This window comes from Anomaloglossus baeobatrachus, chromosome 7 (genome assembly GCF_048569485.1).
Source record: "Anomaloglossus baeobatrachus isolate aAnoBae1 chromosome 7, aAnoBae1.hap1, whole genome shotgun sequence".
Taxonomy (NCBI): Eukaryota; Metazoa; Chordata; class Amphibia; order Anura; family Aromobatidae; genus Anomaloglossus; species Anomaloglossus baeobatrachus.
In genome coordinates, this window is record NC_134359.1 from 19,788,275 (window position 1) to 19,847,211 (window position 58,937).

At 50.3% G+C, this 58,937-nt stretch overlaps 3 protein-coding genes across 3 annotated transcripts in view; 2 read left to right on the forward strand and 1 right to left on the reverse strand.

Annotated features, from left to right (window-relative positions):
• LOC142244966 (tubulin alpha chain) overlaps positions 1-6,985 on the forward strand; it is a 16,246-nt gene extending 9,261 nt beyond the window's left edge. The window contains exons 2-4 of the mRNA XM_075317112.1: positions 5,413-5,635; positions 5,731-5,879; positions 5,957-6,985. Coding sequence (XP_075173227.1) covers positions 5,413-5,635; positions 5,731-5,879; positions 5,957-6,928 — 1,344 coding nt within the window. The 3' untranslated portion in view covers positions 6,929-6,985. The remainder of the gene's footprint in view (positions 1-5,412; positions 5,636-5,730; positions 5,880-5,956) is intronic.
• Positions 6,986-18,825: 11,840 nt separating this feature from the next.
• On the reverse strand, positions 18,826-31,058 carry STK16 (serine/threonine kinase 16). The gene is made up of 8 exons (XM_075317115.1): positions 30,892-31,058; positions 30,205-30,314; positions 25,425-25,644; positions 23,411-23,544; positions 20,015-20,135; positions 19,758-19,853; positions 19,561-19,682; positions 18,826-19,377 (listed from the first exon to the last, which is right to left on the reverse strand). The coding sequence occupies exons 2-8, from the start codon at positions 30,288-30,290 to the stop codon at positions 19,239-19,241; spliced, it is 918 nt and encodes a 305-aa protein (XP_075173230.1). The 5' UTR covers positions 30,291-30,314; positions 30,892-31,058; the 3' UTR covers positions 18,826-19,238.
• A 4,417-nt stretch (positions 31,059-35,475) lies between these two features.
• Positions 35,476-51,078, forward strand: GLB1L (galactosidase beta 1 like). Its single transcript, XM_075317114.1, has 16 exons — positions 35,476-35,707; positions 36,889-37,058; positions 37,757-37,907; positions 38,417-38,477; positions 39,076-39,170; positions 41,457-41,637; positions 43,158-43,216; positions 43,708-43,829; positions 43,915-43,955; positions 46,219-46,337; positions 47,179-47,253; positions 47,332-47,421; positions 47,511-47,624; positions 49,291-49,422; positions 49,499-49,723; positions 50,556-51,078. Exons 1-16 carry the CDS (start codon positions 35,648-35,650, stop codon positions 50,757-50,759), a joined length of 1,899 nt encoding a protein of 632 aa, XP_075173229.1. The 5' UTR covers positions 35,476-35,647; the 3' UTR covers positions 50,760-51,078.
• Positions 51,079-58,937: the final 7,859 nt, after the last annotated feature.

Genomic DNA, 58,937 nt, shown 5'->3' on the forward strand with positions numbered 1-58,937 from the left:
GTGTGTGTATGAGGCTCGCAGCCGCTCGTGTGTGTGTGTGTGTGTGTGTGTGTGTATGAGGCCCGCTCGTGTGTATGAGGCTCGCAGCCGCTCGTGTGTGTATGAGGCTCGCAGCCGCTCGTGTGTATGAGGCCCGCGTGTGTGTATGAGGCTCGCAGCCGCTCGTGTGTGTGTGTGTGTGTGTGTGTGTATGAGGCCCGCTCGTGTGTATGAGGCTCGCAGCCGCTCGTGTGTGTATGAGGCTCGCAGCCGCTCGTGTGTATGAGGCCCGCGTGTGTGTATGAGGCTCGCAGCCGCTCGTGTGTGTGTGTATGAGGCCCGCTCGTGTGTATGAGGCTCGCAGCCGCTCGTGTGTGTATGAGGCTCGCAGCCGCTCGTGTGTATGAGGCCCGCTTGTGTGTATGAGGCTCGCAGCCGCTCGTGTGTGTGTGTGTGTGTATGAGGCCCGCTCGTGTGTGTATGAGGCTCGCAGCCGCTCGTGTGTATGAGGCCCGCGTGTGTGTATGAGGCTCGCAGCCGCTCGTGTGTGTGTGTGTGTGTGTGTGTGTGTGTGTGTGTGTATGAGGCCTGCTCGTGTGTATGAGGCTCGCAGCCGCTCGTGTGTGTATGAGGCTCGCAGCTGCTCGTGTGTATGAGGCCCGCTGGTGTGTGTGCGTGAGGCCCGCTCGTGTGTGTGTGTGTGTGTATGAGGCTCGCAGCCGCTCGTGTGTATGAGGCCCGCTCGTGTGTGTGTGTATGAGGCTCGCAGCCGCTCGTGTGTATGAGGCCCGCTCGTGTGTGTGTGTATGAGGCTCGCAGCCGCTCGTGTGTATGAGGCCCGCTGGTGTGTGTGCGTGAGGCCCGCTCGTGTGTGTGTGTATGAGACTCGCAGCCGCTCGTGTGTGTATGAGGCTTGCATGTGTGTATGAGGCTCGCAGCCGCTCGTGTGTGTGTATGAGGCTTGCAGCCGCTCGTGTGTGTGTTTGAGGCTCGCAGCCGCTCGTGTGTGTGTATGAGGCTCGCAGCCGCTCGTGTGTATGAGGCTCGCAGCCGCTCGTGTGTGTATGAGGCTCGCAGCTGCTCGTGTGTATGAGGCCCGCTGGTGTGTGTGCGTGAGGCCCGCTCGTGTGTGTGTGTATGAGGCTCGCAGCCGCTCGTGTGTATGAGGCCCGCTCGTGTGTGTGTGTATGAGGCTCGCAGCCGCTCGTGTGTGTATGAGGCTCGCATGTGTGTATGAGGCTCGCAGCCGCTCGTGTGTGTATGAGGCTCGCAGCCGCTCGTGTGTGTATGAGGCTCGCAGTCGCTCGTGTGTATGAGGCTCGCAGCCGCTCGTGTGTATGAGGCTCGCAGCCGCTCGTGTGTGTATGAGGCTCGCAGCTGCTCGTGTGTATGAGGCCCGCTGGTGTGTGTGCGTGAGGCCCGCTCGTGTGTGTGTGTATGAGGCTCGCAGCCGCTCGTGTGTATGAGGCCCGCTCGTGTGTGTGTGTGTATGAGGCTCGCAGCCGCTCGTGTGTGTATGAGGCTCGCATGTGTGTATGAGGCTCGCAGCCGCTCGTGTGTGTATGAGGCTCGCAGCCGCTCGTGTGTGTGTGTGTATGAGGCTCGCATGTGTGTATGAGGCTCGCAGCCGCTCGTGTGTGTATGAGGCTCGCAGCCGCTCGTGTGTGTATGAGGCTCGCAGCCGCTCGTGTGTGTGTATGAGGCTCGCAGCCGCTCGTGTGTGTGTATGAGCCTCGCAGCCGCTCGTGTGTATGAGGCTCGCAGCCGCTCGTGTGTGTATGAGGCTCGCAGCCGCTCGTGTGTGTGTATGAGGCTCGCAGCCGCTCGTGTGTGTATGAGGCTCGCAGCCGCTCGTGTGTGTATGAGGCTCGCAGCCGCTCGTGTGTGTATGAGGCTCGCAGCCGCTCGTGTGTGTATGAGGCTCGCAGCCGCTCGTGTGTGTGTATGAGGCTCGCAGCCGCTCGTGTGTGTATGAGGCTCGCAGCCGCTCGTGTGTGTATGAGGCTCGCAGCCGCTCGTGTGTGTATGAGGCTCGCAGTCGCTCGTGTGTATGAGGCTCGCAGCCGCTCGTGTGTGTATGAGGCTCGCAGCCGCTCGTGTGTGTATGAGGCTCGCAGTCGCTCGTGTGTATGAGGCTCGCAGCCGCTCGTGTGTGTGTATGAGGCTCGCAGCCGCTCGTGTGTGTGTGTATGAGGCTCGCAGCCGCTCGTGTGTGTGTGTATGAGGCTCGCAGCCGCTCGTGTGTGTGTGTATGAGGCTCGCAGCCGCTCGTGTGTATGAGGCTCGCAGCCGCTCGTGTGTGTATGAGGCTCGCAGTCGCTCGTGTGTATGAGGCTCGCAGCCGCTCGTGTGTGTATGAGGCTCGCAGCCGCTCGTGTGTATGAGGCTTGCAGCCGCTCATGTGTATGAGGCTCGCAGTCGCTCGCAGGACTCGTCTGGTTTGTACTTTTAGGTTTTGCCGTGATCTTCTTTACATAAGTGCCGCCCGCATTCTGCACGGAGATTATACCTGCTAATCGCGCAGGTTATTAAAAGTCCCAAGTCCAAGTGTTGGCTGCGACAATCGCTCATTTCACCGCGCACAATGCTCTCCCCGGTCACAGGTTGTATGAGCAGATCTGTAAAGAATGTGTGAGCTTATAATGAACCGGTGAGAAAGGTCGCCCTGCCCCCGACCCTAAACCACAAAAAAGGTCATTGTGGAAGACTTAGTGAAAGTGGAGCGAGGCCGGTGCAGCGGCCGGGGGCTCGGTCCCCGTTGCTACCTCCATAGTCATGTCCTGGTCCACATCGGTTCCCATCCTCCGTCTTCATACTCCGGTTCCGCCGTGATACACCCCCCACTCCCATATCACTTCCCACAAGTATCCGCTGATTGCTCCGAATCGTCCGGAGCAGAAGTGGCTCCTTTCAGCAGCTTCCCACCCCGGTCAGTGAAGGCGGCCTCCCCCTATGGGGTCAGTATGCCCATACATCCTTCCCAAAAGCACCCACAATATTTCGGACAGAGTCCTGGCAAATTCAAGGATGTCCGTGTTGAAAACCACCGCTCACAAATGGGAAGTCCCTGGAGGTGTTGGGGTGGATCCAGGTGGACCCAATAATGGGGCTGAAAATTCCCAAAATTAATAACGTCAATGTTGGTCACCTCCCAGCCTGGCGCAGCTCCTAAATATTATGTCCCCCCCCCATCAGTCTTCCTAGCATCAATATCTGATGGGGGAAGAAGCAAGATGGACTCAGAAGGCTGCAGTGATCACGCGATTCCCCCTTCACACCAGGTGTCTATGCCCCCCACCAAGTGTCTATGTCCCCCCCTCCTGCCGGATATCTATGTCCCCTGCTGGATTTTGGTGCCCCCTGCAGGATATCTATGTTCCCCGCTGTATGTTGATGCCCACAAGATCGCCTGGTGATACAATGGTGAGTGCGGAGGCCTCGCACCGCCCAGGAGATGAGTGTAGTCAGATCTCCCGGTGCCCGATTGTCCATACATTCCATCATTACTGGCCGTGCAGGGCCCCACATCCAGGTACATAATCGCTGCTGGTTTTGCACTTTCAAAGAAGATAATATTTGACACCCAAGTTCCTTTATGATGAAATCGATCTGCGGGAGCCTCTGTAATAGCAACGACACACTTTGTATTACAGCCTGACCACATGTTTTGCCTTTTTAGATCTTTAGGGCGAGACCCAGAATGGCGGGTGCAATTATCACTGCTGCCCTAAGGAGAGGGTGTGCTGTCTTGTTTGTGCAAGTTCTGCAGGTTTCAGGTGGAGGTGCAGTGTGCTATGTCAATAATGGGAGGTGAAAACCACCGGCCGTGCAGATAACAATGTACATTATATATAGCCCGACATCTGCGCATTCCCCGCATAGGCGCTGCATGTGGAATCCAACAACTGCTGCTGCTCTCTCTGCAACCGAGGAGCTCAGATGCTGCTGCCGCTGTAGTCTGAAGGCGATGTCCACCTCCGAGAATAAGCCTGGATATAGATACAATATAGATAAAAAATAAAGTTATTATACATACATTACTGATCCTGAGTTACATCCTGTATTATACTCCAGAGCTGCACTCACTATTCTGCTGGTGCAGTCACTGTGTACATACATTACATTACTGATCCTGAGTTACCTCCTGTATTATACTCCAGAGCTGCACTCACTATTCTGCTGGTGCAGTCACTGTGTCCATACATTACATTACTGATCCTGAGTTACCTCCTGTATTATACTCCAGAGCTGCAGTCACTATTCTGCTGGTGCAGTCACTGTGTCCATACATTACATTACTGATCCTGAGTTACCTCCTGTATTATACTCCAGAGCTGCACTCACTATTCTGCTGGGGCAGTCACTGTGTACATACATTACATTACTGATCCTGAGTTACCTCCTGTATTATACTCCAGAGCTGCAGTCACTATTCTGCTGGTGCAGTCACTGTGTACATACATTACATTACTGATCCTGAGTTACATCCTTTATAATACGCCAGAGCTGCACTCACTATTCTGCTGGGGCAGTCACTGTGTACATACATTACATTACTGATCCTGAGTTACCTCCTGTATTATACTCCAGAGCTGCACTCACTATTCTGCTGGTGCAGTCACTGTGTCCATACATTACATTACTGATCCTGAGTTACCTCCTGTATTATACTCCAGAGCTGCAGTCACTATTCTGCTGGGGCAGTCACTGTGTACATACATTACATTACTGATCCTGAGTTTCCTCCTGTATTATACTCCAGAGCTGCACTCACTATTCTGCTGGTGCAGTCACTGTGAACATACATTACATTACTGATCCTGAGTTACATCCAGTATTATACTCCAGAGCTGCACTCACCATTCTGCTAGTGTGTTTTTATAATAACAGACTATTATGTATTGATTGGTGTAAAAATTGTATGTGCCAAAATTCCAAATGTATTTTCTTACCAATCTGCATTCTATAATGAGGGATTCTCCATATTGTCTATTTAAGGTCTGGTTATGTTGTCACACGGAGTCTCATTCAGACGTCTGTGTAAGGACCATTATGCATGGACTGACGGCCCAGCCGTGGGTCTTTGGCCCTGAACTGACCAGCCATTTCCATGAGGCTGTGAAGTTCAGCTCTGGAGGCCCACGGCCGGTCTGTGCATCACGGTCTGTACAGTGATGTCTGAACGAGGCTTAAGACTCTGTATCGGCCATGGGCTGATCTTACATCGTAGCTTCTATGGTTGGTGCCATTTCTCAGTCTGCATTTGCCATCTCCAAATGTAGAAACCCTACAGACCGGGTGCGGGAGGCCCAGAGGTCGCTCAACCCTACTCTCCTACCAATAGACCTTCCTGGCTTACACCAGACGAGGGTCATGTCATGTATATGGAGGGTGAAAACTCCATTTCTTACAGTATTTTTCTTCATTTGACAGAGGGAATGTATCTCAGTCCACGTTGGCCAGGCTGGAGTCCAGATGGGCAATGCCTGCTGGGAGTTGTACTGCCTGGAACACGGCATCCAGCCGGACGGGCAGATGCCCAGCGACAAGACCATCGGTGGAGGAGACGATTCCTTTACTACCTTCTTCAGTGAGACGGGGGCTGGTAAACACGTGCCCCGCGCTGTGTTTGTGGACCTGGAGCCCACTGTGATCGGTAAGAGTAGTAGACAGGCCTCCTCAGAATACTGCACCCTCATGGCACCATGTATGACCACTTTCCTTGTGTCCTAATATCTCTGTTCTTTGTAGATGAGGTCAGGGCTGGCCCCTACCGCCAGCTTTTCCACCCAGAACAGCTTATCAGTGGCAAGGAAGACGCAGCCAACAACTACGCCCGAGGTCATTACACCATCGGCAAAGAAATCATCGATCCTGTCCTGGACAGAATCCGCAAGCTGGTGAGTCTCATACTGATCATCTCTTTCGTGGCGTGTGCCACGTTCCGCTGGTAACTGTGTGCTCTCTACTCCTACAGGCGGACCAGTGCACAGGTTTGCAGGGATTCTTGGTTTTCCACAGTTTCGGTGGTGGCACTGGATCAGGATTCACCTCCCTCTTGATGGAACGTCTCTCAGTTGACTACGGCAAGAAATCCAAGCTTGAGTTCTCCATCTATCCAGCACCTCAGGTTTCCACCGCGGTGGTTGAACCATACAACTCCATCCTCACCACACACACCACACTGGAGCATTCAGACTGCGCCTTCATGGTGGACAATGAGGCCATCTATGACATCTGCCGCAGGAACCTGGACATTGAGCGTCCGACCTACACCAACCTGAACCGACTTATCAGTCAGATTGTGTCCTCCATCACAGCCTCCCTCAGGTTTGATGGTGCTCTGAATGTAGACTTGACAGAGTTCCAGACGAATCTGGTTCCCTACCCCCGTATCCACTTCCCCCTGGCCACCTATGCCCCCGTCATCTCTGCAGAGAAAGCTTACCATGAGCAGCTCTCTGTATCCGAGATCACCAACGCTTGCTTTGAGCCGGCCAACCAGATGGTGAAATGTGACCCCAGACACGGTAAATACATGGCTTGCTGCCTGCTGTACCGCGGTGATGTGGTACCCAAAGATGTCAATGCCGCTATTGCTGCCATCAAGACCAAGCGCACCATCCAGTTTGTGGACTGGTGCCCAACAGGGTTCAAAGTTGGTATCAATTACCAACCACCAACTGCAGTTCCCGGTGGAGACCTGGCCAAGGTGCAGCGCGCTGTGTGCATGCTCAGTAACACCACCGCCATTGCCGAGGCCTGGGCTCGCCTGGACCACAAGTTTGACCTGATGTACGCCAAGCGAGCCTTCGTGCACTGGTATGTGGGTGAGGGCATGGAGGAAGGAGAGTTCTCTGAGGCTCGGGAGGACATGGCCGCCCTGGAGAAGGATTACGAAGAGGTCGGGATAGACTCTTACGAAGATGAAGACGAAGGAGAGGAATAAATTATCGTCCAGTTCCGTGCTCGTGTCCTGCAGCAATAAACATCAATTGAAACCTTCGATTGTGATTCGTGTTTCCCCTTTATTCTCCGTACAATGGCCGAGGTCAACGACTAAGCCCCAAAATAATGTCCAGTTCTCATGAGACCCCTCTGATATAAAACAAGAGTGGAATGGAGAAGCCTAAAATAAGTGGGAGGCCGCGGTCCTGAGCAAAGCTCCTAATGTCCTTCATAAGTGATATCTGAGAAGTGGAGGAAGGAATGCTGGAGGAATGAATGGCAGCAGCTGCCTGGGGGAACTGGGCTGGAAACGGAGGGGATGACCTCTGGGGTCAGGAAAGGCGGCAGGACAAGTCGTGTATGAGAGGGGGGAATGTGACTGGGGCTGAAAGGGGAAATCTGGGTCATCTGCAACCAGAAGCCTCAAAGTGAGCTGGTCCTGATGCCCCCCTCAGTCTCAGGGGGCTTCCCCTGTCCGGACACATTATTCAGCACTTTGAAGACCACTAGTAATTTTATTAGATTGGAGTAATTTCAGCTTCCAAAATGTATCCAGCCATTGTTCTGCATGCGGGGCTCACAGCAGAAGGAAGATGAATGTATATACAGTGTGTCCACCCCTATCCTGTATACACCGCACCTATATACAGTGTGTGCACCCATATCCTGTATACACCGCACCTATATACAGTGTGTGCACCCATATCCTGTATACACCGCACCTATATACAGTGTGTCCACCCATATCCTGTATACACCGCACCTATATACAGTGTGTCCCCCCATATCCTGTATACACCGCACCTATATACAGCGTGTCCACCCATATCCTGTATACACCTCACCTATATACAGTGTGTCCACCCATATCCTGTATACACCGCACCTATATACAGTGTGTCCCCCCATATCCTGTATACACCGCACCTATATACAGCGTGTCCACCCATATCCTGTATACACCTCACCTATATACAGTGTGTCCACCCCTATCCTGTATACACCGCACCTATATACAGTGTGTGCACCCATATCCTGTATACACCGCACCTATATACAGTGTGTGCACCCATATCCTGTATACACCGCACCTATATACAATGTGTCCCCCCATATCCTGTATACACCGCACCTATATACAGTGTGTCCACCCCTATCCTGTATACACCGCACCTATATACAGTGTGTCCCCCCATATCCTGTATACACCGCACCTATATACAGTGTGTCCACCCATATCCTGTATACACCGCACCTATATACAGTGTGTCCACCCATATCCTGTATACACCGCACCTATATACAGTGCGTCCACCCATATCCTGTATACACCGCACCTATATACAGTGTGTCCACCCATATCCTGTATACACCGCACCTATATACAGTGCGTCCACCCATATCCTGTATACACCGCACCTGTGACCACCCATATCCTGTATACACCGCACCTATATACAGTGTGTCCACCCATATCCTGTATACACCGCACCTATATACAGTGTGTCCACCCCTATCCTGTATACACCGCACCTATATACAGTGTGTCCACCCATATCCTGTATACACCGCACCTATATACAGTGTGTCCACCCACATCCTGTATACACCGCACCTATATACAGTATGTCCACCCACATCCCATCCACCGCCATTAACTTCAGAACGGCGGCAGCTATAGGCATAGAAGTGGGGTCTAGGTATAGTAAAGTAGCCATGTGCTACGCAATGAAACCACCTATAGCGCCACCTGGTGGAAAACAACGGAGTTAGCATTTTTACCTCAAAAACGGAACGAGATACAGAAAAAAGTGAATTACAAAGTTGTAGGACATCATCAATTCAATACGAATACGTTCTAATCATAGCATTTCTGTATGCAAGGTGTGGATTCGTATTGAATTGATGATGCCCTACAACTTTGTAATTCACTTTTTTCTCTATCTCGTTCCGTTTTCGAGACAAAAATGCTAACTCCGTTGTTTTCCACCAGGTGGCGCTATAGGTGGCTTCATTGCGTAGCGAATGGCTACTTGACTATATCTAGACACCACTTCTATGCCTATAGCTGCCGCTGTTCTCAAGTTAATGGCGGTGTATACAGGATATGGGTGGACACGCTGTATATAGGTGCGGTGTATACAGGATATGGGTGGACACGCTGTATATAGGTGCGGTGTATACAGGATATGGGTGGACACGCTGTATATAGGTGCGGTGTATACAGGATATGGGTGGACACGCTGTATATAGGTGCGGTGTATGCAGGATATGGGTGGACACGCTGTATATAGGTGCGGTGTATACAGGATATGGGTGGACACGATGTATATAGGTGCGGTGTATACAGGATATGGGTGGACACGCTGTATATAGGTGCGGTGTATACAGGATATGGGTGGACACGCTGTAGAGTCATCAGTTATATATAGGAGCAATTCTAAGGATCCGTGGGGGCGGGGTCATGACAATGAAAGGGTGGAGCATGGTGGATTAATAAACCAATAAAGAGGTCCCTGTCATGCTCCGCCCCCGCACAGAATATTGCACTGTAAGGCTGCTGGTCATTTTAATGAATACTGTGCACAATGTCACCTCCATAGTCAGTAACAGCGTTCATCATAACACTGAAAATAACCACAGACTCCGCAGATTTTATTTAAAATAATCAATGCACAAGCAGCGAACCTGTGTGTACGCAGAGTATCGGTATACACCCCGCGGGGGAGAATCAATGCAGAAGCAGCGAACCTGTGTGTACGCAGAGTATCGGTATACACCCCGCGGGGGAGAATCAATGCAGAAGCAGCGAACCTGTGTGTACGCAGAGTATCGGTATACACCCCGCGGGGGAGAATCAATGCACAAGCAACAAACCTGTGTGTACGCAGAGTACCGGTATACACCCCGCGGGGCAGAATCAATGCAGAAGCAGTGAACCTGTGTGTACGCAGAGTACCGGTATACACCCCACGGGGCAGAATCAATGCAGAAGCAGCGAACCTGTGTGTACGCAGAGTATCGGTATACACCCCACGGGGGCAGACGATTACAGGAGACTCCTGCTCTATTACAGAGGGACTGTGATACATAAATGATACAAGGCAGAATTTGTGCCATTGATAATCCTGACCTAAGAGCCAAGGGGCCTCCAGTAACAGCAGAGCCCAGAAGCCAACACTGCGCCTCCTGTATCCCGCGCCTCCTGTATCCCGCGCCTCCTGTATCCCGCGCCTCCTGTATCCACCCCTCCGCCTCCTGTATCCCGCGCCTCCTGTATCCACCCCTCCGCCTCCTGTATCCCGCGCCTCCTGTATCCCGCGCCTCCTGTATCCACCCCTCCGCCTCCTGTATCCCGCGCCTCCTGTATCCACCCCTCCGCCTCCTGTATCCTGCGCCTCCTGTATCCACCCCTCCTGTATCCCGCACCTCCTGTATCCACCCCTCCCCCTCCTGTATCCACCCCTCCCGCGCCTCCTGTATCCCGCGCCTCCTGTATCCCGCGCCTCCTGTATCCACCCCTCCCCCTCCTGTATCCCGCGCCTCCTGTATCCACCCCTCCCCCTCCTGTATCCCGCGCCTCCTGTATCCCGCGCCTCCTGTATCCCGCGCCTCCTGTATCCACCCCTCCCCCTCCTGTATCCCGCGCCTCCTGTATCCACCCCTCCCCCTCCTGTATCCCGCCCCTCCTGTATCCACCCCTCCCCCTCCTGTATCCCGCACCTCCTGTATCCACCCCTCCCCCTCCTGTATCCCGCGCCTCCTGTATCCCGCACCTCCTGTATTATCCCGCGCCTCCTGTATCCACCCCTCCCCCTCCTGTATCCACCCCTCCCCCTCCTGTATCCCGCGCCTCCTGTATCCACCCCTCCCCCTCCTGTATCCACCCCTCCGCCTCCTGTATCCCGCGCCTCCTGTATCCACCCCTCCCCCTCCTGTATCCCGCGCCTCCTGTATCCACCCCTCCGCCTCCTGTATCCCGCGCCTCCTGTATCCCGCGCCTCCTGTATCCACCCCTCCCCCTCCTGTATCCCGCGCCTCCTGTATCCACCCCTCCCCCTCCTGTATCCCACACCTCCTGTATCCCGCGCCTCCTGTATCCCGCACCTCCTGTATCCTGCGCCTCCTGTATCCACCCCTCCCCCTCCTGTATCCACCCCTCCCCCTCCTGTATCCCGCGCCTCCTGTATCCACCCCTCCCCCTCCTGTATCCCGCGCCTCCTGTATCCACCCCTCCCCCTCCTGTATCCCGCCCCTCCTGTATCCCGCGCCTCCTGTATCCCGCGCCTCCTGTATCCCGCACCTCCTGTATCCCGCGCCTCCTGTATCCACCCCTCCCCCTCCTGTATCCCGCGCCTCCTGTATCCACCCCTCCCCCTCCTGTATCCACCCCTCCCCCTCCTGTATCCCGCGCCTCCTGTATCCACCCCTCCCCCTCCTGTATCCACCCCTCCCCCTCCTGTATCCCGCGCCTCCTGTATCCACCCCTCCCCCTCCTGGTCTCCCTCCGTTCCACATTCTGGTGAGTTTCTCCTGCTGTGACATGGAGGTGATTTCAGGCTTCTGTCCACATTGCACAAGTGAAAGTAAGAAAATCAGCAACAACTGGCTGCAATCTTTTCTGAATGGCTTCTGTGTCCACACATCCCCCGAATCTGCAGAGCCTCTGAGCACTGGCTTATCCTACCAAGTACAGGAGCTCACGGATAATGAGCGAAACCTCAAGTGCCCCATCATCATCCCAAGAATTACAGGATATATGCAGCTCTGCCTCCCAGAACCACTGTGTACATACATGTGTATTATACTCCAGAGCTGCACTCACTATTCTGCTGGTGCAGTCACTGTGTACATACATTACATTACTGATCCTGAGTTACATCCTATATTATACTCCAGAGCTGCACACACTATTCTGCTGGTGCAGTCACTGTGTACATTACATTACTGATCCTGAGTTACATCCTGTATTTTACTCCAGAGCTGCACTCACTATTCTGCTGGTGCAGTCACTGTGTACATACATTACATTACTGATCCTGAGTTACCTCCTGTATTATACTCCAGAGCTGCACTCACTATTCTGCTGGTGCAGTCACTGTGTACATACATTACATTACTGATCCTGAGTTACATCCTGCATTATACTCCAGAGCTGCACTCACTATTCTGCTGGTGCAGTCACTGTGTACATACATTACATTACTGATCCTGAGTTGCATCCTGTATTATACTCCAGAGCTGCACTCACTATTCTGCTGGTGCAGTCACTGTGTACATACATTACATTACTGATCCTGAGTTACCTCCTGCATTATACTCCAGAGCTGCACTTACTATTCTGCTGGTGCAGTCACTGTGTACATACATTACATTACTGATCCTGAGTTACCTCCTGTATTATACTCCAGAGCTGCACTCACTATTCTGCTGGTGCAGTCACTGTGTACATACATTACTGATCCTGAGTTACCTCCTGTATTATACTCCAGAGCTGCACTCACTATTCTGCTGGTGCAGTCACTGTGTACATACATTACTGATCCTGAGTTACCTCCCGTATTATACTCCAGAGCTGAATTCAAAATAATGCAATGGAGTACAGTGGGGTGCATGTAGTGGCATGACAAAGTATTCATACCCTGTAAACGTTTCCACATTTTTTCATGTTACGAGTACAAACTTAAATGTAATTTATTGGGATTTTATGTGACGCCAACACTAAGCACAAGTGTTTTTGAAATGGAAATGAAATGACATCTGGTTTTCTAAATATCTTAAAAATATAAATCTGGATTTGTGATGTGCATTTGTATTCATCCCCCGGAGTCAGAACTTTGTAGGACCACCTTTCTCTGCCTTTCATTAGTACTCAGCCCCTGGAGTCACCACTTTGTAGGACCACCTTTCTCTGCCTTGCATTAGTATTCAGCCCCTGGAGTCAGTATTTTGTAGGACCACCTTTCTCTGTGTTGCATTAGTATTCACCCCCCTGGAGTCAGTACTCTGTAGGACCACCTTTCTCTGTGTTTTGGGGTCTCTCCAGCTTTGCTCATCTGGAGGTGACATCTTCCTCCTCCTCAGTGAGATTGGATGGAGACGTCTGTGATCAGTGATTTTCCCGTCTTCTCACAGATTCTCGGTGGATTTGGGTCTGGACTGTTATTTGGCCGGTCACACTCAGGAATATGCTCTGATCTGCGCCCTCCATTGTAGCTCTGCAGGAAGTTTAGGGTCTTTGTCCTGCTGGAGGTTGAACCTACGCCCAGGTTTCAAGTCTTCTGCAGCCTCTAACAGGTTTTCCTCTAGGATTGCCCTGTATTTAGCTCCATTCATCTTCCCGTCACCTCTGACAGCTTCCCTGCTGAAGAAAAGCCTCCCCACAGCAAGATGCTGCCTCCACCATGTGTGACAGTGGGGGTGGTGTTTTCAGGGTGATGTACAGTGTTAGTTTCCGCCACACATAATATTTTGTATTTAGCCCAAAAAATTCTGCTTTGGTCTCATCTGATCAAAGGACCTTCCCCCCACATGCTCGCTGTGTTCCCTACATGACTTTTTGTAAACTGCAAATGGGACTTCTTATGACGTCTTGCTTTCACAAATGTCTTTCTTCTTGTCCCTCTTCCTAAATGGGCAGATTTGTGGAGTATATGACTAATAGTCATCCTGTGGGTAGATTCTCCCCCTGAGCTGTGATCTCTGCGGCTCCTCCAGTGACCATGGGCCTTTCTGCTCCTTCTCTCATTAGTGCTCTCCTTCTTGGGATGTCAGTTTCGGTGGCGGCCATGTCTTGTGGTTTGCATTTATTCCATGCTCCTTTCATTTTTGGATGATTGATTAAGCAGTGCTTAGTAATATGTTCAGAGCTTGGGTGACTTCCTAACCCTGCTTTACTCTTCTCCACAACTTTATCTCTGACCTGTCCGGTGAGTTCCTTGGTTTTCATGATGTGGTTTGATCCCTTATGTTCTCAAACTAACTTCTGAGGTCACAGAACAGCTGTAGGTTTATTTAGGGGGCTGATTATAATTGCAACTTTAGGTTTTAGATTTTATTTTTAAAATATTTAGAAAACTATCATTTCCTTTACACTTCACAAATACTTGTACTTATAGTGTCGGTATCACATAAAATACATTTATGTTCATGGGTGTAATGTGGCAAAGTGCACGGAGCATGAATACTTCTTAAAGGACCCCCTCATTTAATGGTCAGGATTACACACACATTAAAGTTAGGCCGCTGTTTCAGGATCGCGGATCCTCGGTCCGTGCAGCACAATCCGGGCCCATCTCATTAGCGGTCCTATTTCCCGTCCCTGGACCGTGATCTCGGAGGACGCACACCGCCATTTGTGAATCAGATCACTTCTGGCATTTTCTGGGTGTACTGTAATTATGTGACTTTGCAGCCTGTAATAGCGCAGGAGCAGCGCTCGGCCCTGCAGCCGCCACCCTCGCCCGTCTTTGAAGCTCCTCTTTCGGAGGCCGGGGTGTGTTCAGCAGGGGAAGAGTCAGAGACCATAATAAACAGGATGTGGATCAGGTTGAGCAGCAGATTTGGCCGGCGCTCGTGTTGCTTTGTAGGATTGTTCTTGTGCAGCCGCCGCTGCCGCGCTCCTCCAAAAAGTGAGGCCTAGTCCGGTTTATACTTAGACACAACAGCTGCTGTGGGAAATGGCGTGTTCTGGGCGGGGGAGGGGGGGGTGACTATTTGCAGGCGCGGGCTGGTAAAACTATTTCTGCCTCCAGCAATATCCTGCGGGGAACTCCACAGAGACTGCACCGGCCACACAAGAACCAGCTGACAACTGACGGCTGCTACTACTGCTCTCCAGCACTGCAGACCTGCGCCTGCCCGACAGCACTAATGACTTATGCAAGAATTATGTTCCCCAAAACATTCCTCTAGTGACTGTGTCAAAAACATGGAGTCTCTTTTCTAATCTGCGCTCCAAGGCCGATTGTCAAATATCTCTGTAGTCAGTGGGGAGGGTCCTTGTCCCTCTACAGGAAGAGGGGGCGGGGCCATGTCTGTACAGTAAGTGGGGGCGGGTCCTTGTCTCTACAGTAAGTGGGGGCGGGTCCTTGGCTCTACAGTAAGTGGGGGCGGGTCCTTGGCTCTACACTAAGTGGAGGCGGGTCCTTGTCTCTACAGTAAGTGGGGTTCGGGTCCTTGTCTCTACAGTAAGTGGGGGCGGGTCCTTGTCTCTACAGTAAGTGGGGTTCGGGTCCTTGTCTCTACAGTAAGTGGGGGCGGGTCCTTGGCTCTACACTAAGTGGAGGCGGGTCCTTGTCTCTACAGTAAGTGGGGTTCGGGTCCTTGTCTCTACAGTAAGTGGGGTTCGGGTCCTTGTCTCTACAGTAAGTGGGGTTCGGGTCCTTCTCTCTCTCCAGTAAGTGGGGGCGAGTCCTTGTCTCTCTCCATTAAGTGGGGGCGGGTCCCTGCCTCTACAGTAAGTGGAGGCGGGTCCTTGTCTCTACAGTAAGTGGAGGCGGGTCCTTGTCTCTACAGTAAGTGGGGTTCGGGTCCTTCTCTCTAACCAGTAAGTAGGGGCGAGTCCTTGTCTCTCTCCATTAAGTGGGGGCGGGTCCTTGTCTCTACAGTAAGTGGGGGCGGGTCATTGTCTGTACAGTGGGGGCGAGTCCTTGCCTTTTAACAGGAAGAAAAGGTGGGTCCTTGTCTGTACAGTAAGTCCGGCTGAGCCCTTATCTGTACAGTAAGTAGGGGCGGGTCCTTGTCCCTTTACAGGAAGAGAGGGCGAGTCCTCAGCTCTCTAAAAGAATAGAGGGCGGGTCCTCATCTCTCTAAAAGAAGAGGGCGGGTCCTCATCTCTCTAAAAGAAGAGGGCGGGTCCTCATCTCTCTAAAAGAAGAGGGCGGGTCCTCATCTCTCTAAAAGAAGAGGGCGGGTCCTCATCTCTCTAAAAGAAGAGGGCGGGTCCTCATCTCTCTAAAAGAAGAGGGCGGGTCCTCATCTCTCTAAAAGAAGAGGGCGGGTCCTCATCTCTCTAAAAGAAGAGAGGGCGGGTCCTCATCTCTCTAAAAGAAGAGAGGGCGGGTCCTCATCTCTCTAAAAGAAGAGAGGGCGGGTCCCTGTCTCTCTCCAGTAAGTGGGGGTGAGTCCTTGTGCCTCAACAGGACATAGGGTGTCTTTTTTTCTCTACAGAAAGTGGGGGACTGCATTGTCCTTCTATGGGAATTTGGGGCAGAGCATTCGTCAATATTCGCGGCGTTGGGGCAATGCATTGACCCTCTACAGGAAGTGAGGGGCGGGTTATTGTCTCTACAGTAAGTGGGGGGCGAATGCTTGTCCCTCTATAGGAAGTGGGGACAGAACATCATCTCTCTATGGGAAATGGGGGCAGAGCATCATCCTTCTCCTGAAAGTGAGGGGCGGTCCTTGTCTCGCTACAGAAAGTGGACGGTAGGTAACTGTCTCTTGTGGAAGTGGGCATGGGTCCTAGTCTCCGTTTCTGTTTACCTGACTTTTTAAATTGCATATAGGCATAATAGAATTGGGCACTGCAGAGGACAATGGCAGCTGAATGCATGCTGACAAGTAAGGGAAAGGAAGATCCTGCACATATAATGCTGGCAGAATGCAGACGAGTTGATGGCTAGTTACATGGATAGCTCCAGTACTTATTTTTGGTCTGTTCATCAGGACCAGTAGGTGTTACTAGGTTCTACAGGTTCTTAGGAAACAGCTGCAATGTATAACCAAGAAGTATAAAATCAGGCATTCCACAGTGTCCACTCAATCACATGGTATGTTTGCAGGCAGCCTCCTGTCTAGCCAAAACCTTAGCAGAATCGCACCCCGAGGTGCCCATTTGGGGGTGTTCCAGGTTTTCTCTCAGTGCTGTATCCACAGTCCCCCGGTCCCGCTGTGCCCAGTAGCGGTATAGTCTTTATGTGCAGCAGAGCAGGGACAGGAAGATTCTCCGCTCCAGGTAATTGCTTCATGTTAGCATTCCTGGCCCTTTAAGAAAGTTTGCACCTGCTATTTCGGGAGGGGCGGAGGCGCTCCCCATAAACCAAGCCTGCATCCTCCTCTGCTCCAATATTAGGTCATTTACTATTCCCTCCCCATGATCTCTGATGTGACGAGGCCTGGTAATTGAGGCTTTGGTCGGAGGATGGTGACAGCAGAGACTGTCGCCTGCTTTACTCCTAGATGATGATATTAATTACCCCAGCTCCTTTACTAATAAGCTCAGCGTCAGTAAATCCAGCAATTACACTCATAAAACCCAGACCTTCCCATGTGTGCAGCGTCAGCCGAGCCATGTGTGCACCGTCCTGCACCGGGCGTCACCGCACTCAGGACACCGGGGCGATCCTCCCCGAACTGTGAATTACAGCACCACAAATTTCTATAAAAGGTCTCCTAATGTCCAGGCGACTCGGCCCACTTCCAAGGCTCCTGGGGCCTCCGGCCAGGCAACTCGGCCCACCTCCCACGGACGCCTCCGGCCACGCGAGTCGGCCCACCTCTGACAGACGCCTACGGCCAGGCGACTGCTATGACAGATCCAGCACTGCTTTGTGGTGTCCATTATAAATGGACACAGTGATGCAGAACACAGGTCATTACAAGGTCTTAGCTGCTGCAGAACCTTTTTCTGAGGTGTGCAGAGATGTTATACACTGGGGGGTGACGGGGCCGCATGTTGTACACTGGGGGGTGACGGGGCCGCATGTTGTACACTGGGGGGTGACGGGGCCGCATGTTGTACACTGGGGGGTGACGGGGCCGCATGTTGTACACTGGGGGGTGACGGGGCCGCATGTTGTACACTGGGGGGTGACGGGGCCGCATGTTGTACACTGGGGGGTGACGGGGCCGCATGTTGTACACTGGGGGGTGACGGGGCCGCATGTTGTACACTGGGGGGTGACGGGGCCGCATGTTGTACACTGGGGGGTGACGGGGCCGCATGTTGTACACTGGGGGGTGACGGGGCCGCATGTTGTACACTGGGGGTGACGGGGCCGCATGTTGTACACTGGGGGTGACGGGGCCGCATGTTGTACACTGGGGGTGACGGGGCCGCATGTTGTACACTGGGGGTGACGGGGCCGCATGTTGTACACTGGGGGTGACGGGGCCGCATGTTGTACACTGGGGGTGACGGGGCCGCATGTTGTACACTGGGGGTGACGGGGCCGCATGTTGTACACTGGGGGTGACGGGGCCGCATGTTGTACACTGGGGGTGACGGGGCCGCATGTTGTACACTGGGGGTGACGGGGCCGCATGTTGTACACTGGGGGTGACGGGGCCGCATGTTGTACACTGGGGGTGACGGGGCCGCATGTTGTACACTGGGGGTGACGGGGCCGCATGTTGTACACTGGGGGTGACGGGGCCGCATGTTGTACACTGGGGGTGACGGGGCCGCATGTTGTACACTGGGGACAATGGCACTGAACGAGACACTGGAATTCGATGATTAACTCATGGGGTCCATAACTTTTCTCCATAGAGTGTTCTTATATATGAGACCTGTCATACTTTTGTCAACACTGAAATTGCGGCACCAAGAAGTTGAAACCTGAAGGAATTATGGAAATCCCAATATTTGATAATGAAGAAATCCAGATATTCTGAAATGTTTCTATTTCCGTCCTCTGCAGGTCGCGGTCACGTCTCCATCCTGTGATTTCTGTAATTCCACGTCTTTCCCTTCTTGGTGCCACAATTCCGATGCGGAGGAGTCTATATATTTCTTATATCCTAATGTCACAATATTAGTCGACCAGATGCCAGGATTTCCATTCAACAGCTTATAATCGACCATCCCATAAACACCTACAGCCCCATATTAGCAGCAATATACCGGATGCCAGTGATTGCGACTAGTGACAGGTACTTACATCGATGAAGCACTTTCTATCCCAATCCTTACGTTTAATAATGAATGCCCCGTACAGAGGAGATGAAACACGTAACACCTTACACAGCACAATGACAACATGCTCCAGAGGCCAGACACGGATCACTGGCCTGAGATTAGCCGCCTCTGGGGGACAGAACCGAGGACTCAGCACTTGCAAAGTCTGGCTGTGGCCTGCAGGTATAAAAGGCGAGGAGACGTCGTCGATGTACCGCCGCTCCGAATCAGCTTTACACTTCATAATAAAAGACCGTCAGAATTAAAACCGAAATTCACAAAGTGACAGGCAGTTCATTATTGAGAGACCCCACCGGCCGGCGTCTTCTGATCAGACCACCGCCATATGGAATGGACCTACAGTACGACACCGGCGGTCCGACTGGGGCAGCGATCGCTTCCTGGGATGTCATATCCTCGTGGTGGCTTGTCCATCAACAATGGGGTGAAGCGCCTCAAGTTGGGTGAGTATTGTGGAGATGTGCGGCCGTTCCATGTGATCAACCACCATCATGGAGGTGAGCAGTGACTGCAATCCTTGGGAGTACCTGGATGGGAAAAAAAAATGCAAATAAAAAAAATTAAATGATTCCCGCAACATTTTACATTTTTGGCAGAACTGGGGTCATGACATAGACGTCTACAACGCACCACCTGCAACTGCCAGGTAGTAAATATATAGGGTGCACTTACTTTCCAGTGTGTAACCCTTGTATGATAAGCAACATTACCTGTTATTCTCAGGCACGGAGATGCTGTTCTGGACGGCCAGAGCCACACTGTCTCCCTTCTGGAAAATCATGTCGTAGGGGCCCTCCCCGAACATCATGGAGTACAGCACACAACCTAGAGACTGGGCACAATGTGATCGTAAAATTACCGTCCGTCCAGAGCGAAAACACAGGACAGAGAGAAGACGACTTCCTACCCAGATATCGGTCCGCTCGTCGATAACGCAGCTACTGCTCACACTGAAGAGCTCCGGGGCCCGGTATGAAATGGTGCATCGCTGTGCGGCCCAGTCCTGGCGGAGAGAAGGGGGAAATTACTCAATACTCGGTGCACTGACAGCCCAGGAAACTCTCGATGCAGCTCTGTATGTGTCCAGAGCATAAAGCAAGACATCAGCATCATCAGTACCAGCAGAGCCGCAGCACAGAGTGCAACGTGAGCACCGATCCCTACCTGCACGGCCATGGCTTGTCGGCTCCCATTCACCTCAATGCGAGCGTGATTCATGGAGCCCAGATCCATCAGAAGAGGCCGATCATCATCCGCCAGTAACACATTTGTAGGTTTCAAGTCTCTAAAAAAAAGACAACAAATAAAAAAATAGAATTAACCCTTAAAAGGACTGAGCCACTTAGTACCTTAATGACTGAGCCTCATTTTTGAATTCTGACCAGCGCCACTTTATGATACAATAATTCAACCGATCCCGGCGATTCAGGGAATGTTTTTTGTGACACATTGTACTTCATTTTATTCTGTAATATTTGCATTTATTTATAAAAATATCAAACATTTGGCATAAAAAGTTTTAAAATGTCACAATTTTCCAAACTTTTCATTCTTATGCCCTGAAACCAGAGAATTAGATCACAAAAAATACTTAATAAATTATATTCACCTCATCTCTACTTTACAGCAGCACAATTTTTGAAACATATTTTTTGTTTTGTTAGGAAGTTAGAAGGGGTCAAAGTTCATCAGCAATTTCTCATTTTTTCCAACCAAAATTTACAAAAGTTTTTTTTTTTGGGACATCACATTTGAAGTTACTTTGAGAGGCCTAAGTGACAGAAAATACCCAAAAGTTACCCCATTCTAAAAACTGCACCCCTCAAAGTGCACAAAAAAGCATCCATGAAATTTATTAACCCTTCAGGTGCTTCACAGGAACTAAAGCAATGGAAAAAAAATGAACAAAAATGTTGCTTTAGCCCCAAATGTAGCATTTTCACAAAGGTAACGGGAGAAAACGGACTGTGCAATTTCTTAAACCACCCACATGTGGTTTAAAACTACTGTTTGGGTGCACGGCAGGGCTCGGAAGGGAAGGAGCGCTATTTGACCCAATATTGTTTGGAATTGTTAGTGGACACCATGTCGCATTTGTGGAGCCCCTAATGTGCCTAAACAGTGGAGCTCCCCCACAAGTGACCCCATTTTGGAAGTTAGACCTCAAAAATGAATTTACCTATATGTTCGGTGAGAACTTTGAACCTCCAGGTGCTTCACAGAATTTTATAACATTTGCATGTGAAAGTGGAACGAAATTTTTTTTTTCCAAGAAAAATGTTGGTTTGTCGCAATTTTTTTTTTCATTTTACACTGTGTGGCGGCTTGTTTTTTTTTTGCAGGACAAGATGAAGTTTTCAGTTCCAGCTTTTCTCAACTCCAGTCCTCAAGGCATCAACAGATCAAAGTTTTCCTCAGTATTGCAGAGGGAATCATTCCATCACCTGTGCAATATTAAGGAAATCCTCAAAACTGGATTTGTTGGGGGGCCTTGAGGACTGAAGTTGAGGAACGCTGCGCTATACCATTCGCCTTCGTTTTCAGCTATACCATTCATCTTTTTGATCGTGTTCTATTCCACTTTTATTTTAGAGTTATGATATAAAAGCATTACTTCTTGCCTCATTTTTTATGTATTTTTGCAGTGTTCTCTGAAGGGGTTAAATAATGTGACAGATTTATAGATCATGTCGTTCTGGAGGCGGCGATACCGAATGTGTGTACTTTATTAGTTTATTTTTGTTTTCATATAAATATTGGTCCTTATTGGGCGGCACGGTGGCTCATTGGTTAGCACTGCAGTCTTGTGGTGGATCAGTGGTGAGCACTGCAGTCTTGTGCTGGCTCAGTGGTTAGCACTGCAGTCTTGTGGTGGATCAGTGGTTAGCACTGCAGTCTTGTGGTGGATCAGTGGTTAGCACTGCAGGCTTGTGGTGGCTCAGTGGTTAGCACTGCAGTCTTGCAGCACTGGTGTCCTGGGTTCTAGTCCCAATAAGGACAACATCTGCAAGGAGTTTGTATGTCCTCCCCGTCTTTGCGTGGGTTTCCTCCGGGTTCTCCGGTTCCTCCCACACTCCAAAAACATACTCATAGGGAACCTAGATTGTGAGCCCCAATGGGGACAGTGTTTCCAATGTATGTAAAGCGCTGTGGAATTAATAGCGCTATATAAATGAATAAATATAATAATTATATCATATTATTGGTGTAATTTCTGTTTCTTTATGTAGGTGGGGGGGGGGGGCAGGAGTTATTTAATTATTTTTAAATAATTTTTGCAAATTTTTTCTTTACTCTTTTACTTCGTTCCGGTATAGGACTAACTTTTATTCTTCTGATCACTGGTCTCATGCATTGCAATAGTAATAATATTACACTGTTAGACCCAGCCATATGCAGGGTCTAACCTGTTCTAACAGGCCACCATGCCTGCCACAAAAGAAGAGCAATGTCTGACTTCCGTTTGCCATTACATCTATTGGCTATCTATGATTTTGTTGTGGGGGGCTGATGGGGGTGAGAGGGGGAGCCTCCTCCCTCTCACAACCTTCTACATGTTGCGTTCGCTATTGATCGCGGCAAATAGTGTTAATAAGTGAGGGGCAGTGGTGGCACCGGCCCTGGCTGGGTCTGCTGGCGCTCGGCTGTCAGTACTTCGTAAGCGATCATCGTGTGATCAGTCAGTCAGATTGATTGACCAATTACAGCGATCGGAGAGTGGGGACCGATTAAATGGGTGCCGGTCAGCTGTCAGTGATCGCTGTCAGCACGGAGCTGTCACTGAATGTTTTGACACGGTGACCATTTGAAGCCATAGTGTACATTGCACGTCAACATACGGGAACTGACGCCTGCTCATGACGTGCTATGTCCGTCATTTGTCGTTAAGGGCTAAAAAAACTTGTCCAAAATTCGCAATACCCTCAATATCACATTAGAAAGGATTTGACCCTCCGGCATCCCCCCCTATAAACAGCTCCTGATGTCGCCGGATCTACAGACAGGACACCTTAGCCCCGTACACTCTGAAGTGGCCGATCTCTGGTCCTGCAGCTCAGCTCCTAATGAAGTGACTGGGTGCAGAGCCGCAGTACCTGAGAATGGGCACTACAATGCTGTGGCTGAGTGACGGCTTTAAAAACTAAGCGAGAGACGAAAAATACAGATTGCACACACTGCAATAACCAGACTATAGAGAAAGGCTTTAATGGAGGCCCCGGTGACGTCTTTCACGTCCATATTACGCACTGTGAGTCTCAAGACTTGAGTTACCGATATAATGATATGTTTTCTGGAAACCATTGGAAGACACTGAGTAAGTGACACTATCTGCAGTCTCTGTGACTACTGTGGGGCGCAAGCCACCAGGAGACTTCGGGAGGCCACACTGCAGCACTGACCTATGATCAGTGAAGAGTCTACTGGAGCCGGGTCACTAAATTACATCACTTACCTTTACTGGGAAGATTCTGACTGCTATAAAGATATAACAACGTGTTAGTGAATGTGGGGCCTAGACGGACACGGGGTGGGACATAGCCCCTGTATGAGGCGTCTTACCTGTGAGCGTAGCCCTGGTCATGCACGGCTTTCAGTCCCAGACATATTCCGTGTAGAATGTACAGGATCCGCTCTTCAGACAGGAACGCGTTCTTATCTCGCAGCGCTTCCACCTCGTTCCACAATGTTCCCCTCTGGGAAAAAAAACGAAAAACATGATTGATTTAATATATAAAGTTGAGTGTATGTATTTGTGTATGTGTGTGTGTCCACTAAAGGAATCCGCACCGTCGCAACTACAATCACAAAATTTTGCACAGACACCCCATGTGACTCAGGGAACGTCGTAGACTATGTTTTGACAGAAAAATTTAACCCCGCACTTTACAGTTACTCTCCAAGAAGCTGCCTACATTAAAATGAATGGAGCCTGGAACTACAAGCTATTATTAATAGGAGCTGTGAGTGGTTGTTATAGGAACAAAGGAAATTCATAGTATAAGAAGCTTATATGTGAGGTAATATGATGTAGTGGGGAGACGGATAGAGAGAGACAGACCGGGGATAGAGACAGACCGGGGATAGAGACAGACCGGGGATAGAGACAGACCGGGGATAGAGACAGACCGGGGATAGAGACAGACCGGGGATAGAGACAGACCGGGGATAGAGACAGACCGGGGATAGAGACAGACCGGGGATAGAGACAGACCGGGGATAGAGACAGACCGGGGATAGAGACAGACCGGGGATAGAGACAGACCGGGGATAGAGACAGACCGGGGATAGAGACAGACCGGGGATAGAGACAGACCGGGGATAGAGACAGACCGGGGATAGAGACAGACCGGGGATAGAGACAGACCGGGGATAGAGACAGACCGGGGATAGAGACAGACCGGGGATAGAGACAGACCGGGGATAGAGACAGACCGGGGATAGAGACAGACCGGGGATAGAGACAGACCGGGGATAGAGACAGACCGGGGATAGAGACAGACCGGGGATAGAGACAGACCGGGGAAAGAGACAGACCGGGGAAAGAGACAGACCGGGGAAAGAGACAGACCGGGGAAAGAGACAGACCGGGGAAAGAGACAGACCGGGGAAAGAGACAGACCGGGGAAAGAGACAGACCGGGGAAAGAGACAGACCGGGGAAAGAGACAGACCGGGGAAAGAGACAGACCGGGGAAAGAGACAGACCGGGGAAAGAGACAGACCGGGGAAAGAGACAGACCGGGGAAAGAGACAGACCGGGGAAAGAGACAGACCGGGGAAAGAGACAGACCGGGGAAAGAGACAGACCGGGGAAAGAGACAGACCGGGGAAAGAGACAGACCGGGGAAAGAGACAGACCGGGGAAAGAGACAGACCGGGGAAAGAGACAGACCGGGGAAAGAGACAGACCGGGGAAAGAGACAGACCGGGGAAAGAGGCAGACAGACACACACAGACACATAGATAGAGACAGATAGACTGATACAAATACAGACAGAGAGATAGAAACAGACAGACAAGGAAAGAGAAAGACAGACAGACAGTGACACACAGACACAAACTGGGAGAGAGACAGATACTATCCCAGGCAACGCCCGGTGCTACAGCTAGTATTGTATATATTTTTCGGTCTCCATTAAAAGGTTATTCAGGTCGTCTCTCACATCAGGAGCTTGCCAGGTCTGGCTCGCGGCCGGCAGGTATTGTACATGGATTTACACATTGTCTTATGATTTGCCACATTCCAGAGCTGCATTCAGAATTCTGCTGTTTTCCATCGAAGTGCAGATGACTGTCACATTATTGCAAAACTGCTGTGTGTTTACAAAAGCAGCCGTCAAGATTCTGAAAGCAGCTTTAGATGTGAATGGAGTAAAAATGTGAAATAACTCAGAATCAACATTGAAGTCCTATCTTACAGCAACGGAGTGCGTACCGGTGATAATATCCGGTCACGTGATCACTTCCAGGTTATTACAATCCGCTGTGGAAACTACACGTGGCTAAACAAACACACAACGCCGCCACGCCCGGCCATGGGAAAACCGCAGACAAAGCCTGGCTGCAGCGTTTACCTTCACGAAGGGGAGGAGAAGCCAGGCCTCCCACTTGGGGCCTTTCTCCATCATGCAGTGCGCCTCCAGCCGCAGAATATTGGGGTGACTGAACAACCGATGCATCTCCACCTCGTGCAGAGCTTCTTTCCGATCTTCCCGGTCATGGCACAAAATACGCTTCAGAGCGTAAAACCGCCCGTCGGTCACCCCTTCAACCAAATCCACGTAGCTGAATCCCCTAAAAAAAAAAAAAAAAAAAAAAAAAAAAAAAAAAAAAAATCAGAAATATAACGATGCCCTGTGCAATGGCAGAGGAACTGAAAGAGTAGCACCAGGCTGCCCCCTAGTGGTGGAAAAGCAAAATGGCACCAACATATGAATCCTAGAAAAAACAATCAGAAATCGCGAGCGTTAAAGGACGAAAGGACGGTGAAATGCCAAACTTTGCCTTGAGAACACTTTCTGCATTAGACCTGTATATTTAAAGGGGCTGTCTACTTTGGACATTTGCATCTTTTGAGCAAAATGTTCTGTAAATGTTTTTCTGCAGGGAAGGTGAAGCGCAGCACATCAGTAGTCACCTGCAATGATGTACGGGGTCTCTATTTTTGTTCACTAGAGCATGCGACAGCTTAAAGAGACAATGCACATTCAAAGGGCTAGGACATAGCATGACTTTATGATCAGTGGGGGTCCAACTTCAGAGACCCCCACTGATATGAATGAATGTGCTATAGTGCTGGTGTAATGCTGCAGCCTCTTGTCATTGGGCTGCGCAGGGAACTGCAGCCGACACAATACACTTAAATGGAGCAGATGCGGTTCCCCTGCTCAGACGAGTGGCTCTAGGACCCGTGCGGGGGTCTAACTCAGCTCTGGGACCCCTTCATTGTCAGGAGCAGTAACGTTCTTGCATGTCTGACCATCATCAACCATAACATGATGGAAGCATCTGAAACTCTAACACCCCTTCGCTTCAGGTTTGTGAACTGCCCCATATACATGAAAGATCGGGGCAGATTTATTTTTGTTCTTTAAATTAAAGGGTTATTTTCCCCTTCATAGTTGGATCTTATCATAAAGCACTGGTAGATAAGATCCACTCCTGATTTCGGCTACAAATACGGATATAAAAAAATCCCTCACCAAATACTCATGTGAATGTGGCTTTAAGGTGTTTGCGACTATCAGCTGTGTTTTCCAGAAGCAGCGCTGGTACAAAGCTTTATACAATGCTGAGCTCTACTACAGCGTTTTGGAGCAAGAATATGGCGAGAACCACTCAACTAAGTAAAGAGAAACGACCGTCCATCGTTAGTTTAAGTCATAAAAAAGTCAGTCAATCCGGAAAACTGCTAGAACCTTAAGGGTATCATCAAGTACAGTCATGGAAACCATCAAATGCTATGATCAAAATGGCTTTAACGAGGACCGCTCGAAGAAAGGAAGACCGAGAATGAGCTCTGCTGCAGAGGATAAGTTCATCAGAGTCACCAGCCTCATAAACCACTTATAAAAAGCACCTCAGATAATAGCCCACATAAATGATGCACAGACATAAGGTATCACACATATTTCAACATCTACTGTCCAGAGACAACTACAAGAAGCGGCCTTTGGTTAGGTTTCTCCAAAGAAGCTGCCACTGATGGCCACAAACAAGAAGAAGAGACCTGTATGGACCTAACACTAAGATTAGACATTAGATCACGGAAATCGGTCTGTGGTCTGAGGAGTAAAAATGTGAGAATGTTTGCACAAACCGCCAAGTGAGTGTGTTACAAGGAGAAAAAGTGAGCAGATGGTTAGTACATGACTGGTGCTGACCATGAAGCATGGAGGGAAGTTGGGATGGTGTCCAGGTGCTTAACTGGTATCAGTGTTAGTGATATATTCCAAATTTAAGGCACATTACCCAGCACGGTCACCACAGAGTTCAGCAGCCACCGCCATCCCTTGTGTTCTGCACTTATTGGAACCATCTTTTATGCTATAACAGGACACTAACCCAAAACATCCAGACTATGTACGGGTGATGTGACCAAGGAGAGGGATGGAGGCTGTATCAGAAGACATGGCCTCCACCATCACCAGCCTCAACCCAATGGAGAGAGATTGGGAACAGTTGGATGTAGAGAGAAGGCAAAGCAGCAACAAACGCTCAGCACCTCCGAGAAATCCCTTGGGACTGCTGGGAGCCTCCAGATGACATGATAAAGAATGATGAGGTGGGAAAGCTGCGGAATATCGGGGGGCACCAGAAGAAATCTAAGCTGTGACACATGGTCGGGTTTGTTCCACACGTGTTTCTTTGCTCCTTTTTTCTCATACGAGATCATTACTGGTTTTGCTGCCTTAATCTGAATCTACAATGTACACACTTCAATTAGAACAAGGAAAACCAAATTACACTGTATATCCACACAATGTGCGTGAGAAACGCTTTATAATCATGGTCTCTTTACGTCATGAAGTCGCACTGGAGGTGACCAGTCCTTTATAATTATGTATTTCTGACTATAAAGCATTTTTATAATAGGGATTTATTACAATTTTGGAGTGTTTGTTTTCTTCATCCTCTATGAAACCAATGTACACAGATTGCTGCAGAAAGAGTTTTCAGGGATTTGTCAGCGAGCTCATTCTGATGCCAGGGCCTGTAAGGCTTATCGTTTCTCTGCTGATCATCATCTCAGCTGATAAGTGATCAGAAGACAAATGATCTTTGATTTCTTTGTAAACCAACTTAACAATTGGATTATAAAACTGCCCTAACTATAGTCACTGATGACCTACTAACCGTCAAAGCCAAGCGACACTACTCTGTCCTCCTCCTCCTGCACGTGTCCTCTGCCTTTGACACACTGGACCATTCCCTTCTACTACAGATTCTCTCATCTCTGGGCATCACAGACTTTGCTTTAGCTTAAATCTCTTCATACCTAAACGACTGGACAATCAGTGTCTTTAGGCCGCTTTACACGCTGCGATCTCGCTAGTGAGATCGCTAGCGTGTGTACCCGCCTCCATCGGTTGTGCATCACAGGCAAATCGCTGCCCGTGGCGCACAACATCGCTCGGACCCATCACACTACTTACCTGCCTAGCGACGTCGCTGTGACCGGCGAACCGCCTCCTTACTAAGGGGGGCGGTTCATTCAGCGTCACAGCGACGTCACTAAACGGCCATCCAGTAGAAGCGGAGGGGCGGACATGAGCGGGACGTAACATCCCGCCCACCTCCTTCCTTATTGCGTGCAGCCACAGGTAAGGTGAGGTTCTTCGTTCCCGCGGTGTCACACACAGCGATGTATGCAGGAACGAGGAACAACATCGTACCTGTAGCAGCAACGATATTTGGGAACTTGGCTAACGTAGCTAACGAGGCCGGATGTGCGTAACGAATTCCGTGAACCCAACGACATCGCGCTAGCCATGTCGTTGCGTGTAAAGCAGCCTTTTGACTCACACCCCCCCCTCCACATCTCGCCCCATCTGTCAGTGTCCTCAAAGGTTCAGTTCTTGGACCCCTGCTTTCTCTATCTACACCTTCGGCCTGGGACAGCTCATTGAGTCGCACGGCTTCCAGTATCATCTCTATGCCGACAATACGCAGATCTACCTCTCAGGACATGACATTACCTCCCTACTAACCAGAATCCCACAGTGTCTCTGCTATTTCATCCTTTTCCTCTGCGCGATTTCAAAACAGAATTCATCATTTTTCCTCCATCTTACAACATCCCAAATAGACCTAGCCATCAAAGTCCATGGCTACTCATTCTCCCCAGTCCCGCATGTTCGCTGCCTCGGGGTGACTCAATTCTGCTCTATCCTTCAAGCCACATTTCCAAGCTTTTCCACCCCCGGAAGACTCAAAAATATTTCACAAATCCATACATTCCTTAACCAAGATTATACAAAAACACTAGTGCATGCCCTCATCATCTCCTGCTTCAACTACTGCAACCTCCTGCTCTGTGACCTCCATTCTAACTTTCTTCCACCCCTCCAATCTATCCTAAACTCTGCTGCCCGACACTTCACTGGCTTCTCATTGCCCAAAGACTCCAGTTCAAAACCCTAACCATGACCTACAAAGCCATCCGCAACCTGTCTCCTCCCTACATCTGTGACCTAGTCTCCCGATACTTAACTGCACGCAACCTCCGATCCTCACAAGATCTTCTCTCCTTCCTTCTTATCTCCTCTTCCCACAATCGCGTACAAGATTTCTTGTGTGCCTCCCCCATACTCTGGAACTCTCTGCCCCAACATATCAGACTCTCACCTACCGTTGAAAGCTTCAAAAGAAACCTGAATACTCATCTCTTCCAACAACCCTACAATATGCAGTAACCGTCATTGCACTATACCTCCGTGTGACCAGCTCTACCCTCACATACTGTATCCTCACCCATCCTCCTCAGTCCACTATACTGCTGCATGATCTGCCATCACCTACTGTACTCTCCCCCATCCCCTGTAGACTGTGAGCCCTCATGATTATTGTACTGGTCTCTATTATCTATACCCCTTTTCACTTGTAAAGGGCTATGGAATAAATGGTGCTATAATAATGAATAATGATAGCAGAGATGAGCGTGCTGATAACTCGCTCTGTAAGTACAGTGATATACAGAAGATGTCTGCGCAAAAAAGATCCACAATTTCTAATAAAACACTATTAGAAAAATGTTTCTCTAACAAAAATACACAGAGTCAAGTAATAAATGTCACATCCTTCAATGCAGAAATGCTACAGAGTTTGTGCGGCCGGGTCGGAGGCTTTACTTACCCCTCCCCCAGCTTCTGTATGAAGAGGTAACGCTTGTTTTCAATAGTGATGACCCCTCGAGAGCAGATACAGAGAGTAGACCCCATCGTGGCTCCTACATGCTGCACCCGCTGCGGAGGAAGAGATGTGGAGGGTTAGAAAGAACAGAGATGGCGTCATCCTGACAGGACACATGCAACACAAATGTCCAGCACTGTAAAAAAAACAGGAAAAAAAACAAAAAACAAATGTCATTTATTTTTTTTGCACCCCTCCCCCCAGAAATAATAAATACATACTATAATTTATATATATATATATATATATATATATATATATATATATATACACATACACATTATATATATATATATATATATATATTATATATATATACATATATATACATACATATATTATATATATACACACACACGTCGGCAGTAGAAAAAGATTACGGCTCTTTGCATGCAAAGACGAAGCGATGATGAGAAGACTGTAAAGCTCCAGACCTGATAATAAAGTGGCAAACATAAAATAATAAAATAATAATAAAAAACAACAAGTTATTAATAAAAAGACAAGATGAAGTTAGGAAAAAAAATGGAGTTTGCAGTTTTTCACATTTTTTTGCACTAGGTGTCACATGACTGCGATCACCGGGAGCCATTACTGGGGGTAGATATTCCGTGCCCGCACAATACACACCGCTCGGATGGCGGCTCCTCTCCCCGGCTCAGCCCGGTGGTGCCAGCACAGCAGCTCCTCGGATGGCGGCTCCTCTCCCCGGCTCAGCCCGGTGATGCCAGCACAGCAGCTCCTCACTCAGCCCGGAACCATCTCTGGAAACAATCAGCTGGAGGCGCCGGCTGATGACGTCATGGAAACGCGCCTCCGTCCAGAGGAGGTCATGTGATCCCGGCGTTGCTAAGATACCCAAGCCCAGTTTTCTGATTGGAGAATGTGGCGGGGCTTACTATCACACTGGAACGTCTGTGTGACTTCACGGGAAGCGAATCTTATGTATAAAGTAAAAGTAGACGTCTGGTGTATAATGAACAGAAACGGTTATCAAACATGCGCCGCGAATAAGAAGAACAACCCAATCGGCACGTTGCTTTCAGTCTCCATTGAAAAAAAAAAATGAAAGTTGTAATCTGATTGGCTGAGTAATTGAAAGCTGCAACCTGGTTGGTGGGGAAAATGAGAGCTGCCAACTGATTGGTTAGGAGAATGAAAGTTTCAGTCTGGTTGGGCAAATAAGCTGCTGTCTGATTGGTTCAGCAAATGAGAGCTGCAATCGGATTGGTTGGACATATGAGAGCTGCAATTTGATTGGTTGTGCATCTGCTCTTCTGATAGATGTGCTGCTAAGACACAGTTCACACTGTTTATCTGTGATAGACTTATCATAGTTTTCCGTAGCATTAATTCAGACACGATAGAGTAACAGGATGTCTGGCTCTGCGACCGCAGCAGACACACACCTCAGCAAAGCGCTCAGCCACCAGAATATAAACTATTCAGACCCGACACCGGTCCACACACACCGTCCCAGAGACACCAGTCCACAGACACCGGCCCACAGACACCGGTCCACACACACCGTCCCAGAGACACCAGTCCACAGACACCGGCCCACAGACACCGGTCCACACACACTGGCCCAGAGACACCGGTCCACACACACCGGTCCACACACACTGGCCCAGAGACACTGGTCCACACACACCGGTCCACACACACCGGCGCACAGACACCGGTCCACACACACCGGTCCACACACACCGGCCCACAGACACCGGCCCACAGACACCGGTCCACACATGCCGGTCCACACACACCGGTCCACACACACCGGTCCACACACACCGGCCCACACACACACCGGCCCACACACACACCGGTTCACACACACCGGCCCAGAGACACTGGTCCACACACACTGGTCCACACACACACCGGTCCACACACACCGGTCCACACACACCGGTCCACACACACCGGCCCACAGACACCGGCCCAGAGACACCGGTCCACACACACCGGCCCAGACACCGGTCCACACATACCAGTCCACAGACACCGGCCCAAACACACCGGTCCACACACACCCAGAGACACCGGTCCACACATACCGGTCCACAGACACCGGTCCACACATACCGGTCCACAAACACCGGCGCACAGACACTGGCGCACAGACACCGGTCCACACACACCGGCCCAGAGACACCGGTCCACACACACCGGCCCACAGACACCGGCCCAGAGACACCGGTCCACACACACCGGCCCAGAGACACCGGTCCACACACACCGGCCCACAGACACCGGCCCAGAGACACCGGCCCACAGACACCGGTCCACACACACCGGCCCAGAGACACCGGCCCACAGACACCGGCCCAGAGACACCGGTCCACACACACCGGCCCAGAGACACCGGTCCACACACACCGGTCCACACATACCGGTCCACACACACCGGCGCACAGACACCGGTCCACACACACCGGTCCACACACACCGGCCCACAGACACCGGCCCACAGACACCGGCCCACAGACACCGGTCCACACATGCCGGTCCACACACACTGGTCCACACACACCGGTCCACACACACACCGGTCCACACACACCGGCCCACACACACACCGGTTCACACACACCGGTCCACACACACCGGCCCACAGACACCGGTCCACACACACCGGCCCACACACACACCGGTTCACACACACCGGCCCAGAGACACTGGTCCACACACACCGGTCCACACACACACCGGTCCACGCACACCGGTCCACACACACCGGTCCACACACACCGGTCCACACACACCGGCCCACAGACACCGGCCCAGAGACACCGGTCCACACACACCGGCCCAGACACACCGGTCCACACATACCGGTCCACAGACACCGGCCCAAACACACCGGTCCACACACACCCAGAGACACCGGTCCACACATACCGGTCCACAGACATCGGCCCAGAGACACCGGTCCACACATACCGGTCCACACACACCGGCGCACAGACACTGGCGCACAGACACCGGCCCAGAGACACCGGTCCACACATACCGGTCCACAGACACTGGCGCACAGACACCGGTCCACAGACACCGGCGCACAGACACTGGCGCACAGACACCGGTCCACAGACACCGGCGCACAGACACTGGCGCACAGACACCGGTCCACACACACCGGCCCAGAGACACCAGTCCACACATACCGGTCCACAGACACCGGCGCACAGACACCGGACCAGAGACCCCACAACTCAGACCCAGAACCCTGAATAATGCAGAACGCTGCATAACATTAATTCAGCCCGATAACCTAGCATACATCGCTGGACCCCAGAGACAAAACCAAACTTAGGCCCCAAAGTTAGTTCTAATTTTTAAATAAATTCAGGGCCCAGACTGAATTTATACGCCGGACTCCAAACCACAACATTAACCCCTTCATGAGCTCTGACGTACATTTTCATAATATGTTGATAAGGAAAGTATGAAGCCGTCTTGGGAGCGGAAGCTGGTTCATACAGGCAGATGACTGCGCTGGTGCTGTAACTGCAGGGGTCACTTAACCATTTAAATGCCACTGTCAATCTCTGACAGCCCCATGTCAATTTTATGCTTGTCCTCATACTCAGCTCTGCTGTTCCAAGGTGCCTGTCTACATGCTCAGCTCAACTCTGCTTTTCCAAGGTGCCTGTTTGCATACCTAACTCTTCTGCTCATAGAGGCCTTTATACATAACCAGTTCTGCCATTGTACAAGGTGCATTGCAGCATATTCCATGCTACTGGTGCCTTCCAGCCTTTCCAGCTCTGCTGATCATATGGAGGCAACTCCCTACACGTACCACCGTGTCTGATGGCTTACATGGCAGTAAGTGGAGGCTGATGTTCCTATATGGCCACAGCATGATGAGTGACAGCTATGATGCTGATGCTCATGATGTGAGTCTATTCCTTTATGGGCCGTGTGGGGTGGTCTGTGGCCCTATCAGGGGTCTGGATCGCCTTGTCTTAGTGTGTTTATAATTGTGTAAATTAGTTTTTATGTGTCTGTATGACAATGAGCAGGAATATACACAGACAACCCGACCCACAAAGGCCCGCTCCTGACGCACCCGTTAATCAAAGTGCAGGGCAGTTCTGCAACTTTGATTAAAGGGAACCTGTCAGCAGAAATTTCGCAATAAACCTAAAAGATTCCCCTTCTGCAGCTCCTGGGCTGCATTCTAGAAAGGTTCCTGTTGTTATTGTGCCCCCTTTGAGACCTAAATAAATACTTTATAAAGTCTTACCTTTTTGTATGCAAATGTTTTTTATGGTCACGGGGGCGGGCTGTCTTGCGTCCGTTATTCGCCTCCTGCCGCTTTACGCCGTCCCCTATTGCTCATTTCCATACATGAGGACGCCGCCCAGTGCTCCCGAGGTCTCATGCATGCCCAGTGGCACTATCGCGGGATAGCACTGTGTAAAGCGTGACCGCTGGTGAGGTGATTGCGCAGGCGCGAGATTATGGGCGGCGCTTTGATTGTCATCAGCAGCATCATCCAAGTACCCGCCCATAATCTCGCGCCTGCGGTAATAGGTGACGTGGGTTCATATGGCCAGTGCTTGCGCATAACAGTGGAGACAGTGGGAAAAGCGCAGGCATGACATTATGGGTGGGTACTTGGATGACGCTGCTGATGACAATCACAGCGCCGCCCATAATCTCGCGCCTGCGCAATCACCTCACCAGCGGTCACGCTTTACACAGTGATGTCCCGCGAGAGTGGCACTGGGCATGCGCGAGACCTCGGGAGCACTGGGCGGCGTCCTCATGTATGGAAATGAGCAATGGGGGACGGCGAACAGCGGCAGGAGGGCGAATAACGGACGCAAGACAGCCCGCCCCCATGACCATAAAAAAACATTTGCATACAAAAAGGTAAGACTTTATAAAGTATTTATTTAGGTCTCAAAAGGGGCACAATAACAACAGGAACCTTTCCAGAATGCAGCCCAGGAGCTGCAGAGGGGGAAGCTTTTAGGTTTAGTGTGAAATCTCTGCTGACAGGTTCCCTTTAAAGATATTTCAGCAACTAAGCATCCGATCTTCCTATAACAGCTATGCCTGCACTCAGCATCATAGTGCCAGCATGACACTGCCTGCACCGTATATAGCAAAATCCTGCTGGGTGGTTCCCTTTAACTGGTCAGGATCATGTGACCTCCTTCAGCCTATGAGCTGCCGCTTTCCGTGCTGGCGGCTGTTACTATCTATCCATCAGGAAGTGTTGCTGTAGACACAATAGTTCTGATACATTCGGTCTCTAGGACCCTGCGGACGCTGCAGCCGGAGGCGGTGATCACGTGATGATGAGGATGTTCAGTGAAGTATCAGGAGGAGGAAGGCGATGAGCGATCAGTGAGCGGCGGCAGCGGTGATGGCGGGGGCGCTGTGGCTGGTGCTGGCGGTGGTGGGGGGCTCCCTGTGCCCCCTGGTGGTGAGTATGAACAGTTCTGCACCTGTGTAATCCCTGTGTATCAGTCTCCGCCTGTCTCTATCTCTGCTGCTGTCAGTGAATGGGAACTTTACATCCAGACAGAAAGTAAAAAAAAAAAGACTGTCCGGAGCTTCACAGCGCGGGGGTCGTCACAGTGTGTCAGGAGTCAGCGCCCCCGGGACCACGCAGGAAAGTCACTGACACGACGCCCAGCACATGTAGGGTTAATGTACAGCACCCGCCGGGGGAAGGTTTAATTGTTTGTGATCTAGTAGTGTTTCTATATCTGTCTAGCCTGAAATGGCTGATAACAGGGAGCAATAGGGGGGACAGGGACTATGCTGGGGGCAGATTGGGGGCTGCACAAGGGGGATGTATCGTGAGGGGAGGATGTGGCGAATAGGGGTATGGGGGCTATACCAATGGGGGAGCGGGGAATATAGTGTGGGGGGGGGGCAGTGTCTATACAGAGAGTGGTATGGGCACTAAACCAGGGGCAGTGGGGGCTGCACTGGGGGGAGGGGGTGCAACAGGGGGAGCGGGGGCTGCACTGGGGGGAGGGGGTGCAACAGGGGGAGCGGGGGCTGCACTGGGGGGGGTGCAATGGAGGAGCAGGGGCTGCACTGGGGGGGGGGGTGCAACAGGGGGAGCAGGGGCTGCACTGGGGGGGGTGCAACAGGGGGAGCAGGGGCTGCACTGGGGGGGTGCAACAGGGGGAGCGGGGGCTGCACTGGGGGGGGACAAGGACTATATTGGGGGCTGCACAGGGAGGGTACCGTGAGGGGTGGATGTGGCGAATACGGGTATGGAGGCTATACCAGAGGGGGAGCGGGGACTATGCAGAGAGTGGTACAGGGGCTAAACCTGGGGGGGTGCAACAGGGGGAGCGGGGGCTGCACTGGGGGGAGGAGGTAACTGGGACTATATTGGAAGGGGTGTAACTGGGGGGAGCAGGGGCTGCATCGGGGGGGGTTGACTGAGACTATATTGGAAGAGGGGGGGGTAACTTGGACTATATTGGAAGGGTCTGTATCGGGAGGGGGGGCAGGGACTATACTGAAGGTTGGGGAGGTGGAGGGGGGGGCACGGCGTTGGTGTGATCTGACACTGATTGGCCATATCCTTACCCTGCACGGTTCTGATCCGTTACCTCCTCTGCGCTCCTCTCCTGTGTCCTGCAGGTCTGCGGAGACCAGTCCTTCACCATTGACTACAGCAGGGACTGTTTCCTGAAGGACGGGAGATGTTTCCGCTACGTCTCGGGCAGCATCCACTATTCCCGGATCCCCGCCAGCTACTGGAGAGACCGGCTGCTGAAGATGTACATGGCCGGGCTGAACGCCGTACAAGTGTAAGAGGTTTTCCTAAATGTTGCAGTCTGGGTGACTCCAGGTGACCTCCATAGATCCAAAAACTGTTTGGAGGCTCAGTGATGTGTAAGATGCGATTGCCCCAGTCTTCGCAGTTATCAGCCGCTGTGTTAAGCTGGTGTCACACACAGCGACAACGACAACGACGTCGCTGCTACGTCACCATTTTCTGTGACGTTGCAGCGACGTCCCGTCGCTGTCGCTGTGTGTGACATCCAGCAACGACCTGGCCCCTGCTGTGAGGTCGCCGCTCGTTGCTGAATGTCCAGCTTCATTTTTTGGTCGTCGCTCTCCCGCTGTGAAGCACATATCGCTGTGTGTGACAGCGAGAGAGCGACAAAATGAAGCGAGCAGCGAGCAGGAGCCGGCGTCTGGCAGCTGCGGAAAGCTGTAACCAGCGTAAACATCGGGTAACTAAGGGAAGACCTTTCCCTGGTTACCCGATATTTACCTTAGTTACCAGCCTCCGCCGCTCTTGCTGCTAGTGCCGGCTCCTGCTCTCTGCACATGTAGCGACGTTATGATCGCTGCTTCTGCTGTCTTTGACAGCTAAGCAGCGATCATAACAGCGACTTACAAGGTCGCTGTTACGTCACCAAAAATGGTGACGTAACAGCGACGTCGTTGTCGCTGTCGCTTAGTGTGAACCCAGCTTTACTGTGTACCTGTCGCTCTCTAGGTACGTGCCCTGGAACTTCCATGAGCCTCAGCCCGGGGTGTTTAACTTCCGGGGGGACCACGATCTGGAACATTTCCTGAACCTGACCATGGAGCTGGGGCTTCTGGTGATCATGAGGCCGGGGCCTTATATCTGTGCGGAGTGGGACATGGTAAGGAGCCGAATTGCGATCATTTTCTGGGAGAAATACTGCATTTTCTGGAGCAATTTCAAGGGTGCCAACACTTTCGCACATGCCTGTAATAAGCGACGCTGACTTCTTGTTGACGTACTTAGCCAGATGATATCTTAGATTTTGCTTCCTATAAATTCAATGTCGGGACTTTCCATGGCTTTGAAATAAAAGGTGCTTTTCTGTGTTTGACTGTACATGAGGTCACTGCGCGGACCTTCTGCTGTTACATGCAGCAGTTATAAACAAGCAGAGCTGCAGTGTAAAGCATGGTGGGAGAGAGCGCAGCAGCCGGAGCCTCGCATTAATTTCAGATTTCTTATCCCCTTTTATTAAAGGGGATGGGACCGGCTCAGGTCCCCCTCCAATCAGCTCTTTCAGGGACCGGGGGGATAATTCTAGCACTGAAGCCTCTTCTTTAGCAATAATTGTCACTCGGGGCAGTCATCTCTACGGCTTCATGCGGTTGCTGATGTTTTTTCTATTAGGGCGGACTCCCGGCCTGGCTGCTGAACAAGAAGGATATCCGCCTGCGTGCCTCCGATCCAGGTCGGTATAAAAGCGGAGAATTGGGGGGAGATGTTTGCTTATTGTTATTTTTACTGCTGTATAATGAGTCCAGTGGGAGGAGCTTCTTGACAGCGGTCACTGTGCTCCGCCCACTGGACTCCTAAAGCCAAAAACGAGCAGAAGTTTACACGAAAGAAAAAAAGTATAGTTATCATGTCTTCTACATCAATCTGCTCTGTCTGTAACATGATGGCCACGGATAAGACTGCGCCAAAACACCACGGGGCAGACTTCTTACATTCTTAGGGCAGGCACACAGTGTCTCCACCATCTCTGGGCTGGAGTATAATGTCATACACTTTCTGGGGTACCGTTAATAAAGTGACGTGGCCACACCCCCTTTCCTCTAAGTCCCACCCACTTTTGGGGAACTTGCTGGCGTTTAATTCCCTCAGACATCTGAGCTTTTCTTTCTATGTTCAGCAGAGGATTGGCTGCAGCGCTGCGTCTGCCCCTCTCTCTGAATGCAGCCTGAGGACGCGTTGCTGGGATTGTGCGCAATTTCTTACGTTTTCTCTCTATAAGGCCCTGTGTGCATGAGACTTCAGTATAACTGATGAGCCCCTTCTGTTTCCAGACTACCTGGAAGCTGTGGACTCGTGGCTCTCCGTCCTGCTCCCCAAGATACGGCCACGTCTGTACAACAACGGTGGAAATATAATCACTGTCCAGGTAAAGGCGATCAGCTCCCATTCAACCATTTATTTTTTTTTTTTTATTTTTTATTTTTTTTTTTTTTATAAATTATATTCATACCTCTTATAATTTTTGCTGATGGAGCGATCGCACGCTGACATACCAATTCCCATCAGACCCTCTTGACATTTCATGATGGAAGCGGGGCCATTGTGTTACCATATCAGCAGGGTGCCTTCTTAGGCTATGTGCCCACGCTGCGGATTTTGCCGCGGATTTTGCCGCGGATTTACTGCGGATTTCCCGAAAATCTGCAGCAGCGGCACTTCCAAGCCATTTCAATGGCATTTTGAAATGCTGTGTCCATGCTGCGGATTTTTCCGCTGCGGATTTGCCGCGGATTTTGATGCGGAAAAATCTGCAGCATGTCAATTATTTGTTGCGGATTTTGGTGCGGATTTGGGTATAGAATGGGGAAAAAAAAAAAAATCCGCATCAAAATCCGCGGCAAATCCGCGGGTGCGGATTTGCCGCAAAAGTCGCGGATTTTCATGCAGAAAAATCCGCAGGTACATTCTACCGTGGACACATAGCCTTAAGGCCCTGTGCCCACACTGCGGATTTTGACGCAGATTTTCAGAAATCTGCATGTCCATTGTGAAGCCAGCAAAGTCTGAGAATTCTGAAGTGCTGTGCCCACGTTGCTTATTTTTCCCTTCCGTATTTGGTGCAGATTTGGTGCAGAAAAAATGAAATCTGCACCAAATACGCAAGGGAAAAATACTCAACGTGGGCACAGCACTTCAGAATTCTCATAGACTTTGCTGGATTCACAATGGACATGCAGATTTCTTAAAATCCGCGTTAAGATACACAGTGTGGGCACAGGGCCTTACTCTTGTGTAGCCAGAGTTTTGTAGGAGGCAATTGTTTAATAAAGAATATATTTAATGTTGTATTTTTTAAAAAATAAATAAGAAAAATTAAAAAAAAAATTCTAACCCTCCCATTTTTGAATAAAAATCCAGACATATCTTCTATTCCTATGTCCATCAATGTCCATCAAAGTCCAATCTATCAAAATAAAAAAGTGATAAAATAATTAAAATTCCCTTATAGTTAATGCTGTAAAGGGAACCAAAAATGAAATGCCATTTTTTTTATTTTATAGATGCCAGTCAAAAAACAATGCAATTAAAAAGCAGCAATCAGCATCTTTCATTACATTTTATATGGCTATGGTTGATGGAAAAATTTAAAAATGAGCATTTTTAATATATAATTTATTTTTTTATTATAATGTATGTTAATTTTATTTTTTTCCCCTTTAAATTCTAAGCTTTGTTGTCCACGCCACCTCTTACATTTCATTGCCAAATTCCTTTACGACACTTCTACATTTTTTTTTTTCTTTTTTCTTTCTTGTGAAATTGTAGTCACTTGTGGAGCCATTAGAGGCCGCACTAGTGCTTGCGGAGCCTCTTGTGCCGTCAGATGGAGGACATTGGGATCTAATAACCTCCCTTATGTCGTCCTCCAATTCAAAAAATAAAACAATGATGGTGCGCAAATTTCTGGCAGAGTCTTAAGGCCCCGTCACACACAGAGATAAATCTTTGGCAGATCTGTGGTTGCAGTGAAATCATGGACATTTGTTCCATTTGTACACAGCCACAAACCTGCCACTGATTGTCCACAATTTCACTGCAACCACAGATCTGCCGCAGATTTATCTCTGTGTGTGACAGGGCCTTTAGGTTGTGTTCACAAAGAGGGGTTTTATGGTTGGAGCAAATCCTCTCCAAGAAATGCTTAAAAAATGCTTGGAAAACCTTTTCTGTTAATTTCTATGGGAAATCTAATTTGTTGCTCATAAATTCAGTTTTGTTTTTTTTTTTTTTCCCTGCTTCAGATTTTTAAAGGACGCCTTTTGTAAAAAATAAATAAGAAGACAAGGTGCATTTTAGTTGTGGTGTGTTTTTTTTTTTGTTTGTTTTTTTTTTGCTTGTTTTGGTGGAATCTGCTCTTTGGCAGTGTCTCAGTAAACAGCTGCAACAAAGGAAAAAAACTTTCAAAAACTTTGTAAACTCTTTAAAAAAAAAAAAAAGGTAAACTCTCCCAAAAAAGGGGCATTTACTGAAGCACTTGAAAAACCTGCTTGAATTTTTTTTTTTTTTTTTTTTAACCGGCTCAAAGAAACTTCTATGTGAACAGAGCCTTCAAAAATGCCCCCAAAATAATTAACCCTTTAAGCCTGCGTGATCCTCCGCTGCAGGTTTCGCGCTTCTGTCGCATCTGCCTAACGCTCTTGTGATCCTGCAGGTGGAGAACGAGTACGGGAGCTTCGCGGCCTGTGATTTCGGGTACATGCGCCACCTCCACGCCGTGTTCCGCCTGTTCCTGGGAGACGACGTTGTGCTCTTCACCACGGATGGGAACGCTGATTACTTTCTGAAGTGCGGCACCCTGCAGGATCTCTACACCACGGTGGACTTCGGCCCCGGTCAGTGATCAATATTACTTCTAGGTGTCTCAGTTTCTTCTTCGCTCTGCCTCCTTTTTTGGGGTGGGGACTGCACAGATCAATGCTCCATAGCTCTAGGACTCTGTACCTGAAGGTAACAGTACCCCCCCATATGACGGGAGACCCCACACTCGGGGCTGTACTGTATTTCGGTACCTGAAGTTTATTATCGTGATCCTGTGTTTTTTTTTTTTTTTTTTTTTTATTTATTTATTTATTTTTTTTTTTTTTATTTTATAAAAGGGTCGTCCAGAGCTGGGATATTGATGACCTAAACATGGGGGATGTCCTCCATATCAGATGGGGGTCTTACACCCTGCTCCCCCATAATCAGTGGTCTGCAGCTGCTGAATGTGAACAGTATCCAGAACAGCACAGCGCCATGCAGCATGTAGTGGTCGTTCTCTGTACTGCAGCTCCGTCCCTATTGAAGTGAATGGAGCTGCAGCACTCGGTTTATGGAGCCGTCCTGACTCTGTATGTCCGGGTGTCTCGGGGCCGCACACAGCTGATCACATGTGACGTCAGGTGTCTGACCCTCCACCAATCTGATACTGATGCCCTATCTAATCATGGACACTCCCTTTTAATAATCCTAAAATCAGCAGCTATGCCTTTCCTTTTCTCACATTTTCAAGATCTCTGTTTGCTGTCAGTGAACGAGAAAATATATTTTCATCCAGAGTCTAAAACTCGTACAAAACCGCACATATTGGATGAATGATGGCCATACTGCCGCTTTTTGGAGGGAAGAGGCCAGTTTTGTTACGGTGGTATCTCCTTTCTCTCCTGCCAGAAAAGTTGGGCACATGAAATATTAACATGTCAAATTGTCCTGGAGGTCTCTCACCGCATCCTCGCTGCACGGATAACTCGTGCACGCTCGGCCTGAGCATGTATATGTATGGGGAATCGGGAAAAGCTTTGTTGACCAAATATGGCCCCTTAATTCTTCACAGCTGAGGGTTTGTTACAATTTGTATCCAGCCCATCCTCTGTGTTCTGCACATCGCCGTGCACTCTCTCCTGTCCGGATAGTTACATATTACCTGGATTGATACATTGTAACTCTAGACAATTAAAAAAAAAAAAAAAAAAAAGGCCCATCAATGCAGGGGGCTGCCAAGAGGACTCCTTTTGGCACATTGCTGGGTGCATAGCAGCCTATGGAGACATTTAGCATGTTGACCATCTGATATATGGGGGGTGTCTGGGACCTGAACCCATCTCTGGACCTCGGTCCTCTGTGATGGTCGCCCTTACCCCTTTTTCCAAATTCCCTTTTATCAGAATTCCCACTGGACGACTCCTCTCCATCCTCGCCGGCGCCAGATGGGGTCCAATTCCAGAGATTGATACTTGTCCTGCCGGTTGGACATTTACATGGGTACACCATAACCTCCTGAGATGGCACCACCCCTGTGACCTCCGAGTGTTGGATTTATTGCATATACAGTGGATGGAGATTAATTTATTGCGTATGGGTTTTTGTCTTTCAGTGGATAATGTCACCAAAGCCTTTGAAGCGATGCGCAGATATCAGCCCCGAGGACCCCTGGTAATGTCGTCACTTCTATATGGTGCAGTGATAACGGACTGTACGGCAGGATAATAGATATCATTGGTCGTATCAGGGACATGTGACCACGGCAGATACATAGGGTCCAGCTGTATACGGACCCCCGAGCTCCCACTTATAATGTAATGATACACACTAGATGACCCTCTGCACACCCCTCTATTTTGGTGGGCTCTTAGGACATGTAATGTGTATGAGGGTCCCCCGACTCTTTCCCCTGAAACCAACAAAATGTAGGGACATTGAATTACACCCATCATCCATAGGAGATAACGCACGGCCCGAAGAGTCTGGCAGCAGCTCGTTTCCCTCCTCCCGTCCTGAACACATGCACGCTCGTCAGAGATCAGCGCATATATATATATATATATATATAATTATAATGGGGGGAGGTCTTGCTGGCTCCACTGTGGGTCTTATTTGGGGACTGTCCTTGTTCTTGTCTGTACTAATCGGAGCCTCTGCCGCAGGTGAACTCTGAGTATTACACGGGCTGGCTGGATTATTGGGGGGAGAAGCACGCGGTGACCCCCTCGGACACTGTGAGCCGGGGTCTGCAGGCCATCCTGGAGAGCGGCGCCAGCGTGAACATGTAAGGGGGGGTGTAGAGCACGATCCGGGGACTGGATATCGGTCACTGATATCACTCACTGCTGCCCCCTGGTGGTCTCTTTCAGGTACATGTTTGAGGGCGGCACCAACTTTGGCTACTGGAACGGTAAGAGATGAAAATGTGATCTGACTTATTGCTATTCCCTAAATGCTGCAACTATGATCGTAACGCGGCCAACCTGATATGACATATTCCCCCTTGTGCTACTGAATGTGCTGTGCGCCCTGGAGACATGGACTCCACAAGGTCTATGACGCGTCCTATGCGATCCGGCGTCACGCAGAGCCGCTCACTTCTGTTTCTGATAACGTTACGACGCCACACACTTGCCGAGACCCAGAGCATGGACGGCGGGTATCGAGTGTGCGGGGTCTTAACGTTATCGGCACCGCTCCCTTCTGATGTGACAGCGCGTGGCTCTGGCTGGAGCTGGGTAACCTCCATAAGTCTGGCCTCCGTGGATCAGACTGGTCTCTAGATTCACTAAATCTCATCCTGATTGATCATCTGCTGGAAAAACAAGTCTTCACCTTGAACTCGTGCTCATGCACCTTGCACCATTCCTGACCGGCCATTATCTGAGGCACGGCCATTGTGGCCATGAAGGGGGTACTGGGTCTGTACAATGTTTAAGCTGGTGGCATGAATAACATCCTCGTGACCCCAGAACGTCACCCATCACTCTGCCCCCGATGACTCGACTTCCTCTTATTGGGCATCCTGGTAAGTGATTCACCCGGCCGTCCACATGATGGAAAATGTGATCCATCCAACCGAGCGCCTTTATCCATCACTCTGTGGTCCACTTTTGATCACATACCTATTACAGGTACGGTCAACAGTGCACAGGGCTCAGTACGGGTTCTCTGCAGCCCTGTATGCGGGAAACTGTGACTACATGCTCGGGTGCTCAGTACTGGTAACTAGTGATGAGCGGGCACTACCATGCTCAGGTGCTCAGTACTGGTAACTAGTGATGAGCGGGCACTACCCTGCTCGGGTGCTCAGTACTGGTAACTAGTGATGAGCGGGCACTACCATGCTCAGGTGCTCAGTACTGGTAACTAGTGATGAGCGGGCACTACCATGCTCGGGTGCTCAGTACTGGTAACTAGTGATGAGCGGGCACTACCATGCTCGGGTGCTCAGTACTGGTAACTAGTGATGAGCGGGCACTACCATGCTCGGGTGCTCAGTACTGGTAACTAGTGATGAGCGGGCACTACCATGCTCAGGTGCTCAGTACTGGTAACTAGTGATGAGCGGGCACTACCATGCTCGGGTGTTCGGTACTCAGAACTAGTGATGAGCGGGCACTACCATGCTCGGGTGCTCAGTACTGGTAACTAGTGATGAGCGGGCACTACCATGCTCGGGTGCTCAGTACTGGTAACTAGTGATGAGCGGGCACTACCATGCTCAGGTGCTCAGTACTGGTAACTAGTGATGAGCGGGCACTACGATGCTCAGGTGCTCAGTACTGGTAACTAGTGATGAGCGGGCACTACCATGCTCGGGTGCTCAGTACTGGTAACTAGTGATGAGCGGGCACTACCATGCTCGGGTGCTCAGTACTGGTAACTAGTGATGAGCGGGCACTACCATTCTCAGGTGCTCAGTACTGGTAACTAGTGATGAGCGGGCACTACCATGCTCGGGTGCTCAGTACTGGTAACTAGTGATGAGCGGGCACTACCATTCTCAGGTGCTCAGTACTGGTAACTAGTGATGAGCGGGCACTACCATGCTCAGGTGCTCAGTACTCGTAACTAGTGATGAGCGGGCACTACCATGCTCAGGTGCTCAGTACTGGTAACTAGTGATGAGCGGGCACTACCATGCTCAGGTGCTCAGTACTGGTAACTAGTGATGAGCGGGCACTACCATGCTCGGGTGCTCAGTACTGGTAACTAGTGATGAGCGGGCACTACCATGCTCGGGTGCTCAGTACTGGTAACTAGTGATGAGCGGGCACTACCATGCTCGGGTGCTCAGTACTGGTAACTAGTGATGAGCGGGCACTACCATGCTCGGGTGCTCAGTACTGGTAACTAGTGATGAGCGGGCACTACCATGCTCGGGTGCTCAGTACTGGTAACTAGTGATGAGCGGGCACTACCATGCTCGGGTGCTCAGTACTGGTAACTAGTGATGAGCGGGCACTACCATGCTCGGGTGCTCAGTACTGGTAACTAGTGATGAGTGGGCACTACCATGCTCGGGTGCTCAGTACTGGTAACTAGTGATGAGCGGGCACTAGCACACGAGCATGGTAGTGATTGCTCATCACTAATGATAATTCCTGTTATTGGGCCCATTGTGTGCACGTTTCTGATGAGTACTAATTGTAATTGTTTTCTATCTGTAGGGGCTGATTTTTCTAAGGTGTATAAGCCGATCACCACCAGCTACGACTACGATGCTCCTCTTACCGAGGCCGGGGACCCTACGGATAAATTATTGGCGATCCGTTCAGTGATTAGTAAGGTAAAGGCTGTAGATCATTGTAGCAGATATAGAAGCTGTGAGACACGTGGAGGCTGCTGGATTCAGCGAGATTCTCCAATACAACTGCTAATAGCTCATTAGTAGTATTATTAATAATAATATTATTATTATTATTATTATTATTATAATTTTTTTGTTACATAAAACCAGAAAATCCCTTTAATATCTCTGTGCAGCTTCAGGTTTTTTATGGCCTGATGGCAACAAATAAGACATTTATACCGTTAAGTAATATTTATTCATTTATATAGCGCTATTAATTCCGCAGCGCTTTACATACATTGGCAACACTGTCCCCATTGGGGCTCACAATCTAAAGTCCCTATCTGTATGTCTTTGGAGTGTGGGAGGAAACCGGAGAACCCGGAGGAAACCCACGCAAACACGGGGAGAACATACAAACTCCTTGCAGATGGTGTGCTTGGTGGGATTAGAACCCAGGACCCCAGCGCTGCAAGACTGCAGTGCTAACCAGTGAGCCACCGCAAGACTGCAGTGCTAACCACTGAGCCACCGCAAGACTGCAGTGCTAACCAGTGAGCCACCGCAAGACTGCAGTGCTAACCACTGAGCCACCGCAAGACTGCAGTGCTAACCACTGAGCCACCGTAAAGTGTCTTATAGGGATTGTCCAGGAATAATGAAAAAAATCTATCTGCTTTCTTCCAAAAACTGCTCCCACATTTATAAGAAGTGTCTGCTTGCTTCATGTGTATGGGGCTGACGTGTAAACCTCGTACATCCGGATCACAGGCCTCGACTGTGGTTTTTAATTCCAATATAAAGTTTTAATTTTTTATTTTTTTTTTTTCCTCTTTAGTTCCAGCCGGTGCCGATAGGACCTGTTCCGCCTCCAACTCAAAAGTTTGCATACGGTTTCGTCACACTCAGAAAGGTGAGTACGTGCAATACGTCTGGCACAGTATGGCCGCACACAGCTACATGAGATGACCGATGTCGTCTTCCGGTTCAGGTTGGAGATCTCGTGGATCTGTTGGATTTTCTGTCACCCTCGGACCCTTTCGTCACTCAGTACCCAATCACCTTTGAGGATGTGAAGCAGGTGACTTCTATACGTGTCATGTATCAGTCATTATCATCATTTATCAGGATTGTGATGGTATTTTTTATTTTTTTTTCTACGTTCATCAGTATTTTGGATTCATGCTGTACCGGACCGGTCTGACCGGGGATGTCCCTGACCAGACTCCTCTGTCATCAGTAGCAAATGGAGTCCATGACCGGGGTTATGTGTCAGTTGGTGGGGTAAGAGATGTCTACATCACTCCTGATGTGCAATTATCTGCACTGTCCCTTATTCCTGCGCTCCTGTGTCTGTGGAGCGCATGTTCAGAAGCCACAGCATGGAGGGCATTATATAGCAGTGCTGAGCAGTGTAGCTGTGAATCCAGCTCTGGAGTGAGAAACACTAGAAAGCAGCAGCATGGAGGACATTATACAGCAGTGTAGCTGTGAATCCAGCTCTGGGGTGAGAAACACTAGAAAGCAGCAGCATGGAGGACATTATACAGCAGTGTAGCTGTGAATCCAGCTCTGGGGTGAGAAACACTAGAAAGCAGCAGCATGGAGGACATTATACAGCAGTGTAGCTGTGAATCCAGCTCTGGGGTGAGAAACACTAGAAAGCAGCAGCATGGAGGACATTATACAGCAGTGTAGCTGTGAATCCAGCTCTGGGGTGAGAAACACTAGAAAGCAGCAGCATGGAGGACATTATACAGCAGTGTAGCTGTGAATCCAGCTCTGGGGTGAGAAACACTAGAAAGCAGCAGCATGGAGGACATTATACAGCAGTGTAGCTGTGAATCCAGCTCTGGGGTGAGAAACACTAGAAAGCAGCAGCATGGAGGACATTATACAGCAGTGTAGCTGTGAATCCAGCTCTGGGGTGAGAAACACTAGAAAGCAGCAGCATGGAGGACATTATACAGCAGTACTGAGCGGTGTAGCTGATAATCCAGCTCCGAATCATATAAACAATAGAAAGTAGCAACATGGAGGACATTATACAGCCATACTGAGCATGATGGCTCTTAATCTAGCCCGAACAATGACATGAACAATAGAAAGCAGCATGGAGACCTTATACAGGAGTACTGAGCAGTGTAGCTGTAAACCCATTTCTGAATCCTATAAATACTCGAAAGCAGCAGCACGGAGGACATTATACAGCCGTACTGAGCATAGTAGCTGTGAATTTAGCCCGAAGAATGATATGAACAATAGAAAGCAGCAGAATGGAGGACATTATACAGCAGTGTAGCTGTGAATCCAGGTCTGGGGTAAGAAACACTAGAAAGCAGCAGCATGGAGGACATTATACAGCCGTACTGAGCAGTGTAGCTGTGAATCTAGCCTGAAGAATGACATGAACAATAGAAAGCAGCAGAATGGAGGACATTATACAGCAGTACTGAGTGGTGTAACTGTGAATCCAGCTCTAAGAATGAGAAAAACACTTACTACAAAGCAGAAGAATGCAGGAAATTATACAGCAGTGTAGTTGTGAGTTCTCCAGTATTGTGAGATAATACACTCACTAGGAAGCAGCAGCATGGTGTGTGTCTCTGTCTGTGTTTCACTTTGCTCCTCCCGTCTTTCCATAGACTTCAATAGGCAGCTGTAATCTGGTCCCTCAGTGAGCAGACAGTGTGCCTTCTTATGACTAGGTGGATTGCAGTGTTCTACAGTGAATGATGGGCTCGGGAGTCCGGGGTGCAGTGATAGCCCAGTGGCTTTGTGATTCGGGTCACCAGATCCTTCTCCCCGGACCTCATCTCTCGGGGCAGAGCCGGCCGGTTACGCTGCAGACTGAGGCCGAGTTCACACCTTGCTGCTTCACTTTCAGCCTCCTCTCGTGTGCAGAGATATGACACCGCTGTTTGTTTACCATTTACTGTTTATTTTGCAGCACTTTTTCGGCGTGCTGGAAAGGGACGGCGTAAAGGACGTAAATGTGACGGGGAAGGAGGGACAATGGCTGGACGTGTTAGTTGAAAATATGGGAAGGATAAATTACGGCAGCGATCTCAAAGACTTCAAGGTAAAGACGGTGACAAAGCGAGAAAATCACCGCATAGTGATACCCGGGGTGTTATATATCTGACCTCACTCCACAGGGGCTGATAGGAAACCTGACGCTGGGGGGAGAGCTGCTGCAGAACTGGGTGCTGTATCCCCTAAATATCGACGGCCCAATTTCCCAAGGGTGGCCGCACATCATGGCCGACCACATGCGGAAGACAGCGCAGACCGAGAGCAGGACGGGGCCGGCCATCTACAGCGGGACCTTAACCGTCACCGACATCGGAGACACCTACCTGAAACTGCCCAAATGGACAAAGGTGAGAAACGGGCAGGAAAAGGTCACCGCACAATCCTGCCCTGAAATACTCTGTGCTGCTGGGACCCTGCTCCCTCCATGTAACTGTCCTCACTATTATATGTGGACAGGGCACTGCCTCCAACAAGATCAGCACAATCTTCTGCTGCTGCAGGCAATCGGATCCTTTTGTCATTGTTGTATCCAGTAACTGCACCAGCAGAATAGTGAGTGCAGCTCTGGAGAATAATACAGGAGGTAACTTAGGATCAGTAAATGTACACAGTGGCTGGACCAGCAGAATAGTGAGTGCAGCTCTGGAGTATAATACAGGAGGTAACTCAGGATCAGTAATGAATGTACACAGTGACTGCACCAGCAGAATAGTGAGTGCAGCTGTGGAATATAATACAGGAGGTAACTCAGGATCAGTAATGTAATGTATGTACACAGTGACTGCACCAGCAGAATAGTGAGTGCAGCTCTGGAGTATAATAGAGGAGGTAACTCAGGATCAGTACAGGATAAGCAATGTAATGTACACAGTGACTGCACCAGCAGAATAGTGAGTGCAGCTGTGGAGTATAATTCAGGAGCTAACTCAGGATCAGTTATGTATGTACACAGTGACTGCACCAGCAGAATAGTGAGTGCAGCTCTGGAGTATAGTACAGGATCAGTAATGTATATACACAGTGACTGCACCAGCAGAATAGTGAGTGCAGCTCTGGAGTATAGTACAGGATCAGTAATGTATATACACAGTGACTGCACCAGCAGAATAGTGAGTGCAGCTCTGGAGTATAATACAGAACATGTAATGTAATATAGCATTTGTTGTATTTCTTCTCCAGGGTCAGGTGTGGATAAACGGCTTCAATCTGGGACGGTACTGGCCCGAACGAGGGCCACAAGTAACCCTTTATGTGCCAGGCAGTATTCTGAGCTCCTCGCAGGTGAATAACATCACAGTGCTGGAGCTGGAGAAGGCCGCGGATCAGCTTCTAGTCATGTTCCTGGACAGACCCATACTGAATGGGACTTTTGTGAGAAATTGAGTAGTAATTGTGGACTATTATGAAAGTTTTCTGCTCGGTCGTGATCGGACGGACCACGGCTGCATTCTGTGAAACGACGGCATCAATGAAAAAACGTGTTACTGTAAAGCTGCTGCCACCTCCGGAGCGTGAGATCCAGGACTGTCCGAGCCGGGGCCGGGTCATCCCGGGCGGCAGCGACACTTCTATAATGATTAATGTGAATCGCCTTCTTCTGGGATCGTCACTCCTCATCTGCTTTGTAATCTTCTTTACCTCTTGCATCACACACCTCACTGTATAGAAATCAATGCCATTAAAGTGACACTTCCACCTGTCATTGAATCGCTCTGTCCTTTTTTATTATCTGTTACCTTTTCACATAGAAAATACCTCCCTGTAGCTAATTGGAAACCATCATCAGGCAGGTTAGCTGCTGCTGCTGTTGACGGATCTTACTGTGCTTTTATTTATATTCTAAGAGCTGCTGATAAACACAAGAACATTGAGTATATAAAGTGTTACTCTGCGGATGTTCAAGTGTTAAAATGTGAGTTTGATTTTTGGAATTAATACCATGAAGGTGACTGGAGGGTGATAAAGTGTTAATCGAGACCTCATTATACAAAAAAAGAGAATTTTGTTTACTTACCGTAAATTCTTTTTCTTATAGTTCCGTATTGGGAGACCCAGACCATGGGGTGTTTTAGCTTCTGCCTCCGGAGGACACACAAAGTACTACACTAAAAAGTGTAGCTCCTCCCTCTGAGCATATACACCCCCTGGATAACCAGATCTAGCCAGTTTAGTGCAAAAGCTGAAGGAGAATAGCCACCCACAAGTAAAGACAGAGCAAAAACCGGAACAACCGGAGACTCTGTCCACGACAACAGCCGGTGATAACACATGGAACAAGAAACTGCCAACAGGCAACAGGGAGGGTGCTGGGTCTCCCAATACGGAACTATAAGAAAAAAAATTTACGGTAAGTAAACAAAATTCTCTTTTTCTTTATCGTTCCTATGGGAGACCCAGACCATGGGACGTCTCAAAGCAGTCCATGGGTGGGAATAACCAGAAAACTGAGAAGTAGGCGGAGCCTAACTTCACAAATGGGCGACAGCCGCCTGAAGGATGCGTCTGCCCAAGCTCGCATCTGCCGAAGCATGAGCATGCACTTGGTAGTGCTTTGAAAAGGTATGCAGGCTAGTCCAAGTGGCAGCCTGACAGACCTGCTGAGCCGTAGCCTGGTGCCTGAAAGTCCAAGAGGCACCGACAGCTCTGGTCGAGTGTGCCTTGATCCCCGGCGGGGGAGGCACCTGAGTACACTGGTAGGCATCGGATATGGCCGACCTAATCCAACGAGCTAAGGTCGGCTTAGAAGCCGAGAGGCCCTTACGCCGACCTGTGGTTAGCACAAAAAGAGAGTTGCACCGCCTAAGAACAGCGGTGCGAGACACATAGATCCGGAGCGCCCGCACCAGATCCAGAGTATGCAACGCCCTTTCAAAGCGATGAACAGGAGCCGGACAAAAGGAAGGCAAGGAAATGTCCTGGTTAAGGTGGAAAGGAGAAACCACCTTAGGAAGAAAGTCCGAAGTCGGACGGAGAACCACCTTGTCTTGATGAAAAACCAAAAAAGGTGACTCCGAAGAGAGCGCAGCCAAATCAGAGACTCTCCTGAGGGAAGTTATGGCCACTAGAAAGACCACTTTCTGAGAAAGTCGAGACAAAGAAACCTTCCTAAGAGGCTCAAAGGGGGGTTTCTGCAAGGCCGTGAGGACCAGATTGAGGTCCCAGGGATCCAAGGGCCGCCGGTAAGGCAGAATGATGTGAGACGCACCCTGCATGAAGGTGCGGACCTGAGCCAGCCGGGCGATACGCCGCTGGAACAGCACTGACAGAGCCGAGACTTGTCCCTTGAGGGAATTGAGGGATAGTCCTAGCTGTAGACCGGACTGTAGAAAGGACAGAAGGGTCGGCAAGGAAAAAGGCCAAGGAGTATGGCCGGAAGAGCGACACCAGGACAGGAAAATTCTCCAGGTCCTGTGATAGATTTTTGCCGAGGAAGACTTCCGAGCCCGAGTCATAGTGGAGATGACTTCAGGAGAGATACCAGAAGTCGTCAAGATCCAGGACTCAAGAGCCACGCCGTCAATCTGAGAGCCGCAGAATTCTGGCGGAAAAACGGACCTTGTGAGAGAAGGTCTGGGCGGTCCGGGAGATGCCACGGCACCTCTACGGACAGATGGAGCAGGTCTGGGTACCAAGCTCGCTTGGGCCAGTCCGGTGCAATGAGGATGACCCGCCGACCCTCCATTCTGATCTTGCGCAGAACTCTGGGCAAGAGAGCTAGAGGGGGAAACACGTAGGACAGACGAAACTGGGACCAATCTTGAACCAGCGCGTCCGCTGCAAGGGCCTGAGGATCGTGGGAGCGAGCCACGTAAACCGGAACCTTGTTGTTGTGCCGGGATGCCATTAGATCCACTTCCGGAGTGCCCCACTTGCAGCAGATTGATTGAAACACTGCCGGATGCAGGGACCACTCGCCACTGTCCACGGATTGACGGCTGAGATAATCTGCCTCCCAGTTTTCCACGCCTGGGATGTGGACTGCGGATATGGTGGACTTGGAGTCCTCCGTCCATTGAAGGATGCGTTGTACCTCCAACATTGCCAGGCGGCTGCGTGTCCCGCCTTGGTGATTGATGTAGGCAACCGCTGTCGCGTTGTCCGACTGGACTCGGATGTGCTTGCCCGCCAAAAGGTGGTGAAAGGCTACGAGAGCTAGAAGCACAGCTCTGGTTTCCAGCACATTGATCTCTGCTGCCAGCTATCGCCCCATATCGCTACTCCCATTTGCCTCAAAACTCCTGGAACAGCACGTCCATGCTGAAATTTCCTCCCACCTCTCCTCTAACTCTCACTTTGACAACCTACAGTCCGGCTTCCGTCCTCATCATTCCACTGAAACTGCCCTGACTAAAATCACAAATTACTTACTTACTGCCAAAGCTAACAACCACTTCTCTGTACTCCTACTTCTAGACCTATCCTCAGCCTTTGACACTGTTGACCACTCCCTGCTACTACAGATCCTCTCTTCCCTTGGTGTCAGAGACCTCGCCCTCTCTTGGATCTCTTCATACCTCTCCAACCGCACTTTTAGTGTCTCCCACTCCCACACAACCTCTTCATCCCGCCATCTCTCTGTTGGTGTCCCTCAAGGCTCTGTCCTGGGACCATTACTTTTTTCTATCTATACATTTGGCCTGGGACAACTCATAAAGTCCCATGGCTTTCAGTACCACCTATATGGCGATGACACTCAGTACCTCTCTGGTCCAGATGTCACATCTCTGCTGTCCAGAATCCCAGAGTGCCTATCTGCTATATCTTCCTTCTTCTCCTCTCGCTTCCTAAAGCTCAATGTGGCCAAAACTGAACTGATCATCTTTCTTCCATCTCACCTACACTCTCCACCTGATCTATCTATTACAATAAATAACATCACGCTCTCCCCAGCACCCAAAGTTCGGTGCCTCGGAGTGACCTTTGACTCTGCCTTGTCCTTCATACCACACATCCAATCCCTCACCACCTCCTGCCGTCTTCAACTCAAAAATATTTCCAGAATCCGTCCTTTCCTCAATTCCCAATCTACAAAAATGCTAGTGCATGCCCTCATAATCTCCCGCCTTGACTACTGCAACATCCTCCTCTGTGGTCTCCCTGCTAACACGCTCGCCCCTCTCCAGTCCATCCTTAATGCTGCTGCCCGTCTGATCCACCTCTCGCCTCACTACCACCCCGCTTCTCCTCTCTGCATGTCCCTTCACTGGCTCCCAATCTTCCATCGTATCCAATTCAAACTACTAATACTGACTTACAAAGCCATCCACAAATTGTCTCCTCCTCCATATATCTCTGAACTAATCTCTCGCTACACTCCAAAACGTAATCTCTGGTCCTCCCAAGATCTCCTTCTATCCTCCTCTCTCATTCGCTCCTCATGCAACCGCCTCCAAGACTTCTCCCGAACATCCCCAGTCTTCTGGAACTCACTGCCTCAACACGTCAGACTATCTACTACACTTGCAAACTTCAAACGGAACCTAAAGACTCATCTGTTCAGAAATGCCTATAACCTTGAATGACCTCACTGCCCCACCACTGTGCGGAGCTGCCGCCCCACCACCGTGCGGAGCTGCCGCCCCACCACCGTGCGGAGCTGCCGCCCCACCACCGTGCGGAGCTGTCGCCCCACCACCGTGCGGCGCTGCCGCCCCATCTACACCCCACCTACTGTCTCCTCCCCATAATCCTATAGAATGTAAGCCCGCAAGGGCAGGGCCCTCTTCCCTCTGTACCAGTCTACTGTAAGTTGTATATGTATTTTGTATGTAACCCCCTTCTCATGTACAGCACCATGGAACTAATGGTGCTCTATAAATAAATAATAATAATAATAATAAATTGATCGAGAGGGCTGACTCGGACGGAGTCCAAGTGCCCTGAGCTCGGTGGTGTAGATATACCGCTCCCCAGCCGGATAGACTGGCATCCGTGGTGAGGATCACCCAGGACGGGGCCAGGAAGGAGCGTCCCTGAGACAGAGAGAGGGGCCGAAGCCACCACTGAAGGGAGCTTCTGGTCTGTGGCGACAGAGCCACTAGCCTGTGCAAGGAGGAAATCTGCTTGTCCCAACAGCGGAGAATGTCCAGCTGCAGGGGACGCAGATGGAACTGGGCAAAGGGAACAGCCTCCATTGACGCCACCATCTGACCCAGCACCTGCATCAGGCGCCTGATGGAATGACGGCGGGGCCTCAACAGAGAGCGCACCGCCAGATGGAGGGACTGCTGTCTGACTAAGGGCAGCTTCACAAGTGCCGGCAGAGTCTCGAACTGCATCCCCAGGTACGTGAGCCTCTGGGTCAGAGTCAGAGTAGATTTGGGCAGATTGACAAGCCACCCGAATTGGGTTAGAGTGGCGAGAGTGAGCGAGACACTCCGCTGACAGTCCACGCTGGATGAAGCCTTGACTAGCAGGTCGTCCAGGTAAGGAATCACTGCCAACCCCTGGAGGTGCAGAACCGCAACCACTGCTGCCATGACCTTGGTGAATACTCGAGGGGCTGTGGCTAACCCGAAGGGGAGAGCCACGAATTGGAAATTTTCCTCTCCGATTGCAAAACGTAGCCAACGCTGGTGTGAAACTGCAATTGGCACATGCAGATAGGCATCTCTGATGTCGATGGATGCTAGGAAATCTCCTTGGGTCATTGAGGCAATGACTGATCGCAGGGACTCCATGCGAAAATGCCGCACCCGAACATGCTTGTTGAGAGGCTTGAGATCCAGGATGGGCCGGAAGGAACTGTCCTTTTTGGGGACGAGGAAGAGGTTTGAGTAGAAACCTCTGAACCGTTCCCGGGCGGGAACCGGTACAATTACTCCGTTGGCCTGCAAGGATGCCACGGCCTGAGAGAAGGCGGCGGCCTTGGAGCAGGGGGGAGTTGACAGAAAAAATCTGTTTGGCGGGCTGGAAGAGAATTCTATCCTGTAGCCGTGGGAGATGATATCCCGCACCCACTGATCGGAGACGTGTTGAAACCATACGTCGCCAAAGTGGGAGAGCCTGCCACCAACTAAGGACGTTGCTGGCGCGGCCAGATAGTCAAGAGGAGGCTGCCTTAGTGGCAGCAGCTCCTGCGGACTTCTGTGGACGCGCCTTTGTGCGCCAGTTGGATTTTTGGTCCTTGGCTGAGTTAGTGGACGAGGCCGAGGGCTTAGAGGATGACCAGTTGGAGGAACGAAAGGAACGAAACTTCGACTGGTTCCTGCCCTGGGCAGGTTTCCTGGTTTTAGTTTGTGGCATGGAAGTACTCTTCCCGCCAGTAGCCTCCTTAATAATTTCATCCAGTTGTTCACCGAATAGCCTGGATCCAGCAAAAGGGAGTCCAGCAAGGTACTTCTTTGAAGAAGAATCTGCCTTCCACTCTCGAAGCCACAAGATCCTGCGAATAGCGAGGGAATTAGCCGAAGCCACCGCAGTGCGGTGGGAAGCCTCCAGTATGGCAGACATGGCATAGGATGAAAAGGCTGAAGCCTGGAAGTTAAGGCAACCATTTCGGGCATAGATTCCCTCGTGAGGGAATGCATCTCCTCTAGAGAAGCAGAGATGGCTTTGAGAGCCCACACTGCTGCAAAAGATGGGGAGAACGAGGCCCCTGCCGCCTCATATACAGATTTGGCCAGAAGGTCAACCTGGCGGTCAGTGGAATCCTTAAGAGAGGTGGCATCAGCCACTGATACCACGGTCCGGGCTGAGAGTCTAGACACCGGGGGGTCTACCTTTGGTGAATGAGCCCACTCCTTGACCACCTCAGGTGGAAAGGGAAAACTGTCATCAGAACCACGCTTTGGGAAGCGTTTGTCAGGACAGACCCTAGGCTTGGTCACAGTGGCCTGAAAACTGGAGTGGTTAAAGAACACACTCCTTGTCCTCTTAGGCAAGGTTAACTGATGCTTTTCTGCCAGAGAGGGTTGCTCCTCTGATACTGGCGGATTGAGGTCCAGTACAGAATTAATGGACGCAACCAAATCACTAACATCTGCGTCACTTTCGGACAGATCAATGGGGCACATGGAGGTAGCGTCCGAGCCCCCAGTAAAGACATCCTCCTCGTCCTGCGAGTCAGCTCGTGAATCAGAGCCGCGGGACGAGGAAGGAGAGGGAACCCTGCGTCTCCTTTTAGGAGGACGGGGTCTGGGACCAGATGAGGAATCCTCTGTGAGCTCCGCTGAGAGGGCCCTAGCATCAGAGGCACCCTGAGAAGGGGGCTGATACATGATCAGCAAAGTCCGGGACATCTGTCCCATGGAGTCGGCAAAAGACTGGGAGATAGACCTAGAGAAGGATTCTACCCAAGCCGGGGGTTCAGCCACAGGAGCCGGAGCAGCCGGAGGGACCACTGTGGGTGCGATTCCAGGCTGAGGCATTGTCAGGTTAGAGCAAGCATCACAATGTGGATATGTGCTCGGTTCAGGCAGTATGAGCTTACATGCAGTGCATACTGAATACAGCCTTGCAGCCTTGCTCCTCGTGTGAGACATGCTGCTGAAGTGGGGGCTCTGAGCCAGAATGACCCCCAGAGAGTATATAAGAAGGTCCACAACCGGAGGTTGTGGCTTACCAGCCCGTTTGTGTGCCCTCCAGATCCAATAGCCCGGACCCCCAAGCAGCTCAGCAGGGATGCTGCAGCCAGTGCTGATCCAGAGAAAAAAACGCTGAGAAAATGGCGCCGGAGCGAGGAGAGGGGGCGGGACCTGCCCTGAGAGCGGGATCTGGAGGGCCAAGGAGATTTACAGGGGAGGGGACATGTACTCAGAGAGGAGTGTCCCTCCCCTGTGCCGAACGGCCGCCGGGCGGAGCCACGCTGTCCCTCTGCATGATTGACATGCGAGGGCAGTGAAATCGAAACTAGGCCTCCGGCGAAGCCGGGGCCTAAATTTAAGCGATGCGGCCAGCGCGCAGGCACCATCGGCGCGGTTCTCAGGCGACAGCCAGAGAACCGGCCGGAATGTCACAAAAGTTACACAGCACACTTTCCCACCATAATAAAGTACCGGGACCCCCCGAATATAAACGTCTCAGGTACTTAGCTTGCTGAGACGCAGGGTTCCAAGTCCCTGGGGATGAGTGCTCCGTCCAGCAGGATCCTGAAGGGCTGCGGATGGAGACCGGTCTCCTGCAAAGCAAGGAGGACCGTGCTGGCTCCCACTTCAAGCCAGAGGGATGGTGAAGGAGCGCGGCATGTAAGGCTCCAGCCTTGTAAATCAACCTTAACAGCACCGCCGACACAGTGGGGTGAGAAGGGACATGCCGGGAGTCCAGGATTGGACCCGCTTTTCTTCAAAAACTTTCCAAAAATGAAAAATCAGATGAGAATGCATGTGTGGATGTGTGCCTCCTGAACACAAAGCAATGAACTGGCTAGATCTTGTTATCCAGGGGGTGTATATGCTCAGAGGGAGGAGCTACACTTTTTAGTGTAGTACTTTGTGTGTCCTCCGGAGGCAGAAGCTATACACCCATGGTCTGGGTCTCCCATAGGAACGATAACGAAATAAGACACATGATAAACCTAGATCAGTCAACAGCAGCATGATGATGGTTTCCAGTTGGCGATAT

Excerpts from the sequence above, each read along its gene's own strand:
- STK16 (XM_075317115.1), bottom strand. The coding sequence starts at position 30,290 with ATGGGGTCTACTCTCTGTATCTGCTCTCGAGGGGTCATCACTATTGAA. Across the intron at positions 19,683-19,757 it reads ACGAGCGGACCGATATCTGG|TCTCTAGGTTGTGTGCTGTA; the intron begins GTAGGAAGTCGT and ends CATTGTGCCCAG. Across the intron at positions 19,378-19,560 it reads TCCGTGCCTGAGAATAACAG|GTACTCCCAAGGATTGCAGT; the intron begins GTAATGTTGCTT and ends TTTCCCATCCAG.
- GLB1L (XM_075317114.1), top strand. The coding sequence starts at position 35,648 with ATGGCGGGGGCGCTGTGGCTGGTGCTGGCGGTGGTGGGGGGCTCCCTG. Across the intron at positions 47,625-49,290 it reads GTTATGTGTCAGTTGGTGGG|CACTTTTTCGGCGTGCTGGA; the intron begins GTAAGAGATGTC and ends TTTATTTTGCAG. Across the intron at positions 49,423-49,498 it reads GCGATCTCAAAGACTTCAAG|GGGCTGATAGGAAACCTGAC; the intron begins GTAAAGACGGTG and ends CTCACTCCACAG.